The 51,917-nt window shown below is 41.8% G+C and overlaps 3 protein-coding genes and 1 non-coding gene across 4 annotated transcripts; 2 read left to right on the top strand and 2 right to left on the bottom strand.

Annotated features, from left to right (window-relative positions):
• Positions 1–554: 554 nt before the first annotated feature.
• LOC148853127 (metallothionein-like protein 2) lies at positions 555–1,671 on the bottom strand. The gene is made up of 3 exons (XM_088943719.1): positions 1,534–1,671; positions 1,059–1,142; positions 555–931 (listed from the first exon to the last, which is right to left on the bottom strand). The coding sequence occupies exons 1-3, from the start codon at positions 1,584–1,586 to the stop codon at positions 838–840; spliced, it is 231 nt and encodes a 76-aa protein (XP_088799845.1). The 5' UTR covers positions 1,587–1,671; the 3' UTR covers positions 555–837.
• Positions 1,672–4,871: 3,200 nt separating this feature from the next.
• Positions 4,872–5,504, top strand: LOC148853126 (uncharacterized). The gene has a single exon (XM_088945887.1). It carries the CDS (start codon positions 4,872–4,874, stop codon positions 5,502–5,504), a length of 633 nt encoding a protein of 210 aa, XP_088802013.1.
• Positions 5,505–23,472: 17,968 nt separating this feature from the next.
• On the bottom strand, positions 23,473–23,545 carry TRNAK-CUU (transfer RNA lysine (anticodon CUU)). Its single transcript has one exon. It is a non-coding gene; the product is annotated as a tRNA-Lys (tRNA).
• A 52-nt stretch (positions 23,546–23,597) lies between these two features.
• On the top strand, positions 23,598–51,307 carry LOC148853124 (uncharacterized). Its single transcript, XM_088943718.1, has 10 exons — positions 23,598–23,772; positions 23,847–23,898; positions 27,983–28,089; positions 39,780–39,825; positions 40,603–40,737; positions 40,872–40,961; positions 41,083–41,214; positions 41,311–41,394; positions 42,862–42,926; positions 50,893–51,307. Exons 1-10 carry the CDS (start codon positions 23,660–23,662, stop codon positions 51,077–51,079), a joined length of 1,011 nt encoding a protein of 336 aa, XP_088799844.1. The 5' UTR covers positions 23,598–23,659; the 3' UTR covers positions 51,080–51,307.
• Positions 51,308–51,917: the final 610 nt, after the last annotated feature.

The raw sequence follows: 51,917 nt of genomic DNA, 5'->3' as shown, positions 1-51,917 counted from the left end.
TGAATTCCGCATCTGTATGTTTTAATTCATATGAATTTTTTGGTAAAATAATTCGTATGGATTGGCTCCCGACAATCGCAGCAGTGCATTGAAAAATGAAAACATCTCCGGTACATGATGTTATCATTCAATAAAATATGATGCACAGGTGATGTATGTTATGTGCATATCTTTGCATAACAGCAGGTTTAAAGTCATTAGTCGACAATTCTTTAGAAGGCAATTATTATTATTTTTTTTTTTTCTGGATGATGGTGAAGGGCAGAAGAAGATGGGAACCATCAACCATGGAGAAAAGGGCAAATCAAATGCAATGGATTTACTTTCTTTTCAGGCACGCAAGGGAGCTGAGGTCACGAGGAAAAGGAAAAGGGTGTTGAGTCTGTTGACTACCTCCATGGCACCGACAACCGATCAAACCCCGGCCCAGTCTCAATTCTCCTGAACAGAGAAGAGAAGCAACCTCCAGAAAAAATAGCAATCTGGTGGGAGCTGAGATGGACCAAATTAAATCGATATTCATACATATCTTTTGCCTATTTTTGCACAAAAAATACAAACACAGTAGAAAGGAGTCTATCTTTCATTCATTGCAAATATATCCAAAGTCTCTCCTCTCATCAGTCATCGTACATAAATAAGAGACATGATACCCACACAGCAGTAACAAACAACAGCATCAACTACAAACCTAACAAGTTAGGATCTGCAGAAGAAGCCATGACTAGTTTATTTTCATCAAACTCAGACCCATCATAAAGAACAAGCTTCACACGAGGACGAGACCCAACACACACATACACACATATATTATCTTTTGATACATAATATTATTCTTCATTTGCAGTTGCAAGGGTCACAGCTGCAGTTGGATCCGCACCCGCAGCCTTCGTTCTCCGCTCCAAAGTTCATTTCAGAGGCTTCCGAGTATCTGCAACCAAATATTGAATTTAAGTACCGCACTAAATTTTCTTCCTTTTCTTTTTCTTGTGGGGTGGGGGGGAGATGAGGGGATCGATTAAAAATATTTTCAATCTATTTATAAGAAAGATGCGTACGTCTTCTGAAGAGCAACCCCGACAACAATGGTTTCAGTGGTTGTCTTCTCGCCAGCGAAGCTCATGTCTAGGTACTTCTTGCATCTGCAACCACATCCAAAAAATAGGGAAAAATATGTTTAACCTAAATTTAAGAAAGAAAGAAAGAGAGAAGGAAAAGAAGGAATAAACCGCAGAAGGTGATCTCTTGCCAAAATAACATACAAGGGTACCATGTATCCATGTACAAGCAAAAAACAACTCATGCAGTCATGCTTATCAGTTATCACCCTCGAAACAAACAAATAAAAGAAGTAATTCGACTTTAATTCATTTTCGGAGAGAGTCAGAGAGAGAAGAAGAAGAAGAAGACTCGTCACATATATTAGGGGAACAAAAATAAACATAAAGGGAAAAAAAATAGAAAAAGCTAAAAGGAAAACAAAAAGAAGAGATCACGGAGAGAGAGAAGTCTTGATTGGGATTAGAAAATTACCCTCCACCACAGCTGCAGCCAGACCCACAGCCACAGTTTCCCCCGCAAGACATTTTCTCAGAGATTAAAAAGGATAAGATGAAAAGGGTGCAAGAGAGAAGATATCGAGCAAGCAGAAAACAATCTGTACTTTGGAACGAGTTTTCGCTTTGAGCCTTGACGCTTATTTATAATGCAGTTGAGGAGAAGCAACATAGGCTACCAACCATACACGTGTCATCATCTTATCAGGTTCTTGGCTTCCTTACAAAATACAAACACTGGCCTCCCCACCTCAGTCGTCTGACAACCGGGAGTCGGGACCTTCCCCACGTATAAAACTGTCCCCACCAACCCAAATAATTATCGTTTCTAATAAAAGAAAAGGAAATTATCAGATAGATGATAGATCGGATGGACTGGACTACCCCCAGAACGCGCTAAACACACGCATCCCCTCGTGCATTTGAAACATCTCAAATACTTGTCACGAGGAGATGTTCCAAATGCACGGGGATGTGCGTGTGGGGCGCCTTCTGTGCGTCAATTGCTTTTTTTAATAAAGTCAAGTCAATTGCTTGGGTACCTCCATAATCAAGCTCCAATCTAATATATCATGGAACTGGGAAGCACGCAATCCGGAGGCCATCGCTCATCACTCCCTTTTTTTTTTTTTTTATTGAAACGTAGCACTATATGCAACCAATGTGAGAGAAAAAGGAGCCGAGAGTAGATCCCTTCTGTGTTTTTTTAATAAGTTAAAAGGAAATAATTTACCAACAAAGGAGGAATTTATTAAAAGAAAATAATTAATAAATGCACACCCCCCGATGACCTTTATTTTCGTGCAATGCTGATTATCGAACGGCATGAAATATGCCGTTTTTTGTAACGTGGTGTTGGAAGTACGGACATTTGGCCGCCACCGCCACAACGACAGTGACAAATAACAACGCAGAGGCAGTCGGCACTCAGCAGAGAGAGAGAGAGAAGGATACGCTAAGGTCATGTTTGATTCTGATGTAGGGTAACCTGGCCGAGTCCATTACGGGCTGGAGTGCCCAGCCCACGGACGCCAGTCAGGGTCCCGGTTCAGCACGCGGGGTTGCCCTGCTCCCCTCGTATAGAGCCAATAGTGGAGCACCCCGCGTCCCTGCTTCTCCAAATAATCGCCCTCGTATCGAGCTTATTGGGGGTGTCCATCTCCATCAACCACAGGGCAGTTCAAGTATAAATACGACATACCCCCCTCCGGGTAAAGGATTCTGGAATACCTGTTTTAATTAAAATTTTAAATGAAGGACCTTACCTCTTGGGAGCCTAATGCGTACGAGCACCCTCTTTAGAGCCCTCGTTTGCACCAGATCCTTCTCGTCTTGGCTTGGATTCTCACCCAAGGCCTCTGACATCTACTGTCTTGTAGAACCTCAGACTACCAGGGACTTCACCACTTAAACGATAGTCCTCGGCTATAAGCCTTCGGCTTCTACAGTACTCAAAGACGATCTACCTCGGCCTATGGCTCTCGGCCTCGGCACACCTCCTTTGAACCCTTCAGCCTTCGGCCAACCTTCAGAGCTCGGGAGTGTTTTTACCTTATTGCCTTCAGCCAACCCAAGTAGCAACAATTGGCGTCGTCTATGAGAATCGTTGCTAAGACAATCCCCTAAAGCATTAAAAACTAAAAACCTCCCCAACTTCAAGCACTATGGTATGGAGAGCCAGAAACACTAAGAACCTAGTTACAAATGAGCAGTTCTAGGTGGTCCTCGATCGTATGAAATATTTAACACAGCGTGTGGAGCAAGCATGACCCCAGGCAGGAGGTCCCCCCCACCCCCAGAGGCGACTACCTCGTCGGGGTGTCTGAACATCAAGGTCGGCGCGATCAAACCAAACTACATGCCCTCGGCCGAGCCAATACTTGGCAGGTAGAGCCTTCTGAGTTGGGCAGCAGCCAACCCCTCAGCCCACCACGGAGGAACGAAAGGCCTCCCAGCCAAAGGGAGGAAGAACCAACCCTCCAAGCAGCATCATAGTTGCGGAAGGGACAACACTTGGGACGAAGGCGGGCGTTTCGGTCGTCACAGCGCCCATTCCAGGGCTGAGGGCTGACGCCACGCCTCTCCCCCCCCCCACCCCAGTCTCTGACCTCCGCGACGTCCTAAACGACCATCACGCCAGACGGGAGACGCGCGGTCCCACCTCGGAGCACTCTGGAGTCCGGGGCGACCCTCACCGTGCTCGCGAAGACAAGGGGGGGTACAGGCTCCCATCGACCCTCGTATCGCGGAGCTACAAGCCAAGCTCAAGGCTGTCAGGAACGAGATATGACAAGTTCATGAAAATCGAGCTGACGCCTCAACCGACCAAAGCAAACAGACGGGGAGGATGGATGCCTTCACCCTAGACATCATTTCTGAACCTCTCCCCCAACACTTCAAGGCTCCCACGCTGGAGACGTACAATGGGAGCTCCGACCTCGACGACCACCTGGAAGGTTTCAGAGCACTCATGATACTCTATGGGTATTCCGATGCCTTGACATGTTGGACCTTCCAGGCCACCTTCAGGGGGGCAGCTCGCCATTGGTTCTCTAGCCTCCCTCCTCAGTCAATCGGCTCATGGGAGCAGTTTACCAGTATATTCCTTGCTCACTTCATCACCAGTAGACAATGTCAGAAAAAGTGTGGCCTCGCTGATGTTGATCAAGTAGAAGCAGGGAGAAAGTCTGCAGTCCTACATCAACCGCTTCAAAAAGGAAGAGCTTGAGGTTCGTAACCTTGACCCTATGGTCTCTATGCACGCTGCCATTAATGGGCCCCGCGCTAGCTCGGTTACCAAGACCCCGCCGAAGACGAAGTTGGAGTTCCTCAAGAAGGTCTAGAAGTATATTGCAGCCGAAGAGGTTTTGGCTAGGGACCATCAAGAAAGAGAAGCCAAGTGCCACAACGGACCCCCCAAAAAGAAGAGGAAGGGTGGAGACAACCCCCACCACAACAACAACAACAACGGCAAGGACAACAAGAGGCCACCGGCCTCAGCCTTAGCTTACAGGGAGTACACGCCACTTAACTCCACCCGTGCCAGATACTGATGCAAATCGGGGAGGAGAAGTACGTAAACTGGCTTGAGAAGTTGAAAAGGAACCCTAGGAGGGGAAATCCAAAAAAGTACTACAAGTACCACCGTGGCACCGGGCATGATACAAAGGACTTCTATGATCTCAAGAATGAGATAGAGTCCCTCATCCACCGCAGGCACCTTAAGCAGTTCATAGGAGGAGAGGCTGGCACCTCGTCCTCCCAACAACACCAGCACCAACAAGTGGCAGGCGTCATTGACGTCATCACAGGGGCATGGCCTCGAGTAGAGCCTCGGCCTCGGCCCGCAAGGCCTACTCTGAGCAGCTGAACATCCAGGGGCCAGCCTCGAGGAAGCAAAAGTACTCGGGCACTCTGAAGGAACCAAGCTGTCCAAAGGCTCTCGTCTTCAAGGATGAGGACCTGAAGGGGCTCACAGTCCCCCATGACGACGCCCTCATGGTCACAGCAATCATCACCAACTACATGGTGAAGAAGATCCTAGTGGATAGTGGCTCCTTGGCCGACATCCTCTTCTACGACACCTTTGAAAGGATGAAGCTCACACCCAAGCGGCTCCAGCCAGCTGACGTTTCCCTCATCAGCTTCTTCGGTAGTGTCATCAGACTGGAGGGAAAGATCATCCTACCTATCACAATACATGAGTTTCTAGTAGTAAAGGTTGACTCCCCCTACAGTGCAATAATGGGGAGGCCTACCCTTCACGTGCTAAGGTTATACATGTCTTCCTACCACCTGGCCCTCAAATTCCCCACCGAGCATGGCGTTGAAGTTGTTCGTGGGAACCAGCAGATCGTCCGCCAGTGCTATGTGGTTGCATTCAAAGGGAAGAACAATGAGGCCCTATCACTAGAGGGCCTTGACCTCAGGGAGGAGCCAACGAGCTGAGGCCAGCCGGTCAAGGACCTTGTCTCGGTTCCCCTGGACGAGGCAGACCCTAAGAAAGCATTTCACGTCGGTCCAACCCTCCCCCTGAACGCCTATCTAAACTAGTAAGTTTCCTCAGGACTAATGCTGATGTCTTTGCTTGGTCCGCCGTTGATATGCCCAAAATTGACCCCTCGGTCATTACTCATAGGTTGAGCGTGGACCCGAGCTCTAGGGCAGTTCAGCAAAAGAAGGAGAATTTTGCACCGGAGCGATGGAAGGCTATAGGAGAGGAAGTTGACAAGCTACTCAACACCGACTTCATCCAAGAGGTACACTACCTTAACTGGTTGTCAAATGTGGTTTTGGTGAAGAAATCTAATGGGAAATGGTGGATCTGTATTGACTTTACGATCTTAACCGAGCTTGCCCATAGGACAATTTTCCTTTACCGATGATAGACCACCTCGTTGACACCACTATAGGGTATGAGCTACTCAGCTTCATGGATGCCTTCTTCTGATACAACCAAATAAAGATGCACCCCGAGAACGAGGAGAAGGCCTCGTTTATCACCGAGCATGGCACATATTGCTACAAAGTGATGTTGTTAGGACTCAGGAATGAAGGGGCCACCAACCAACGTCTTGTCAACAAGGTGTTCAAGAACCAACGTCTTCGTCATCACCCAAAGAGGCATTGAAGCCAATCCAAACAAGATATGGGCCATACTAGGCATGTCACCCCCCCGGTTGGTGAAGGAGACTCAAAGGCTCATTGGCAGAGTAGTTGCTCTCAACCGCTTCATGTCAAAGTCGACCGACCGCTGCCTTCCCTTCTTCTGCGTCATCAAGAAGATGAAAGATTTCCAGTGGACAGAGGAATGCCAGTGCGCCTTCGACGAGCTAAAGCTATACCTCACCTCCTCTTACCTCCCCTCCTCGCTCGGCCAGCATCAGGAGAAACATTGTGCTTATACTTCTCAGTGGGGGATGAAGCCATCAACTCAATCCTTGTAAAAGATGACGGAGTCCAGAGACCTATATACTATGTCAACAAGGTCCTCTGCGACGCTAAGGCCAGGTACTCTGAGGTGGAGAAGTTAGCCTTCGCCCTCATTATCTCGGCTAAAAAGCTTAGGCCGTATTTTCAAGCTCACACCATTATGGTTCTAACAAACCAGCCCCATAAGGCCATTCTCGCCAAGCTTGAGACCTCTGGACGCCTGCTCAAGTGGGCTATCGAACTGTCTGAGTTTGACATTCAGTACCAACCGAGGCCCATAATTAAAGCACAAGCCTTAGCTGATTTTGTAACAGAGTGCATCTTCAATAGACCACTCGGTCGGTACCTCGAAGATGAACTAGAAGAAGCCGCCCGGCTGAGGAATCCCATCTAGCATGGAGACTCTTTGTTGATGGTTCGTCCAACGCCGAAGGAAGTGGAGTGAGCCTCATCCTCCTCACCCTCGATGATGCAGTCATAGAATACGCGCTGAGATTTGACTTCCCAATATCCAACAACGAAGCCGAGTACGAGGCCCTCCTCATAGGGTTATAGCTCATCAGGGACCTCGGCTCCAAGCATATCGAAGTATTCAGCAATTCGAAATTGGTGGTGAATCAACTCAATGGTGATACGCGTTGAGATTTGACTTCCCAATATCCAACAATGAAGCCAAGTATGAGGCCCTCCTCGCGGGGTTACAGCTTGTTAGGGACCTTGGCTCCAAGCATATCGAAGTATTCAGCGATTCGCAGTTGGTGGTGAATCAAGTCAATGGTGAGTACAAGGCCAAAGAACAAAGTATGGCCAAGTACCTCGCCAAAGTTCAAGAGCTAGTCCGCTACTTCCAACGCTTATCCCTACAACAAGTACCGCGAGCCGAGAATGCAAGAGCCAATGTCCTCTCTAAGCAAGCAAGTACCTCGGACGCAGCCCTTAAACGTATTGTCCGCATGGAGAAGCTACACCGACCCTCTATAGAAGAATACCAAGTACTCCTGCTAGAGGCCGAACCATCTTGGATGGACCCCATCATTGACTTCCTACTGATAGGATGACTGCTCGATGATAGGAACAAAGCTAAACGGCTCCAACGTCAGGTAGCACACTACACTTTGCTGGAGGGAAAGTTGTATAGGAGATCCTTCACCCTGCCTTACCTTCGATGCCTCTGCCAAGAGGAGGGCAAATATGTGTTCCAAGAAATTCACGAAGGCATTTGCAGTAACCACCTCAGCGGCCAAACCCTAGCCCAAAAAACACTAAGGCAGGGGTACTTTTAACCAACACTTCACAAGGACACAACTGAGTTGGTATGGAAGTGTGACCAATGCTAGAAACAGGCCAACTTGTGCCATCAGCCAGCCACCACCCTTTCGACTCTTAGCATCCCCTGGCCCTTCGCCAAGTGGGGGGTGGAACTCCTCGGCCCCTTTCCTCAAGCAATAGGGGGCAAGAAATACCTCGTCATCGCTATGGACTACTTCACCAAATGGATAGAAGTCGAACCCCTGACTACCATTACAACTTGAGCAATTCAGAGCTTTTTTTGGAAGAACGTTATTTGCCACTTCGGCCTCCCCCACATGCTAGTCATCAACAACGAATAGCAATTTGATGATGCCAAGTACTGAGAGTGGTGTGCCTCCCTCAACATCAAGTAGCAGTACACCTCAATGGGCTACCCCTAGACAAATGATGTAGTTGAGGTCACCAATAGGACAATCTTGGATGGACTGGAAACCAGACTAGGCTAAGCCAAAGGCTCGTGGGCTAATGAGCTAAACAGTGTCCTCTGGGCATACCAAACCACACCTCGAACGGCCACGAGAGAGATCCCGTTCGACCTGACCTACGGTACAAAAGTAGTAATCCCAGCAAAGATCGACCAATCGACGCTTCGAACTGAAGCATACAGCAAAGCCAAGAACAATGAAGCACTTAGAGCAAACCTAGATCTGCTGAAAGAAGCCTGAGAGCATGCACAGATCAGGGTGGCTGCCAACCAGCAACGAGTGGCCTGTTACTACAACTCGAAAGTGAAAGAAAGACACTACCAAGAGGGAGACCTCGTCTTCAGAAAGGTGATGGTCCTCGAACCTAGAGTAGGAAAGTTGGGCCCCAACTGGGAAGGCCCCTACAGGATCAAGCAAGTCGTCGGCCCCATCACCTTTCGTTTGGAACATTTAGATGGAAGACCCGTCTCTCGGATGTTGAACTCAAAGAACCTTTGGATGTACTATAGATGAGTGTAATTTTTTTATAAAGTAATGAATGAATGAAGCAAAGTTCCTCTTTGGCTCAAAGCTTAGCGATCGTTCTCATTAAGGACCATGCGCTTGTGTTGGACCATCACCAACCTCTCCCGAGGACCATGTGCTTGTGTCGGACCATCACTAGGGCATATTACTAATAGCGAACACCCTAACACCTTACCAAATTTCCCCAGTACGGCTGAGGCCCCACACACCTCACTGCCCACCTCGGTGGCTGATGGCCTCTTGGTCTTAGAGACTTAGCGTGATTAATTAAAGGCAGCAACCCCAACTAACTTGGTGATTCTCCTTGGCCCAAGACCCCGACCTCCTCAGAGCGTCATCTCAGCTTTGCCTAAGCAGCCACGGGAAGAAGGGAGCCAGGCAAGCTTCAGCTCTGCCTCGGCCTCTCCTCCACATTTCAATAGGCCACCTCGGCCTTGCATAAGTGAACACTTAGAAGGAATTAGGCCAGGTGAGCCGCACTTCGGTCGTAAAGCTTTACCTTGGCCTCTTCCTCCTAACAACCTAAGGTGTACGTATAACGAGCCAGTACAAGCTACTTTTTGTGTGTGCCCTATAGTCTCATCATTGGAAGGGGCAGGGATCCTTCGGCGAAGAAAAAAAGAAAGAAAAAAGAAAGGGAGAACACAATGCACAGAACAAAAAGAGCATAATGTATAAAAAGAACACATGATTTTTTCAGTAACTTCAAGTATTGAGCCTTTACAAAAAGTTTTATGGCCTCTTAGGCCGAATGCATTTACAATCACAAAAAAAAAAGAGAGAAAAGTAGAGAAGGCTAGAAGAGCCCCACTAAGCATCGCCACCGGCCGAAGATGGGGAGCAGAGACCTCGATGCCTTTGGCAGCCTCATCAACAATCGCAACCTAAGTCGAAGAAGAGTCGGGGATCACCTTTAGCCCGTCAACATCGAACATGGGCATCAATTGTTGGACGACTCTCTTAGTGTCCTCGATCCCATGCAAGTAGCTCGCAGAAGCATACTTGGCGAGGACATGCTGGTACTTAGTAGACCACTTGAAAGCCTCCACCACTTTGACCACGTCCGCCTGTTCGCCTTGACCACCGGTTACTCAGCCTCATCCGCCCACTTGTCTGCCTCGACTGCTCGTTCCTCAGCCTGCTTCGCCCTCCAATTGGACTCTATGGAGAGGCTGTCAAGATGAGCCTTTTCCTCCTCATATGTCTTCAGCGCCTCCTATAGCTTGTTGAGGCAAGCCTTTGCAGCCTTTAGGTCATCCTCTAGGGTCACTCGAAGCTGTTGCTCATCCTTGTGGGCAGCCCTAAACTTGTCTCGACTGCTCTCGGCGTTGGCAGCCTTCACCTAGAGCTTCTCCAAGCGCTCCAAGGTGAGGCCCATTCGATCTCCTAGGCTGACGAAGTGGCAGCAAACTTGCATCAAGTGCATCAGTAATGCCACAACAAAAAAAGAGGGGAAATCACAAAGAGAAAAGGACAAGGAACATACCTCGGCCACGTGGTAGAGCTCCTCATTGTAAACGAACTAGGGGTTGCTCTACATCATCTCGAAGCGATCCCTCGGCAGAATCGCCCCGCTCATCAAGGCCTTCCTGACCCCCTTCTCTATAATAGAATCCCCCTCATGGACGGGCCACTGGGGGCGGAAAACTTTCTTGGGCTTCCCAGCCTCTTTGGTAGCCCCTTGCAAGGAAGTGAGGGTAGATGCAGTCCCCCCAGGGTGCCCCTTTGTAAGGGGCTTCTTCAGCGTAGCACCCCCAGCACGACGCTCTTGATGAGCCAACTTTGTCAGTGGCTGCCCCTTTGGTGTCCCCTCGGCTAGCCTCTTCTTCCCAGCCTCTACCGAGGAACCGACCTTGCCTGATCGGCTTTGACCCCTTCGCACGTTCTATCGGCCTCTTGTTGCCTTCGGCTGCTGGCTTCCTATCATCTTCAGTCGCTTGTCTCTTGCCCTTGTCCCCTTGGTTGACAAGGACTTGTTGTGTGTTTCCCCTCAGTGGAGGAGCGGGAACCCGGTCGTTCCTTACAGGCTTCTCCTCGGCCGAGCCCATTAGAGTTTGCTCTCTGGCCTTCTTCTGGAACTGAACCCTCTGCTTGGCCCGCGCCTTCTCTACCAGGAGCTTCTTGGCGTACATGGGTACCTATGTAAATAAACAAGAAGGCATTAGTACAGCAAGTCGAAGACAAAGGAAACGTGTTAAAAAAAGAAACTACAACACCTCTCCTACCGAGGGGAGCAGGATTAAGCCCCGCGAACACCAGCAGGAGCTTCTCCTCCACCAAAGGTTGGGCTTAGACTCTCCCTAGCACGAGTAGGTGAGCTAGATCAGTAGCCTCCTCGTCCCAAAGCAGGGAGCACTCTTCCCCACCATCAAACAAACATCTCCCCATCCCGACTTGAAAGATCAACTATCAGGGCAAGATAGGAAGAAGAATTTACTCTTCCAATTGTAGACAAACGAAGGGTTGTCTACGGGCTTAATCCTATAGGGTTGGAAATAGTACATATCGGTCTTGGAAGTATACTTCCTTGGCATGAACATAGCTCGGAAAAGCTTCTACACCAACTCCACCCCTTGAAGCTAAGCCACCACCAGCATGGCGACCATGGTCCTAAGAGTGTTGGGTACTAATTAGTTGAGGGTGATCCCATACCACCTCAACAACTCAAAGATCAAAGAGTGAAGGGGGAATCTAAGGCCGAACTGGAGGAAGTGTTGGTAGACGTAGATCTCCCCCTCGGGAGTCCATGACCAATAACCTACACCGGGCACCTTAATGGTGTAAGTCTGAGGTACGAAGTATTGCCTAGCCAAGGACTTAATCTGATTCACATCTAGATAACTATCAAACTCTGAATGCGGAACGCCAGCCCTGGCCACCCCTTGGGTAGCACTTCTGACCACATCCCTAGGGTGAGATCTGGGGTCTCCTCCCCCTCGGCTTGGGGGGACCTCTTTCGGTGACATTGATGAAGTGCTCTCACAAGGAGGGTCACCATCTCGACGGTTGCCTTCAGCACCCCCAAAAGCTATCCTCTCCTTTACCACCATTACCTCCCGCCGAGGGGGGACGACTACCAAGGAACCTGGGGAAGAAGGGGATGAAGTCGAAGGAGAACTCCCTTCCAAACCAATCGAAAGCTCATAGCACTCCAGGCCAGAATCAGAATGAGACATGGTGAAAAGAATTACCTAAAGATGAAGAGAAGGAGGAAGATGAGGTGTGTTGGAAAATTGAAGGTCTGGGAGCAGTAGTTCACTCGAATGCGAGGTTGCCTAGAGACAAATGATGGAGAAAAATTGGCTCTGAGGCCTCTATTTAAAGAAGAATGAACGACCTAGATCTCACTGAATCTAATGGACAAGAAACCTCCACTTCCACAACCCAACCGTAGCGCGCCACTCGGCTCCCAATCTCGAAAGATGAAACGATGCCCAAGCACATGGGAGTCCCACCTGGCCTTCGAATCCATGCTGGGCACGGTCCCAATGCGCCAGCCTGAGACGCCAGTGCCGCATGCACCTTCGAGCCGCTAGTACGAGAAGGCATGGGCTCGGCTCTCCTGAAGCCCTATCGCTTAACCTTCCCAGAAGATCAAAGCGTGCTCGCAACCTTGTCCCCCACTCACGAAAGACAAACCGAACGAAGGCACGAGAAATTTGATGCCATTGCAGGGTACACCTTAGTTGCTAGGCCCACTGGCACCCACCATTGCTACTCCCCTTGGCTGAAGCCAAAGTCTCCGCTCAACCTCGGGAGTGGGGGGAAAGTGATATAGGGTAACCTAGCCCAACCCATTATGGGCTGGAGGGCCCAACCCACAGACACCAGCCAGGGTTCCAGTCCAACACGGCGAGGGCTACCCTGCTCCCCTTGTACAGAGCCAATAGCGGAGCGCCTCAGCGTCCCCGCTGACCGCCCTCGTATGGAGCTCATCAGGGGCGTCCATCTCCACCAACCTCCAGGCAGTTCAAGTATAAATATGGGGTACCCCCTCCAGGTAAAGGATTCTGGAATACCGGTTCTAACTAAAAACATAAGTGAAGGACCTTACCTCTTGGGAGCCTAGTGCATATGAGCACCCTCTTCAGAGCCCTCGTCTGCACTAGACTCCTCTCCTTAGCCCCCATACTAACTTGATCGTCGGAGTCTCTACCTCGAGTTCTCACCTAGGGCCTCTAACATCTACTGTCTTGCAGAACCTCAGACTACCAGGGACTTTACCATTTAACCGATAACCCTCGGCTTCTACAGCACTCAGAGATGATCCGCCTTGGCCTACGACTCTCAGCCTCGACACACCTCCTCTGAACCCCTCAAAGCCTTCGAACAACCTTTAAAGCTCAGGAGTATTTTTACCTTGTTGCCCTCGGCCAATCTAGGTAGCAACATGTTCAATTCATATTCTTTCTCATTGTTACCCAAGATGAAATTTTAAAATGGAAAAGAATGGGTAAAAATAGGTAGAATGAGAAAATATTGTTATGAACCAAGCACTTTTTTCCTAAAAATGAATTCTTTCCAAACTAACAAGTGTCCTATGTTACTCACTTTCATTCTTTAAAAAAATAAATAAATTGTGCCAGTATTCACAAACCGCCAACCTAGGTCTTCAATAGTCAATGTTTACCAATTGGCATAGATCTTTTGTAAAAGTACTTTCGTAAAAGTGCTTTTATAAAAGTACTTTCATAAAAGTGCTTTTGTAAAAGTACTTCGGTAAAAGTGCTTTCATAAAAGTATTGTTGTAAAAGTGCTTTCATAAAAGTGCTTCCATAAAAGTACTTTCATAAAAGTGCTTTTATAAAGTGTTTTCGTAAAAGTGCTTTTGTAAAATTACTTTCATAAAAGTGTTTTTATAAAAGTGATTTTATAAAAGTGCTTTCAGAAAAGTACATCCATAAAAGTACTTTGGTAAAAGTTTTTATAAAAGTACTTCCATAAAAGTGTATTTATAAAAGTGCTTTCATAAAAGTACTTCCATAAAAGTGTTTGTATAAAAGTACTTTTGTAGAAGTGTTTTCGTAAAAGTACTTCCATAAAAGTGCTTTTATAAAAGTACTTCCATAAAAGTGCTTTCATATAAAAGTACTTTCATAAAAGTGATTTTATGTGAAAGTAGTTTTAGAAAAGTGCTTTAGTAAAAGTACTTATATAAAAGTGTTTTCTTAAAAGTACTTTTTTAAAAGTGCTTTCGCAAAAGTAAACATCTATGACAACAATTTTAGGTAGAGTTTCCTTAAAGAAGGAAATGAACAAGATGGGGTTGACTTTTCATTCTAAAAAGAATGTGGTTGTTGGCAAGAATTTTGTAACCAAACACTCTATTGTTATTCATTCTTGACTAGAATGAGCAAAAATTAAGAGAATGAGGCCTAGAGCAGTGAACTAAACATGGCCTAAGGCTAATCTATGACCTCACATTATCTGCATCAACTTTGCAAAATTTAATGAACATGAGCCCAAACCATTCATAATTTAACAAATAGGAGCCCAAATCGTTCGTAATTTAACGAATAGGACCCCAATCCGTAATTTAACGCATAGGCTAATCTGTGACCTCCCTTATTTATTTAATCATAATTTAACGAACATGAGCCCAAATTGTTAAAGGGAGTCAGCATTCCAAAAAAATTAAATCTTTTAATCCTACCTTGCCTCCCTGCTTCTCTTAAAGTAGTTCTCTGTCTCTGCCCCTTCATTTTGTTTTAACTTAGTATGTGTTTGGTTCCATTTATGTTTATTGAATAAGTGTTTGTACTTTATTTGCTGGTAAAACCGAGAAGTGCAATAATTACAATTGTTTATGACAACTAGGCGCCACCAGGCTCCACATTAGCGTAACAATGAAAACACGCCTGGCCATTTGTTGAAGCTTTAAAAAATAACTTCCACAAATGGTTGGCAGGCACATAAACCAAAGTTGACTTTTTTTCACTTTCGATGCATGCAGAAGAGCAAGAGAGAGAAAATGCTGAAGTGACGCCTATTTGGCACCATCAATAAACGTTTACTAAATAAACGTAAGCAAAACCAAACACCCTCTTAATCTTTCATTGCCTTTTTTCTCTAAGATTTTGAGTTGAAGAAGTCAAAAAAATCTGTTGATGGAGGTGATGATTCCAATGATATGCATATTTTCAGCCATCATATTGAATGCTTTGTATAGAAGAGGAATGATGAGTTCAGGGAACTTTGAAAAGCTGTTACAGAAGTGGACTCTTAATGGGGAACAAGGAACTTGGGAAAAAGTTTAATTGACTCCCCAAGTAATAAATAAAGGGAGAATGAAGGTTCAACTTAGGGTTAGAATTTGTAAGCCCAAAGTACTATTGGGGTACTAAAAAAGGTCCTATTGGGATAGGTGCTAGGTTGGAATTGATGCCAATTCACGGGTGGGCATTGATGCATAGAGTGTGGATTGTTGACATTTTGAATGTTTAAAGCTCTCCAGTGGAAATTATAAATCTGCATTGGGCATGTCTGTACTTTTCCAATAAATAAATGGGCGACAATTAACAAAGAGGGTCTTTGTACCTAACTACAGGTTATGCAAAAGATAGGGAAGAGGGTCTTTCTACTTTTTTTTTGCCAACTTAGAATTTCTTATGTGAAATAAGAAGATACGGAGGGGAAGAGATAGTAAAGAAAGAGGAACTTGCAAAGGCAGTTAAGGTGAATGTTGTAAAATTGAAGAGAGAACATTGAGGTATTATTGGTGATAGTATCATTTTTGGTGGTGACAGTTGTGGTTGAAGGAGAATGAAGGAGGAGGGAGAGAGAGAGAAGTGGGGGAAAGAAAAATAAAAAAGGGAAAAGAGAGAATCTTAAGAGAAAAACAAGAGGGGAGAGTTTGAAATGTTGATGGTCCTCAGACTGCCGCCAATTACAGTAGCAATAGTTTGAGTTGAAACTTGAAAGAGAACGGATGGGGGGGAGAGATAGTGAAGTGGGGGGAGAAGGAAGGATTAAAAGAATTTTAATTTTTTTTTTTGGAATCCAGATCCAGGCTTCGTTAAGTTGTGATTAAATATGGGAGAGTGATGTGGCCTTTTCTCATTCGCCATTGTAGAAATTTTTCTGCAACACTGAAGCAAATGACGTGAGCTTACTATTCGTGCCCCCTGTAACAAGGGATTGCTTTGCTGCCGACTCAACCACAACCGCAACAATTGTTGCCGCTTCCAGTTCCAGACATCATAGTTTTGTGCACAGACTTCAGTCATCCCTCATCACTACATGTTTATCGTTGAAGCTTTTTTAGGGGCCGTATGCCGTTTTAGACAAAAACGCAACCAGCAACATGCCAACTAGCTGGTTGGTAAGGTCTTCTGTTGGTTGTAGTGGAGATTTGGGATTGAATCTCGCTAGTATTCATTGTCTCCACTTTATGTGCAAGAGAATGGAGTTGGCAGGAGGGTTATTTGTTCATGAGTGAGATAAAGAAGTTAGACGATGTGGTTCCCACTTTTATATGAGAGAGAATTAAGGTGAAAGGTGGTGCGAATTTTTTATCAGTTTTTGGGATGCCAAACTTGCAATTTGCAATGATTGTAAATGTGATAAAAAGTATAGAACCTATTGCACTACAACCAAATATAACCTAAAAGTCTAGGTTGGCTTCAATCAAGGCAAATCTGTGCTCACACCATTCCAACATCCTTTTGCAACCTTGCATTGAGCTCCTCATGAAATAAAGCACATAAGCATGGAGATATTCTCAATGCAAAGCTGTAAAAACTGCTCGGATGGCCTTGCCCCAACTAAAACCAAATTCCTAAAAGTCATATTGACCATTCAGGAGTAAGCATGTTAAGGGATTTCCTTAGGTAAGGTTGGGCTCAACTATAACCCAAAACCAAATCCAACCAAAACAAAGATGAAATATTGAACCTGATCCAACCCATTCAATATATAGAACATCTATACTCAATGTTGCAATGTCTGATGATTAGGTTTGGCATGGATTTGTGTCAATGTGAATCCAATTAATGTTGACCCAACCTTAAACCAATAGGGACAACAGGTCAATGTGGGTTTTCCGCCTAACCCAACCCACTAACATCCCTATCATGATAGTGTAAAAAGCTCAAAAAATAATGTTATTTTACTATTATTTCACCCCAAATACTAATTAACAACTTTGTTTTTAATCCAAAAAAGGCCATTTTTCATTCAACAACAAACTACGACAAGTCATGACCTTTTAAAGAGTAGAGATCATTAAATTTGGGCAAATAGACCAAGTGAAACAAGAAAGAATTGAGCAACCATCTTGAGCAAGACACATGCTGCTTCATTTGAGGATCTAAGAGACAAAAGTGGTTTATGCTTGGGTGAACTCATGCAATAGAATTCTACAGTCTACAATGACAGTGTGGAATCATCAGGGAGGATGGAGAGGGCCATCCAACCATAGCTTGACAATAGAACGGGCATCGCCGTCTATCTGAAAAGAAGATAAATCCAATAGGGAAGCCACCAACAAACCTTCCTTGAAAGCAACTGCTTTAATCTCAAAAATATCATATGAGGTAAACTTGTGTGCTCTCCCCATAATAAATCATTATGAACAATGATACCTTAGTGTTATAGGCTCATGAGACTGATCGTGTAATGGGCCTACTAAGGAGAGAAGACTGGCCAGAATGGACGACTGATGAGCCTTCTCAATAATAGACTTCTTGTGCTTCCCTATCTTGTTACTAGAAGATAGACTAGAGTTGGGTTGGTTCGAGGCAACCCACACCTCCCAATGGTAATGTTTGAATCAACGGAATAATGAGATACTTTCATTATTGTAGGGAAACGAATTTAAACTAATTACAATAACAAATTCGTATGAATGAGTAACCGAAAGAGATAATAGCAACAAGAAGATAACTGGATAACAACTAGGTAGTTAAGTAAAGATAATACCAAGATAACTCCACTACTTCACTAGGATTTGAATTGGTCTTTCATATCATGCATGGACCACACGTGGCCTTGTAATAACTCCCCCTCACTAAGCAAGCCCCTTGTCCTCAAGGGCCACGTCTGGAAGCTACTGCTTCATATCCTTCAGAGGTTCCCACATTGCGTCAGCTAGAGATAAGCCTTTCCAATGGATTAAGATTTCAAGAATTTCTTTACGATTTCGTTGATCAAGAATAGCTTGAGGACATCATTTGGCAAGTTAGGCTGAAGTTCTGTCAAGGGACTATGATTTCATTTCAATAATGAAATATGAAAGACAATCATGAATTTTGGATCCAGTAGGCAACAGGCCCTATGTGTTCCAAAATCAAGTAGGGCCTAAAGTATTTGGGGCTGAGCATTAAGTTGCAGCGCCTTGCTACTGAAATTTTCCTATAGGGATGGAGTTTTACATATACCCATTCCCCAACTTCAAATTGTTGATCCTGATGCTCCTTTTCATGAATTCTTTCCATTCTAACTTGGGCTACCTTGAGATGTTTTTGAAGCTCATGAACTGTAGTGTCTCGTTCTAGTAATGCTTCCTCTACTGAAGCATTGATAGTTGTGCCATGTGTAGGGAGTTAGAGTGGGGGTTTGTCTTTCCTATATAGCATCAAATGGTGATCGTTTGATAGCTGTATGATAGCTAGTATTATAGCAGAATTCGGCTCATGCAAGCCATTTAACCCATGTGTTGGGTTGTGAGTCCACAAAACATTGTAAATACATCTTAAGGGTGTGATTTGTTACCTCAGTTTGTTCATTTGTTTGGGATGGTAGGAAGAACTAAGGTTGAATTGGGTACCATAAAGCTGAAACAACATTTTCAAAAATGACTAATAAATGTGGCATCCCGATCACATACTATGAAATGGGGCATGCCATGGAGTTTGAAGATGTGATCAAAATACAATTGGGGTACTCCTTGGGCTATATATGGATGAGAAAGGAAAATGAAATGTGCATACTTGCCCAAACAGTCCACCACCACTAGAATTTTCTAGTGCTCTTCCCATGGGATTTACCCCTCTATGAAGTCCAGAGACATCTGTCCAAACACCTTTTGGTATAGGTAAGGCTATAATAACCCAATGGGCCTGCGTTGTTCTTGTTTATTATTCTGACATACTTTGGCATTCTCTAATGTGCTTTTCCACATGGGCCTTCATCCCTCTCCAATAAAAGACAACCTTGAGTCTGTGCATAGTTTTGATGTATCCCTCGTGAGTGGAGCCATGGAATTGATCTAGGATGTCTTTTATCATAGTTGAGTCATCAGGTACATATATTCGGTCTTTAAAATATAATATCCCATTTGAATATTTTCCAAGGCCCAACTGCATCATCATCATGACATAACTAGATTAGGCATTACGCTTGTGGACTCATGCTCTATTCTTCTTGAATAGCTTGCACCCAAGGATGTACCGGTTGAGAGGAAGCCATGAGTGAATCTGTTGTAGTTGGATCAACCTCGATTTCAATTTTATCTCGTCTTGATAAGGCATTAGCGGCTCTATTCTCAATTCTGTTTTATACTCAATGTTGAAGCGAAACCCCATTAACTTGTAGAGCCAACATTGCTGGGCTGTAGTGGTTAGGCGCTACTCCCACAAGTATTTAATGCTCCGTTTAGCGGTCCAAACTGTGAAGTGGCATCCCAAGAGGTAATATCGCCACTTTTGGACAGCCATAACAAGTGCTAATACTTCCTTCTCATATGTAGAAAGGAAGTTCTTCCCATGGAGTGCTTGACTGATGTATGAGATGGGCGTCCTATTCTTCATTAATACAGCCCTATACCCGTTCCAGAAGCATCACATTCTACAAAGAATGGTTGTGTGAAATATGGGAGTGCTAATACAGGTGAACTTGAGTTCATTGAAGGCCTTCTCAGCGGCTAGTGACCAAGTAAAGGCATTCTTTTTCAACATTTGTGTTAATGGTCTTGCAATCTTGCCATAGCCTTGAATAAACTTCCGATAATAGCCTGTAAGACTGAGGAACCCACGAAGAGCTTTAGGGGAAGTGGGCTTGGGCCACTGTAGCATGATGTTGATTTTTTCTGGGTCAGCTTCAACTCCCTTTTCGTTGATGATATGCCCTAAATACTTCACCTGTTTCTATCCAAAAATACATTTTTCTTTTTTGACATGCAACTTGTGAGCCCATAGAATAGATAAAACATGCTTTGAATGGTCTAAGTGTTCATCCCAAGCATGGCAATACACAAGTATGTTATAAAAAAATGCTAAAATAAACTTTCGTAAGCACCTTCTAAAGACTTCGTCCATAAGGGATTGAAATGTGGAAGGGGTGTTTGTAAGCCCGAAGGGTATTACAAGAATTCATAGTGCCCTTGGTGCACAATGAATACCCTAAACAGAGATCAATCTTAGAAAAGTAACATGCACCATGCAATTCATCAGCATTGGTTATTGGGAACTTATCTTATTGAGATCTGATTTAAGGCTTTGATAGTCGATGCACATGCTCCAAGTACCATCATGTTAATAATTTTTTTTACTATTTTCTCAATTTTTGTCTTTTGGATTGACGCAAACAGATCCTCTCTTGGTATTGTATTTATTTTATGGTCATGGGCCCTAGGAGGTAGTAAGCTTTCGGGCTCCTCAAATATATCACCAAAGCTGTCTAGGATTTGCTATAATGAGGGAGACATGGAAGTTGGCTTCAAAAGTTAAGGAGCTTCCACTGTGCATGGCTATAACATCACACATTGGCAAGCCTTCTTTACATCTTTGTCACTTGCAATCTCATCAATAAGTGGGGAAATTCCTTGGAGTGAGATTTCATGGCCATCCACAAAATGTCATACATAACTAGTGGTAATCCCAAAGAATTGGGCCCAACTTGGACAACCACTGGGTTCCTAGCACCATTTCATACCCATATAAGGGAAGTATATAAAAATCAATTAGCAAAGCAATCCCTTGTAATTTAACCATAACATTTCAGCACTTTCCGAGGCTGGTTAGGATTTGACCATTGGCTACTTTCACCTTGAACTGGCCTCCTGTACTGGGCTGCAGGCCCACCTCCTTTGATAGATTTGGGCTTATAAAATTATGGGTGTTTCTTGAATCTATCAGTGCCACCACCTCATTGGAATTAATACAAGCATGTACCTTCATGATTTTACTAGTGTTACTTGCCATTGAGTGGAATGTAAGGGTAAATGGATCATTATTGTCTTCAATCTCCATTTCCACATCACCATCCTCTTCCTCCCAACAACCTTCAATGACAAAGAGTTTCTTGCATCTATGCTCGGGGCTGAATTTGTCATTGCATAGCAGAGGCCCTTGTCTCTACGTTCTTTCAACTCAATGGGGTCAGTCTCTTCACAGAAAGGGGTGAAGTTGCCATATGGACTTCCTTGCTATTGGCGTTTGGCCTAGAATTAACTATCACCATTCGTCGAAGAGCCACATTCCTTGCTTCATATAGATGTGCCAACCCAATTGCAGATGATAAGCTAGTAGGTCGGGCTGCTAAGACCTCTGCCTTGATGTTTTCTTTTAAACCATTGACAAAAACAACTCACTTGTTGTTCAGGGGTGAGTGGTTCCACTCTTTCAAACTGAGTTTGGTAATCCCTCACTAAACCAGCTTGGTGTAGTTTAGTGAGATCCCCAAAAAAATCCTGGTATTGGATGGGATCGTATTGCATATGCATCTCTTTCTTGAAATCTTTCCATGTAAAGTCTTCTTGTTCTTGCTTCAGGTATTGAAACTAAAGTTGTGCATCTCCTTCTAAATGAATGGAGGTTGTGACAACTCTTTCAGCATCTACTACTCCGTGCCATAGAAAAATCTGTTTTGCTCGACATAACTAGCTAGTGGGATCATCCGATCCATTGTAACACAAGAACTCAAAGCTGTAAACTCCTAGAGAACGAGGCAGAGGAAGAGTTGGACCCATCTATCCTCTCAACTGTTGAACGACGTTGTAAGCAAGATGACTCCCCCACCTGTTTTCCCTTCGTTGCTTCCGGCTTGTCAAATATGGAGTTCAATTGATCAAACATGTGAGTCATACACACCATCAGCTGCTCATGGCCTATCACTAATGTCCCCATCTCCCCTTTGATCTGAGAGAACCCCTGTTTGCACCCTAGGTTCATGGTTGGTTATGATACCAACGTGTTATAGGCTTGTGAGACTGATCATGTGATGGGTCTGTTGAGGAGAGAAGACTAGCCGGAATGGATGACCCGTGAGCCTTTCTTAATAACAGATTTCTTGTGCTTCCCTATCTTGTTACTAGAAGACAGACTAGAGTTGGGTTAGTTCGAGGCAACCCACACCTCCCAATGATAAGGTTTGGATCAACGGAATAATGAGATACCTTCATTGCTATAAGGAAGGGAATTTAAACTAATTACAATAACAAACTCCTATAAATGAGTAACCAAAAGAGATAATAGCTACGAGAAGATAAACTGGATAACAACTAGGTAATTAAGTAAAGATAACTCCACTATTTCACTAGGATTTGAATTGGTCTTTCATACCATCCATGGACCACACGTGGCCTTGTAACACTTAGCCACCAGAATGAGAAGAAAAAACAAAACTTCAAACTTAAAAAGACTCCATGGAAAGGTATTCTTACTTCTAACATCCAAAAAAGACCCAAGGTTATATTTGAAAAGTTATAGCTTCAATTTCTTCCTTATTTGATCATCATCATCATCATCCATGTCTTATTCCAATTATATGGGATTGGATACATAAATCCTATTTTGCCAATCTATTTTATTTAAATCAATATCCACTCTTAAATTATTAATGATTAAATCATTTATTACTACTTTTATCCATGTCTTTTTTGGTCTACCCCAAGCTTTTCTAATCCTTTCAATGTGTAACAAATCACTTCTAATTGATATAGTTGATGGTCTTCTATGTATATGACCATATCGTCTTAGTCTATTCTCTATCATTTTATCACCTATTGGACCTATTTATAGGTTTTTAGGGCTAATTTCATTCATAATCCTATCCTTTCAAGTTGTTTTATATCCTGTCTATTGTAATATAGACCAAACCAATTCAATCCCTTTATCTTGTAGATGCATCTATTTGGGTCAGATTCAAATATTAATTGGGGGCTCAACTAATGGTGACTGATTGGTAGAATTTTTGACCATTGTGGCAGAGACCTAGATCATACCCTATTGTGTAGCCCCTTCAAGAAAAAAAGAAAGGAAAAAGAATTAATCCACTTTACCTCAATTGACTTTATAACTAAGATCTTATTAAGTATCAATGTTTTCAGCTCATTAACCCATCAATTTTCGTCTTATGGATCCCAAACAAAAATACATCTAAATCAAGGTATGTTTAGATTCCATTTATAGCCTTGATTGGACTTGTTCATGGGCCAATAGGCCTGGCCCTAATGAAAACAATCTACCACCACCATCATCATCAATATCATCGTGGTCATTGTGGTTATCACCATTGTTGAATTTTGATGAACATGATTACTACTTTTAGGACAGTGATCCTAGCACCATTGTTAGCATTCCATTAGTTTTGAATATTTATGAAACCTTTTTCCCTTCCTTTTATTGTAATGAAAAGAAAAAAAAAAGAAAAAAGATAGGAAAAATTCAAAACTTAGATATTAGAGATGGAAAAATGCTCTCATAAGAATTCGAAACTAAACTTTTCTTTCTTCAATCTTAAAAAACGAGGAATACCAGACATTAGAATAAAAAATAAGTGAAAAACGCCCACCGTGGGGCTCGAACCCACGACCACAAGGTTAAGAGCCTTGCGCTCTACCGACTGAGCTAGACGGGCCAGATAACTAATGTTTCGATGGAATTTTATTTAAAATTTCGATTGAAAGGTCAACGAACATGTAAATCTTCATACCATATAGTTCAGTATTGCGGCGCCATGACGTAAAAAATCATGGAGTGGCTATGGACGATCGCCGAACTCCTCGTTCTGGTAGCTCTGATTCTTACTTTAGGCTTACCATTGGCAGTCATCATCGTGGCTTTTAGAAGAAGATGCAGTCACATGTAAGTCTTCATCTCGAAATTTGTCTCCATTTGTTGTTCTACTTACTTACTGGTACTACCCTTCTCAATCTCAGTAGCGCCGACGATGCACATCCTATTTTCGAGGACCCTAATTCTCTGAAACAGGTAATTGCTTTTCTTTTGAAGAACATAACAACTCCAGTCAATTCTGGTCTCTTTGCAATTATAATACTGGGTCTTTGCGAATTAGGGTTCCATTTTGATTATCTTTTGCTATATACTATCGCAAATTCTGTTTGTTTCTTTTTTACGTGATCCACTGCCATTGCGTGCGGAAATTCACATACATTTAAACATAAACTGGGTATTTTCATGGATTCTCAACGGGAATATTGTTGTGCAAGGTAGATATTTTTTGTTTTTGAGAAAAAGATGAGGTATAAAATTGTATTAATATGAAGAAAAAGAGCCCATGTATGCCAAGGATCTGTACAATGGGAATATACAAAAATCTGCTCACCCGTTTTGCTTCTTTCTTACAAAAAATAAAGTATCAAAAAAAAAAAATAGTTGTATGGTCTCCAACAGTTTGTGCAAAACTGCCCAAGACGACAACATCCCAATAATTTTCTTAATCATCACTGTCTCCTCATTACTCTTATAATCAAATATACAAGCATTCCTCACACCCCAAATGGCCCAAACATCTGCATCAGAATCCAACTTCAACAAAATTCTTCCCCTTCAACTCAAGCCTCCAGATTGCCAAGCTTTCAAAAAATCAATCGAAGTTTCTGGGAAACATGTTTGAATCCCAAACAAACCCAAAACTTTTGCCCATACCCCACCAGCATATTTGCAATGAAGAGAAAAGGTGATCAGTTGTCTCTAAACAGCTATCACAAAAGACAATTTGGGTTGTCCACTGTCACTCATCTCTTCAATAAGTTTTCAGTAGTGACTAGTGAGATACCTGTTTTGTACTGCCTCCCAAAGCAGAAAAGAGCCTTTGAGGGGATTAAAGAGCACCAAATCCTTGACCAAGTGAAACTACTATCACTTCTCTGAGACAGCTCCCTGTAGAAAGACTTCACTGAGAAAGTCTTGGAACCATCCCTGTCCATATCCTGTTATCCTGCTGGATCCTGTTTATGTTAGCATTTTGCAATATTTGAAGCAACTCTACCATTGACCCAACCTCCCAAGGTAGATATTTTGCAAAGTTTGCTATTGGAAAAAGTTCAATACATTCACTTGAAAAGAATGCGAAGAGCAAGTGTATGCTAAATCTGAAGCATAACTTTGGAAGAGGTTATCAGAGATGAGCATGGGTTCTCAAATATGCTGACCCTGTTAAATCTTGTAATATGGCATAATTGTACAAATAAGGACATTACCCAATTCTAGTCTCAGTTATCTAGAGTCTTGGGAGGGGGTGGACTGGTAGAAACCTAACCTTTGGCATTTTTTTGCACAAAGTGGTTGGTCTTAGGCTGGAACCTGCATTGTCATGCTTGTCAGCCTGAGGTTTTACCATCACACCAAGCAATGGCCCCTAATGTGGTATTTTTTTATTGGACTTTTGGTACTCCTAGTATGGTACATTTGCACAGGTAAACATTATTCTGCAGTATTGGCAGATAGTCTTTGATTGAGTAGTTCGCCACTTCATAGAATTAAAATTATCAAGTTACTAAAAATGTATATATGGATGAAAACTATACTTTTGATTCATGGTGCTTGGATGAAAAAGTTGTTGCTTGCTACTGTATGCATCCATTTCTCATCAGGCATACTTGTTTTGCAGTTTATGCTTGCTTGAGTACTCTCCTTATGCTATTAAGAGTACAGGAGCTTATGCCTAGCATATAAATAGTGGACGAAAAAGATGAAAAAGGAAGCAAAAAGAAAGTTTAATTAGATTTTTTTTGAGAAAATTTAACCAGAATTCATTAAGATGGGGGGGGGGGGTACATGAGAAGATGTACAAAGCAGGGGACGAACCCCTACAAGTTACAAAGGAGGAAGCTTGTTGCTAATGATGTCAAACCTTCCAACATGTCAGCTTTTTCATAGGATGGAGTCCACTTGCTGCCTATGCATGACAGATGATGTAATCGAGTATGGACCTGTAATGGATTGCCTATTATACCTTTTCTCTGTTCTAACCCTTCTGCTTGAACCTAGCTATATGGGATTGGCTACATGAATCTTGTTCTGCTATTCCATTCTGTTCAGTGTCATATCCATAGTTAAATTATGAGTGATTAAATAATTTCTTATTACTTCAACCTATTTCCTTTTTGGTCCACCCCTAGTTCGGTTCTTGGGTAGGGCCTAGTCCAAATTCTTGGAACTGACCACCACCTAGGTTGGTTCCAGGGTCTGGGTGTTTACCTTACCTGAACCAACCTGAAGAACTGGTCTTGGTGGAACATGTCTCGGTGTAATCAAGGATCAAAATATCGATACAACTGGAGGGGTATTGGTGCATATTGATAAGGCTGATACACTTTTTCTTGTTTTTTTAATCTTTTATTTTATCAGCCTGGAGGGGTGCCTTCTATCATCCAAAATTTTGAACCCCACCAACCCTGTGTATATTGGTGTATCCATGTGTCTCCATGACCACTGATACAGATATGATGCACTCAATATTTTGATCCTTGGGTGTAATTTGAACTTAGGTATGGGTTTGAATGATGGGTTATGTATTGATTTTGTTGTATTGTTTGGGTTGATTGTGGATTGTATTCTATTTGCATTGAGATTTCATTTAACTAAATTGTGGAATGTGTATAAAGGATGATTATGGATTAGTAATGATTATGTGATATTCTTATGTTTTATTTTCTTTTAGATTGAATGACTATATGCATTTGAAATGTGGAATGTTTATGATGGATTGTTATCCAAGGTCAAAGCTTTGAAAGAAAGAAAAAAAACAGCATATGACCTGGAACTGACCTTGGAATCGCCAAGGCCAGAATCAGCCTCGGAACTGATCTTGACAGGTTAGGTTCTGGTTCCAAAAACCTGGAACCAACCTCTACAGGGTAGGTTCCAGCTTCTGCCTTGGAGCTGGACCAAACTGACCCATGCTCACTCTACTGCCTAACACTCTGCTCCATAAACATTGCTGGCCTTACAACAACATATTGTAGTAATATGTGATTGGGGTGCAATATTTATTTCAAACCCGTCTTGTTGACAAAATTATCTGAATATTTGATGTTAAGTTGAGAAGCTGATTTAGAACTTGTGTGTGTAACTGACAAAAAAGGTTCCTTTGCTTGCGCAGTTTTGCTGATAAAAATATTCAGAGTACGTAATATCTTTGTATAGGTTCAAGCAGGGGTACATGAAACATCACCTTTATTACCATACTGCATTATTATTTTTTTATTATAAATGAGAATTAACAATTGAAGAAAAAGGCTACAATCATATATTATCATAACTACTTCAACTATGGACCTCTTCAAGGATTTTTCTGCAGATGACTTGCTTAGAGGTTGGAACATAGTATCTGGCTCTTCCATCCCTTCTACTATTGTTAATGAGGATGAGGAGTGGATCCCACCCTCGTTTTTTTTCTATGAAACTGAACTTTGATGGCAGTTCTATGGGAAACCCTGGTCCTTCTGGAATCGGGAGTGTGATTAGAGAGATACGGAAGGAAGAATTTTGGTCCTTTTCTGTGGCTCTTTAGGGGTGGGTGACTCATTAAGAGCAGAAGTAATGGTGCTTCTTCAAGGGCTCAGATTGGCTAAACAGTTGGGCCTCCAACAGTTAGAAGTGGAAGGGGATTCAAGATTAGTCATAGGCTGGAAACAAGGAATTTGGACGCTTGGCCCCTTAGACAGCATATAAGGGAAATAATGAATTTGACATGGGAGTTAGGAGCTCAGTTTAACTGGGTTAGGAGAACAGCAAATGGGTTGGCTGATGTTTTAGCAAAGCAAGGGGTCAATGGGGAGACTTTATTTTGTGCATGCTTATAATTTGCTTATCCTATGAGGGGTCACCTTTTTGGAGGTGGCAGTTGTAATTCTATAATTCTCATAATTAATGAAAGTTACTGTTTCCTATAAAAAAATATTATCATAACTAAGTCATGGGGGCCTTATGCCATTGCACCATGTGAAGTTAATTGATTTGCTAATCAAGCATAATCAAAATCTTGTATGAAATTGTTTTTTTTTTTTTTTTTTTTAAGTAATAATTATGCTGGATACATTTGTTCCAGGTTTCCAGCCCTTCAATCTTCGATCCTGCTGAGAAGTACATATCTTTGATAATTCCTGCATATAATGAAGAACACAGGCTTCCTGGTGCTCTCAGTGAGACCATGAAGTAAGTCCTTACTAATTACTACCATCAGCATTATTTCTCTCTCTCTCTTCACATTTAAGGTGTCACCTACACAATGCTAGGCAGTCACCTAGGCTATGCCTCATGAAAGTGATGCACCAAGGACTGTTGCCTGGGGATGACAAGGTCACACACACCTTGTGATAAGGCCATGGGCAGTCAAAGTGATCAACATATTTTCTTTTTTGTATTACCTTATCTTTTTGTTAAAGATACATTGCTACATTTATATTCTGAACTACTTGTTATGCTAATGCAATAAATTAATTGACTTGAATTGTTCTATAGGCATGTGAGGAAGATACATAAAAGGGTATTTATGTTAACAAAAAATAAATAAATAAATAAAGGAAAAAAGGACCATGAGATAGATTCTGCTGAAGAGGAAAGCAATTAAAGCAACGGGACTAGGGGTTTGAAGGAGTAGGAAGGGAGGTAGGGTGGCCAACAACCTCAAAAGAAGCTATGGGCCAAAGATAATATAGATGATGTATGCACATATATTTAATATGAAAGGTGCCATATCCTTACTATATAAAGTGGACGCTTGCCTTGGGTTCCATGCATTTCATAAAAGTTAAATCCAAATACCACGCATCATGTATGCTAATACTTATCTGCACACGTGCATAGCACGTGCTCTTACACAAGTACGTACAAATGTTAGTTATTCATAAATCTGTTTTATGCCATTTAATGTGATGATCATTTAATCATTTGTTTTTGCATTTACAGGTAATAATAGGTTGATTCTCAAATTGCTAATAAGAAAGGGTTAATGCCCAAAATTATTTAATTCTTTGGTTTTCTCATTTTAAACACCCAAAGCCTAGTTGACACCTTGCTTAGAGAGTTAAAGGACTAAGAAATTGTACACCAGGATGTTGAATCTATCCGGTAAGCAAAGAGGTAAGAACTTCTATTAACTATATAACAAGAATCACCAATAAAAAAACTATATAAAGAGAACCTTACACATAAGGCTCAGTTTGGAAAGAGTGCAAAATTATTTAGTTCTTTGGTTTTCTCATTCTAAACATGCCAAAACCTAGTTGACATCTTGCTTAGAGAGTTAAAAGAACTAAGAAATTGCAACGCAGGATATTGAATCTCTCCAACAATAAGCAACAGAGGTAAGAACTTCTATTATCTGTATAAAGAGAAACATCAATAAAAATCTTTATAAAGAGAACCTTACACACAAGTCTCAGTTTGGGAAAAGTGCAAGTACAAGGTCTAGAAATACCGTATACAAGGTTTTGCACTGAACATATTTGTATTTGCAATGTTCCCAAACTGAGCCTAAAGGAAAAATGAGGAACATGGCCTGCTTTATTTAGCTTTCCTACTTCTGAAAGAACTAAAATTTGACTTGGAACAAACCCCCACATGGTACATCCAGCTTGGGTCCACACAGGTATCATGCGGAAGGATTTTAACTTGCCGAGACACCCAAAATTAACCAGGACACCTTATTGTCTAAGTGGTTCTTCTGCTTCTAGGACTCAAATAACTCAAGAACAATCTCAAACAAACTGAAACCTGTCCTACAGATGACTCAATATAGATCATAGTTTTCAAGGTGCTGAGGCAAGGCTAGGCGATTGGGGGGGGGGTGTGCCTTGTTGCCTAGTTGCCAAGGCGAGCACCTGGGCCTTGCCTAGGTGATCGGATGGGATTGTTTTGAATAAAAACCACGAATCCTAGGGTAACTCCCTAGGTTCCATAGCAAGCAACAGCCATCTTTCAAATGTCTTTAATCTACATAAAAAATGTCTAAACTTCATTTAAAACATAGAAAATCAACATTTTCATGAAGAAATGAAAGAAAATAGAGGGGGTGAACCTCTATTTTTGTCCTAGGAGAAGAAGAAAAGGAAAGAAAGGAAGAAAAAAATAATATGTGTTGATTGGACAAAATTTTGAGTTCTTCAATGATTATTGGTTCAAGTTTGATGCCTTTGAGGGTTCAAGATAGTATACATCTTGGTTGAACCCTAACAAATAAGAAAAATAATAAAAGGAAACTAATATTTTAACTCAAACTGAATCATTTAGTTTAATGTTTCTTTTATTTTTGTAATTTTAGAAAGTTAAGAACATAAAAGTATCCAAGAGTGCCGTGTAAAATATCTTGGCAATTAAGTGAGGCAACCCTCCATGAGTGCTTTATCGCCTAGGCATCACTCTACTTGTTAAGCTACCTTGGTATTATCTAATTGTCATAGTTAGATAGTATATTCTAGAGGTGGTCTCTATTTTATATGATAGTGGGTTGTTCTTCTATCATTTGGTGTAGCAATAGCAGACATGCCTCTGCTGGGTTATTTGGTTTTTCATTTTACTGATAGCAGCCTTTAATCCACCTGATCCATTTTCTACCAAAGCCTCTCATCTTTAACCAATCTAAAATACAATCCCAATCCACTTTATCATACGCCTTTTCCAGATCTAGTTTCACGAGGACCCCCGGGTTCCCAGAAGATTTTCTGTTTTCCACATGCTCATTTGCAATTAGAATGCTGTCCACAATTTGTCTCCTTTTTACAAAAGCAAATTGGTTTGGGGAAATTAGATCTTCTAGGACTTATTTAAGTATTTTGGCCAAAACCTTCGCCAAAATTTTATGCTCCCTATCAAACTTATTGGTCTAAAGTTTTTAACTTCCAAGACTCCCCCTTTCTTTGGGATGAAGCAAAGAAAGGTTGAGTTTATGCCTTTGTTAACAATGGCAGAAGAGTGGAAGTCCCTGAAAAAATCCATGAGATCTGACTTTACTATATCCCAACACTGCTGGAAGAAAAAAATGGGGAAACCGTCCGGCCCTGGAGCCTTATCTCCATCCATGCTGAAGGCAGCCATTTTAACTTCTTCCTCTTCAAAGCTTCTTTCTAACCAAACCCTCTTTTCAGCTGATAGAGTTGTGCCTTCCCATCTGTTCAATGTAAATTGGTTATTGCTATCCTTGGAGTAGAGGTTTTTGAAGAAGGAAAGGAAGTCTTCCACAATTTCCTCAGGATTCTCCACTTCCCTCTGGTTCAGTTTCAGCTTAGAGATGAAATTCTTCCTACTCCTTCCCGAAGCATAAGTATGAAAGAATCTGGAATTATTGTCTTCTTTCAGCCATCTCACTCTTGATCTTTGTCTCCAGTAAATTTCTTCTCTTCTGACCAGCTGTTCCCATTCCTTTCTCAAATCTGCTCTTCTATTTCTGTTTAAAGCATCAAGGGTCCCATTTTGTTCTCTAATATCCAACTCCTCCAACTCTGTGAGAATTCTTTTCTTGTCTTCTTCAACTCCTCTAGTATTTTAACTTAAACTGACTAGTTTAGTTTTTTGATAAATGAGAGTAGTTTTATTAATTCAAAAAATAGTAGTACATTCAGCCTAGGAAGAGGCACGAGGTGTTACCTCCCCCTAGGACTGAATCATAAACACTAAACAAACACACGCCTGAAACACAGTTACAAAGTGGCCCAAAACAGATCTCCCCTTGACACCCCTTGCTTGGCCAAAGAATCAGCCATTGCATTTGCTGATCTGCTGACCCATTGAAACCTGACTGACATATTCCTTGTCAGCCATTTAACTTTCTTTAACAGATCCCTGTAGCCCCAACAAGCTGTCTCTGGACTTGTCAACCAGCCCACTACTACCTTGGAATCCCCTTCTATCAAATTATTCACTCCAAGTTGACTGGCCATCTGTATACCTTGTACCGCTGCTAGTATCTCTGCCCTTACAGAATCACCAACACCCACTGGTCCAGAAAATAAAGACAACATGTTGCTATCTTTGTCTCTCAGAATCCCTCCTATTCCAGATGGCCCTGGGTTACCTTGGCAGCTACCATCAAAATTCATTTTTACCACTCCATCCGGTGGGGATTCCCATTCAGCTTGTGATTTGTTCTTTGTGGAGACTGTAGAAGCCACTGCTGCCCAGTTTCTCCTTAAGTCATCAAACGAGTAATCTGCCAACAAGTCTGAAGATTTTAGCCACGAGACTGTCCTTGTCATTATGCATTCCTTAATTTCAGCAAGACTTCTTTCCTTTTCTTGAAATATTCTAGCATTTCTCTCCTCCCATAAAGTCCACAAGGTAGCGGCTCTGGTACATTTCCACATTAGCTTCCCTCTTTTTGTCAATCTCCCAAAGGCAGCGAATGAACAGTAGCTTTACTTCGAAGGGCAAGTTCCACCTGCACCCAAATAGTGCAACAACCCAGTTCCAAATATTGGCAGCAAAAGAGCATGATATCAGTAAATGGTTACAGTCCTCACCCTTCACTTTACACAAGAAGCACCAATTTGGGGACAAACACAAGTAAGGTTTCTTCTTTTGCAAGTTTTCCACCGTATTGATCTTACCCAAGTAGGCTACCCAACAGAACACTGCTATTTTAGGAGGAATTGGCCTTGACCAGACCTCTTTAACAGGGAACACCTGAGAGGAGGGATTGGAGCAGAAGGCTTTAAAGAAAGAAGCACAAGCGAAGGAGCCAATCGAGGTTAGAGACCAAACCCTTTTGTCCAGGTTAGGGGGGTCCAGGCACATTGACTCTAGAAGCAACAAGAGCTCTGAAACATAAAGAAGTTCTTCATCCCTTAACCCTCTTCGAAACCCAAAATTCCAGTTTAAATCCAAAGGGCAAATTGGGGGGGAAAGAAACCATGAAATTGGTTTCTTTTTACAGAGGGAGATGGAATAGAGAGAAGGAAAGCGGTCTTTTAGGGATTGAATGCTCACCCAAATATCTTCCCAAAAAAGAATGGAGTTTCCAGAACAAGCATCATACCCTACAAATCTGAGGAACTTTGGGAGAATTCCATAAATACCCTTCCAAGGTGTTGTGAGCGAAGCCCTTCGGGATACCTCCGCGTCCCAACCTGATTCAGAACAGCCATGGATACTCTTCACTACTTCATGCCACAACCTCTCCTCCAAAGGCCACCTCCAAAGCCACTTACCTAAAAGCGCTTCATTCTTACTCACCACATTCCCTAAGCCTAAGCCTCCATTTTTTCTTTTACTCCACCTCCCACCTAATCAAGTGATCTTTTTCCTCTTCCCCAAGTTCCTATAAGAAGTCCCTCATCAATTTTTTCAACCTCTTTGCTTCCCTTTTAGGAATTCTAAAGACTAACAGGAAGTATAAAGGCAAGTTGGCTAGAGTTGCTTTAATCAAAGTCACTCTACCCCCTATGGAAATATAGTTTCTCTTCCAAGTTGTCAATCTTTTTTTGAACTTTTCCACCACCGGGTTCCAGAACCTACTTTCCTTTGGATTTGCACCTAAGGGAGGTCCTAGATAGGATAGAGGCCACTGAGACCAAGTGCAATCTAACGAGGCTGCTATAAACTCCATCTCCTCTCTATTCAAATTTATTCCCACAACACAACTTTTCTCAAAATTTATCTTCAAATTTGAGGCCCTTTCAAAGTGAATTATCAAATCCTTCAGATTTCTTACCTCCATCAGATCACAACCTTCACAAAAGATTATTATGTCGTCTGCAAATTGAAGATGGGTTACTGAAACTCTACCTCTACCTATTCTCCACCCTCTTAAGGATCCGGCCCTATCCACTTCTGAGAAAAGTCTACTAAAAGCATCAGCAACTAAAGTGAATAGGAAAGGTGACATGGGGTCACCTTGTCTCAGACCCCTGCTAGTTGGGAAGAAACCGTTAACTACCCCATTGACCAGAATGGAGTAATGGCAAGAGGAAAGGCAACCGTTTATCCATTTGCACCATCTACCCCCAAACCCACACTTCCTTAGCACGAGTAATAAGAATCCCCAATCCACTAGGTCATAAGCTTTTTCAATATCTAGTTTACAAACATAACCTTTACGACCCGATCTCCTCATCTCCTTCACACATTCATTTGCTATTAGGATTTGATCTACTATTTGTCTCCCCTGAACAAAAGCTCATTGGGCTTGGTTGATAAGTGTTAGGAACCTGCCTAACTCAAGGCTCTTCGAGGGGCCAACCTCCTGAATTCTTGGAAAAAAAGAGAAAGAGAGAGAGAGAGAGAGATTAGTGCTGAAAGAATCAATGTCTTATTCCTCTTGGCTTTACTACTTATACTGTTTTACAAATCTTGATTTCTTTCTATTACAGTTGTTGCAAGTGGATGATTAGTTGTGTTGACGTGGCCTTCTCTTGTAAAACTGATTAACTGCTTTCTGTTGGTCTATTCCAGCAGTCTTTACAATCCCCCCTTCCTTTAGAGCGACCTTGCCCTCAAGGTCTAATGTGGGAAAATTTGATTGCAGATCTAAGTAGGATTCCCAGGTTGCATCCTCTTCTGGTAGGTTGGACCAAACAAATAATGATTCTAGTATGACTCCGCCACCCCGGTGCATCTATCTGAAATCAATGGTGCGGGCTGGCTTAGTTTGCACTTGTCCTTCTGAAAATGTGGGAAGGGTCGCACTTGTAATGACTTCTGACTTCGGCCCTTTCTTCAGTAAGGAGATATGGAATACAGGGTGCAGTTTTGATGTTGCTGGAAGGTCTAGCTTGTAGGCCACTGGTCCTATTCTCTCAAGGATTTTAAATGGTCCAAAATAGCACGGGCTGAGTTTGTTCCACTGTCGGCTTGCAACTGAAATCTGTCTGAAAGGTTGTAATTTGAGAAACACCCAATTACCTACTTCATATTGGACATTCTTGTGGTGTTCATCATAGGTGTGCTTCATCCATTGTTATGCCTGTAAGAGATGATGTCTCAGTTCCCTTAACACCTCATCTCGTTGCATTAACTATTCTTCTACAGCCGCTACTGTGGTGGTCCCTTTTTCATAAGGAAGTAGAGGGGGAGGGTCCCGACCATATAAAGCTCTGAAGGGTGTCATCCCAGCAGTGCTATGGAAGGTGGTGTTGTACCACCATTCGGCCCAGTGGATCCACTTCACCCATTGTCTTGGTCGATCTCCCGCGAAGCATCTCAGATAGGTTTCGAGACTCTTGTTAACCGCCTTTGTTTGTCCATCAGATTGGGAGTGGTAGCTAGTTGACTTGAACAGTTTAACCCCGTGTAAGCAGAAAGGCTCAGCCCAGAAACAACTCATAAAAATAGGATCCCTGTTTGATACAATTGAGCTGGGGAGCCCGTGTAGGCGCACAATTTCCTGGAGGAATAATTCAGCAATTGTGGCTGCTGTAAATGGGTGTGATAGAGGTAGGAAATGACTGTATTTCGTCAGTCTATCCACTACCACAAAGATAACTGTTTTGCTGGCAGAAATGGGCTATCCCGTGATGAAATCCATTGAAATATCATCCTAGACTTGGGTTGGTATTGGGAGTGGTTGCAAGAGGCTTGTTGGTGTTGTAGTGGCCGACTTGTTTTATTGGCATAGTGCACACCTGGCTATGAAGTTCTGGATAGCTGTACGCATGCCTTTCCAATGGACATGTGTGGCGGTGTGCTTTTGTGTTCGTAGGATGTCAGACTGGCCACCTATGGGTGAGGCATGGAATATTTCCAAGAGCTTCCTGAGATGAGCAAAATCTGTCGGAATTTCCAGGTGTCCTTTGAAGAAGAGTAGATCATTCTTAATGGTGTACCCGGGGTGCAGTGAGGGATTTGCTCATACTTGGGCCTTCAACTGCTGTAACTCCTTATGGAATTGGGCTTCTTTTTGCAGTAGATCTAGGAGTGGAGAAGTTGGGGAAGATACTAGTAACTGAAATGATTGTGGGTGCCGTGAGAGGGTGCCAACCACCCGGTTAGCAGCCCTTGCTTTGTACTCAATTATGTAGTCGTACCCTAGTAGCTTGGATATCTAGCGTTGTTGTTTCGGGGATAGCACTAATTGATCCAATAAGAACTTCAGACTTTGATGGTCGGTCCGAATTATGAACCGTCTATTGAGCAAGTAGGATCGCCAACGTTGCACTGCTAAGACCATTGCTATTAATTCCCGTTCATAAACTGATTTGATCCACTTTTGTGATGTTAAGGCCTTGCTGAAAAAGGCTAGTGGTCGCCCCTCTTGCATGAGAACAGCCCCAACACCTTGACTGGAGACATCACACTCAATGATGAATTCTTTTGTGAAATTGGGCAATGCTAATGTTGGAGGGCTCGCAACTGCCTGTCTCAATTGTTCAAAAGCTTGTTGGGCCTGGGTTGACCAGTTAAAAGCGTCTCTTTTCAGCAATTAGGTCAATGGGGTAGCTATTAGGCTGTAGTTTTTGATGAAGCGGTGGTAGTACCCCGTCAGGCCCAAGAAGGCCCGCAACTCTTTCATACTTTTGGGTTGCGACCAGCCCATTATGCTGGAGATTTTGTTTGGGTCAGCCGCTACAGTCCCCTTCTCTACAACATGTCCCAAGTAGTGAACTTGGGTTTGTCCAAAGGAGCACTTGGACTCTTTAGTGAACAACTAGTGGGCCTCGAGTGTTGCAAGGGTGACCTGTAGATGATTCAGATGTTCCTCCCAATTGGGGCTATAGACCAATATGTCATCAAAGAAAACAAGGATGAACTTACATAAATATGACCGGAATATGTCATTTATTAATGCTTGAAATGTGGCTGGAGCATTGGTCAGCCCAAATGGCATGACTAGGAACTCATAGTGGCCATCATGTGTCCTGAAAGCCATTTTGTGAACATCCTCCCTATGTACCCTTATTTGATGATACCCAGCCCGTAAATCTAGTTTTAAGAATATGGTGGCTTGACTGAGTTCATCAAGTAGCTCATCAATGACTGGCATTGGAAATCGGTCTTTAATGGTGATGCTGTTAAGGGCTCTGTAATCAATACAAAATCACCACATCCCATCCTTTTTTTTTGACTATTAATACCAGTGAAGAGAATGGGCTGTATTATCCCTTGCTTAAGCATATCTTGAACTTGCTTCTCGGTTTCAGATTTTTGAAAGTAAGGGTATCGGTAGAGTCTTACATTGGTTGGGGCAGATCCCAGCATGAGGGGGATGTGGTGGTCATGCTTCCGGCATGGTTGAAGTTCTTGGGGTTCTTTGAACACGCTGCCATAATGCTGAAGGAGTTGTTGTAGGCGGCTTTGGAAGTCTCTAGGCCCATCTGGGCTGCTGTTAGCTAAAGATGGGCTGGTCCAATTTGAGTCCAGGTGCATGAATATGGGCTATAGGATCTCCTATTTGCTTTGTTAGTGTTGCAAGACTGATGGGCCCTGGACCCTTGCATGTTTGCCCTTGTAGATGGACTGTAGAGTTCCCTGATGTGAAGTCCATGGTGAGATGGGTCCAGTCACAGATCATGGGTCCTAGCTGTCTTAATCATTGAATGCTTAGCACCACGTCCGCTCCACTGAGATGGAGAGGATATAGTTCCACCGCAAACTGGTGGCCCTGAACCTTTAGTGGTAGGCCCATGCAAATGCTATTGCAGGATAGGCTATTACCGTTGGCCACATGAACCGTAAAAGCCGTTGTTGGTTGAATCAGAAGTCCCATTTTATCTGCCAAGACTTGAGTTATGAAGTTAAGGGAGCTGCTACTGTCTATGAGGATTGACACTTGGCGTCCTTGGATCAGCCCTACAACTCTCATTGTTTGAGGGGACACAAGTCCTGTAAGGGCTTGTAGAGATATTTCAGGCGTGCCATTGGATTGTATTTCCCACACTGGGTTAGATTCTCCGCAACAGGTGAGGTCGTCTTCCTCTTTGGCATCTGTTTGGAGGAGAAATGCTTGTTGTTTCTTGTAGCGATGGCCTGACCCAAATTTCTCTTCGCAGTTGTAACAGAGACCTTTGTCTTTGCGGGCTTGCATCTCTATCTAGGTCAGCTGTTTGAAAGGAACCAATGGGCCTGGGCCCAGTATTCCTTTTTCCTTGTCTGGTGCTGTCGTCCTGGTTCTTGAACCCCATGGCCGTTGCACCTTTCTTGCTCTATTGAACTTATCCTCATACAATCTTGCTAGCGCTGCCGCATTGATGACCGAAGTGGGCTGCATCGCCTTCACTTCCAGTTGCAGTTCTTCTTTTAGGCCGTCGACGAAACTTCCCACCAATGCCTTCTCCGTCCACCCTTGGACTCTCACAGCCAGCCTTTCGAACTCCATCTGGTGATCCTTTACTGATCCCACCTGCTGCAGCTTTGCCAAGTTTTCATCAAGATCTTTGAACCCAGACGATCCAAAATGAACAGTCATGGCGTCCGTGAAGTCTGCCCAAGTTTTCCAAGGGTGCCCCCATCGGTACCATTGAAACCAGAGGATAGCTTCCCCTTCAAGATGCACAGAAGCCAGAGCTACCCTATCTTGCCCAGGTGTTTCATGGTAATCGAAATACTGTTCGGCTCTGAGAATCCAAGGAGTTGGGTCGCCGCCTGAGAAGATGGGGAAATCTATTTTGGCTACACTTGTTGCCGCCCCTGTTCTGCGGTTGTTTTCATTGCTGCGCTCTTCTTGGCTTCCTCTGTCGTTGTTTGTTGCCCCCTGCTCCAGTCGAATGAGGAGAGCAGTGAAACCTTCCTTCATTTCCTTGAGATCTTAAGACATTCGATGGATCTCTACCTCCATCTGATATACTAACGTGTTTCTTGTGTTGGTCATGTTGGCTCTGATACCAACTTGTTAGGAACCTGCCTAACTCAAGGCTCTTCGAGGGGCCAACCTCCTGAATTCTTGGAGAGAGAGAGAGAGAGAGAGAGAGAGAGAGAGAGAGAGAGAGAGAGAGAGAGAGAGAGAGAGAGAGAGAGATTAATGCTGAAAGAATCAATGTCTTATTCCTCTTGTGCTTTACTGCTTATACTGTTTTACAAATCTTGATTTCTTTCTGTTACAGCTATTGCAAGTGGATGATTAGTTGTGCTGACGTGGCCGCCTCTTGTAAAACTGATTAACTGCTTTTTGTTGGTCTGTTCGAGCAGTCTTTACAATAAGACAAGGAAGCACCTTTTTAATCCTCAAAGATAAGACCTTAGCCACAATCTTGTATACACTAGTCACCAAACTAATAGGTCGAAAGTCTTTTGGATGCTCGGCCTCTTTCTTCTTGGGAATTAAGGCTAAAAAAGTAGCATTTACTCCACGGCTAATCACTGAATTATCCTTGAATTCCTTGAAGACCTCAATCAAGTCTTCCTTGATTATGTCCCAACAATCTTGAAAGAAAGCCATTGTGAAACCATCCGGCCCTGGTGCTTTAGATCTGTTCATGGAGAAGACAGATCTAGTTTAGTTTAGTAATGTCTATTTTATTATTATAATCTTAAAAAGTAAAAAATATACAAGTATCCAAAAGCACCATGTAAAAAATACCTTGGTGATTAAGCGAGGAGGCCCTCCATGAGCACCTTATTGCCTAGGCGCCCACCTAGGCGTTGCTTTGACAACTATGATATAGATCAAGGAAAAGAAAATAAAGAACCCTGAATAGTAGGTAAGTAGAAAAGAATCAGAAAATAGAATTTGAAAAATTAGCTTATTCTTGTGAGAAACAAAAGCTAATATAATCTTTAGATGTGTCCTTCAGTATGTAGATTTCTTTGATGTGGATCTTTACTGATATGGTGCAATATGTTTCTTCTTTTAACTGCATCCCCCTCCTACTTCTTTTAGTAGAACACAAATGTGCTTCTCTTTCACATTGTTAAATAATTATATACATGTTCTTTGTAGTGAAGTTACAAATAATGATTATTGGGTCTTTATTTTGTAGTTATCTTCAACAACGTGCTGCAAAGGACAAGTCATTTTCTTATGAGGCAAGTCTTCTGAGGGAATTAAATCTCAGTTTTAAACTTAAACTTGCATGATATTATTTTACAGTATGATTTCTTATTTGATAAAATGATTTATTATATAGTATTAACAATGACATTCAGATAAGGATGTTTCCTTTTATATTCTATTCCATGAAAAAAATCAAATCTATCCTGCGTAAGGGGCAAGTGAAGTTCCACTCTGAGGGGATCTTTTATTGGTGAATTGATGTAGGGTTCTGCTTATGGCATTCGGCAACATATCTTATCTATTACTTTTATGTGATTCAGTAAGCAGCTAGATATGAGATCCTAAAAGCGTTGTTATTATCTGCATTATTCCTCGGTGGAATTTACAATGGGAATGTTGTTCCTTAGCATCGGCTAAATTTAGTTCATATCTTCTTTCCAAAAAATTATGTTAAGCGATCTTTCCTGACTACCTGAATCCATGTTCTTTTGGCATTCTCTTTTCCTTTTATAACCTTCAACTTTAAATGCATCTAATTGTCTTACTGTTGCATTGATAAGGAGCTTCTTTACCACTGATCTGAGCCAATTCTCTTGGAACATGCAGTTCAGTTTATTCTCAAGTTTATGACTTGTTGTGTATTTAGAATTTTAGTTTCTTTTAATAGTTTGAAGGTCCTCGGTTTGTGGTTCAGATGCACATATGTTACTTCGTTTGCCTCTATCTGGGGCCATGTAGGAAATATTTCTGTTTCTAAAATTTCCTGTAACATTTTTGGCGTCTAAATAAATGGATGAATTCCTGAACAGGTGGTGATAGTTGATGATGGGAGTGTTGATGGGACAAAGAGAGTAGCTTTTGGCTTTGTAAGAAGGTACACGATAGAAAATGTGAGGGTCATTCTTCTTGGAAGGAACCATGGAAAAGGAGAAGCTATAAGAAGAGTGAGTCCATCTGTAAATACCCCACTGATACATAATTAGGGACAGATAATCCCTCATGTGTGTCCCCTTTTTTCCATCACATATGACACTGATTGATTGAGGCCATTCACTTCTTTGGAAGCATTGTGAAACAGGGAATACTCCATTCACGTGGTGAGCTACTTCTAATGCTTGATGCTGATGGGGCAACAAAGATTAATGACCTAGAAAAGCTTGAAAACCAAGTCAGTATCAATGATGGCATCTACATTATTAACTTGCTTTTTCAGCATCTACTGTTTCAGTTGTTATCAAATCAAAATTTTTGCAGTTTATAGAAAGACTTTCTGATATTTCTTATCTCAGATACGTAGAGAAGCTAAAAATGAACTCAAGCTTAGAGATGGTGTGGATAGTGATTCGGTTTCAAGAATCTCTGATATCCCAATTGTTGCATTTGGTTCTCGTGCACATCTTGAGGAGAAGGCTCTGGCTACAGTTTAGTCATTAATTTCATTTACTTCCCTATATACATCTTTTTTTATTTACCTTTCAATTCTTTTTCTTAGAAGAGGTGTTCACTTAATGTTTCAGCGGAAGTGGTATCGGAATTTTCTTATGAAGGGCTTCCATGCTGTAGTTCTCTTGACTGCTGGTCCAGGAATTCGTGATACACAGGTACTTAACTGTGCATGTTCCCAACAGTGTTACTAAAATGTCAACTAGTCATCAATCAATTACTAACTAGTTGGTCAGTATTCATGATGCAGTTGCTTAAGACAACTAAGCATCGAGTAAGTTGACTTGTTATCCCAGTCAATCACAAAGTCATTTCAGAGCTTCATTCGTTTATTTTTATCTTTAATTATTTGCATAGTTGTGATGGAACATGGCTGGCTGTTGGCACATAAAATAGAAAAAAATATATAAAATAAAAAGGAAGGTAGTAGTGGGGTTCTTTTTTCTTCTGATGAGTGGTGTGTTGGTATCGAGTTGCCATAAACAAAGGGGGAATCAAATAAAAGGCTGCAACTTTCTCTTTGGAAAACAAAGGCTGCAATTCCCTATCTAGGACAGGCCTAACTTTTTTTATGTTTGTAAAACAAAGACTGTAAACTAAATGTTTTTTTTTTTTTGATAAATGAAAATGATTTCATGAAACAATAGGAATAAGATTTTACAAGAATCCCTTGGAGAGGCATGAGATGCAGCCTCCCCTAACCGTTACAAAAGATCAGAAATAAAATTACAATGCTGCCCAGAATAAATGGTCCCTAGTAGACCCCTGTTTAGCAAGATGGTCAGCCAAAGCATTTGCCTCCCTACCTACCCACTGATATCTACATGTTATGTGCCTTGTTAAACATTTAACTTTATTGATGAGATATAACTCCAAACAACTGAGTCTGGATTTGACAGCCAGCCCATAATCACCTTAGAATCCCCTTCAATCAGTAGGTTCTCCACTCCTAGTTGATTAGCAATCTGAATTTCCTGTACTGCAGCCAATATCTCAGCTCTTGTAGAGTCCTTTATCCCTATCGGGCCTGAGAATAAGGATATGATGTTGCCATTTTCATTTCTCAATACTCCTCCAATGCCAGATGGTCCTGGGTTACCCTGGCTGCTTCCATCAAAACTCAGTTTAAAAAAACCTTCTGGGGGAGTTTCCCAAACTATAGTGCCTCTGGTTTTCCTAACCGGAGTGTGTGCAACTGTGGCCTAATTTCTCCAGATGTCATCAAATGAAAAATAGCTGAAAGAAGCCAAGGATTTCAACCAATGGATAGTCATGGTTAAGATACATTCCTTCACTTCTGTAAAGGACCTCTCTTTATCTTGGAAAATTCTAGTGTTTCTTTCTTCTCAATATCATTTTTTTCTTGCAAATCTACATTAACTTATTTATGCATTAGTATCTTAAATTTAGAAAATTTCTTTTTCTCATCAACTAATCAGTGCCTTGGCACCAGCTAGCCATTAAATCAACTTAAGAGGCCCAAAAAACTAGTTATTATCTAACCACATTGGTAAAAATAGAACTGGTTCCCAATGATGTTTAATTCTTAGTTGAAGCCAACAGGCAGACTCTGAGGTGCTTATTCTATTGTTTTCCTTGACATGAACTCATTGCATGTATTGCAGTGTGGCTTTAAGATGTTTACTAGGGCAGCAGCGAGGAAGCTTTTCTCGAACATCCGTTTGAAAAGGTATCTTTAAGAATTTACATACTGATGTGGACTGGGTTTTTCTTCCATTTTGAAATATGCTTGTGCCTTTCTTGTTTACTTTATCTGTTGCTTGAGTATAACTGAATCATATTAAATCTCAACAAGTTTTCCATTTAATAAATGATGCAGCTGTACATATATTCACCTGAACCAAGGTTCAAAATATCGATACGGCTGGGCGTATCGGCCTGTACCGAGGCTCATTTCTCCTATTTTTTTAGTTTTTTTTAAACCTGGTTCAGAGGGGTCGGTTTTATTACGAGTTAGTGCATCCCCTGTTTTTTTGGAGTCAGGAGTTTGAGTCAGTCAAGTTTGTTAGTTTACAATTTTTTATTTGAATTTTTCTTTAGCCATGTTCTGTCGTTGTTTGTTTTGGTCAGAGTTAGTTGAGTGAAAATAGGAGTCCACCAAGTCTTAGTTGATTGAGAAATATTAGGAAGCAGTTAGATTTATTTTTTCTTATAAATTAGAGTCCTGCAAACTCAAGTACTGCAGAGTGACTTGAGGCTTTACTTCCAGAATATATTTTCTGTTCTCATTGAGTAATAAATATATATTTTCTGTTCAGTTCTTTTGTTATATAGTATCAAAGCTTGGTTTGCTGCCAAGTGTTCAATTTTATTTCATTGTTCGGTGAGAAATATTGTTGAGAGTTCTCTTTATTTTTCCTGTCACCATGAATGGAGGAGGTGCTTCTCAGATGACTATTGAGAAGCTTGTTGGCACAAATTACAAATATTGGTGTTTGTGTATGGAGGCTTATCTTCAAGGACAAGATCTGTGGGATCTTGTTTCTGGCGATGATACACTTCCAGAAGATACTCCATAGCTTGCCGATGCAAGATGAAAATGGAAGATAAAGTGTGGGAAGGCTCTGTTTGCGCTCAGAACATCGATTAGTAAGGAGTACATTGATCATGTTCTTGAGCTTGATTCCCTGAAGGAAATTTGGAACACTCTTGAAAGATTATTCACCCAAAAAAATGCAATGCGACTGTAATACCTTGAAAATGAGCTTGCTTATGTAAATCAAGGTAATAATGTCCATTTCTGATTATTTCGTCAAGGTCAAAAATGTGTGCATAAATTTCATAATTGGACAGTGAAGAACCTTTAAGTGATGCAAGGTTACGACGCTACCTGATTCGTGGTTTGAGAAAAGAATTTATGCCTTTTATCTCATCTATTCAAGGGTGGACGAATCAACCATCAATTGTTGAGTTGGAAAATTTATTATCGAATCAGGAATCCTTGGTGACACAAGTGTGTGGCAAGTCTCCCTCTGATGTTGAAGATGCACTTCTTGTCAAGGACAAGTCGAAGTCAAAGCATGCTTATAGGCCCTCATCAAGCGGTGGTAAGCAGCAAAAGGCAGAAGGGGAGCAATCAAGAAATTCCAAGCTAACATGTTTTCGGTGCGGAAATGTGGGGCACATAAAGTCAAATTGCCGTGCAAAGATAATGTGTAAAAGGTGCGGCAAACCTGGACATATAAGCCAAACTGTCCCGTTAAGCTTACAACATCAGATGTTAATGTAGCACATGAAGCAAAAGATGCCGATGAGCCGAAATGGGACAATTGTCTGTCTATTGAGGTAATAAATCAGTCTGATAACATTGCTTCTATTATGCATCAAAATGACAGAAATATAGATGCTACTAGTTGCATTGATTATGAGAAGGATTGGATTGTTGATTCGGGTTGCTCACACCATGCCACTGGAGATGCTACATTATTCTTTGATGTTCGTCCTCACTTGAGAAAGCGAGTGATTGTGACTGTTGACAATTCATTACATCCTGTGATGAAAGGACAGTTCAGAACTAAAAATTCGAACGATGAAGGTCTTACTCTTGAAGATGTGTACCAAGTACCGGGTTTAAAGAAAAATCTTGCTTTAGTCTCTCAAATCACCGACTCAGGAAGGTATGTGCTGTTTGGTCCAGACATTGTTTAGATTCTTAGTAACCTAAAAGGTGTTGATGCTGATGTTTTATTTACTGGAACAAAGAAAAATTCTTTGTATGTTTTGTTTGCAAGTGAGGCTTATGTGGAAAAAAAAACAAGTCAAAACACTAGTGTCTCACTTTGGCATGCTCGTCTTGGGCACGTTGGCTACTAGCTATTGCAGCAAATATCAACAAACAAGTTGCTTGGATGTGTCCCTCTCTTTAAAGCAGTACATTCAGATGTTGTATGTGCTGGTTGCCAATATGGAAAGTCGCATCGTCTTCCATTCCAGAAGTCCATGAATCGTTCATCCGCTATGTTTCAGCTTGTGCACTCTGATCTTATGGGACCAACTAGAACACCAAGTTACAATGGCTACTGTTATATGATGATTATTGTGGATGATTACTCTCGGTACAGTTGGGTGTACTTCCTAGAGAACAAGAGTGAAGCTCTTACCAAATTTCTGCAGTTCAAGATGATGGTGGAAAGGGAGTTCGAGTCAGCCATAAAGTGTTTATGTACAGATAATGGAGGAGAATTTTTGTCTCATGAATTTTCAAAATTCTGTGAAGAGCACGGCATCCAACGACAAATCACGTGTCCAAATACCCCACAGCAGAATGGGGTTGCTGAGTGAAAATAAGCCCATCTTACAGCAATCACATTATCTTGGTTGCATGATAAGAATCTTCCTCGATAGCTATGGGCAGCAGCTATGCAATGTGCTTGTCATGTAATTAATCGATTGCCTCCATGGCCAGGTACATCAAAATCACCTTTTGAGATGATATACAATAAGAAGCCTGATGTAAGTTATTTTAGAATTTTTGGTTCTCTCTGCTATGCCCACGTACCTAAACATAGCCGAACTAAGCTTGACCCAAAAGCAAGAAAGTGTTTGTTTGTTGGCTATGATGCTTACAGGAAGGGATGGAGATGTATGGATCCCGACTCTAAGAAGATTGTTGTTTCCCGTGATGTTGTCTTTGATGAAGTATCTACTTTATATCCAGCTTCTGATCATGGAGGAAATTCTGAATTTGTGCCACTTATTGATTCTAGTCTTTAGTCAATTTTTACCGGATCCGATTGCGGTGAAAGGGGGAGTTTGGAGCTCATATCTCATAATAGTCCGTCACCAGGTGAAGCTACACTAAGGACGTCAAGGCGAAGAAAACTTCCCACTCATTTGCATGATTACGAAGTCCAGCTCAATCATTGCACTGTTGTTTCATGTTTTATGGTAGAAGACACATTTGAAAATGAGCCCACATCCTATCACGAAGCTCATGGGAAGCCTGAATGGGAAGGTGCAATGAGAGATGAAATTGCAGCCTTGATGAAAAATTCTACCTGGGATCTAGTTCCTAAACCCAATGATGCCGATGTTCTTACTTGTAAATGGGTTTACAAGTTAAAGAAGGCAGCAAATGGCACGATTGCAAGACACAAAGCACGCTTGGTTGCTCGTGGTTTTTCTCAGCAGTATGGTTTGGATTACGAAGATACATTCAGTCCCGTTGCAAAAATGGTTATGGTACGCACTGTCATCTCATTGGTTGCTAGTCGAGGTTGGACTCTTCGGCAATTCGATGTGAGAAATGCTTTTCTTTATGGTGATCTAGATCGTGATATTTATATGGAGCAACCACAGGGGTTTGTGTCGGAGAAGTTTCCTAATTATGTATGCAAACTTAAGAAAGCCCTCTATGTTCTCAAACAAGCACCTAGAGCTTGGTATGGGAATATAACTGAGTATCTCTTGTTCTGTGGTTTTCATCCTTCAAATTCTGACCTTAATCTCTTTGTGAAAATAAAAGCATTATTGTCCACCATGGTTCTTCTGTATGTGTATGTGGATGATATGGTAGTTACAGGAGATGATACAACAGAAATTATGTGCTTTCAAGAAGAATTGTCTATTCATTTTGAAATAAAAAGCCTGGGTGAAGCTCATTGTTTTTTGGGCTTGGAATTGGAAAGATCAAACGGTTATTTTCTTTCACAAAAGGGATATGCTGCAAGGATTTTGAAGTGGTTTGGTATGGAAAATGCAAATTCTACAACTACTACTATGGATCTAGGTTGCAAATTACAGAAGGATGAAAGAGAACCTTTGAACGAAGTAACTGAGTACCGCAGGATGGTGGGAAGTTTATTATATCTGACGATAACTCGACCAAATATTACATACCTAGTGGGCGTGGTGTCTCAGTTTATGGAGCGACCATGCACTGGTCATATGGCTGCTGCAAAACGGATATTAAGGTATGTAAAGGGAACTTCGGATTATGGGTTGTTGTATTGACGTCAAAAGGTATATTCCCTGCAAGGTTTTGTTGATGCCGATTGGGCTGGAGATGTCAATGATAGACGTTCCACTTCAGGTTATTGTTTTAATACTAGTTCAGCAGTTATATCCTGGTGTAGTAAGAAGCAAGGCACTGTGGCATTGTCAAGTGCAGGTCAAGTGCAGAAGCTGAATATGTCGCAGTCACATTGGCTACTCAGGAGTGTATTTGGCTTGTAAGACTTCTTTATGATGTCTGTGCAGCCACAAATTCTCCTATTTCTATCTTCTGTGATAATGAAAGTGCCATTAGACTTGCTGAAAATCTTGTGTTTCATGCCCGTGCAAAACATATTGCTACTCACTATCATTTTGTTCGGGAAAAGGTGCTGAATCAAGAAATTGAGTTGCGTGCCATATGTACAACTGAGCAAGTTGCAGATGGTTTTACCAAGGCTCTCTCTAGAGCTAAGTTTGAAGAATTCCGAACAAGACTTGGTCTTATTGATCGAGGGAATGCACTAAGGGGGAGTGTTACGAGTTAGTGCATCCCCTGTTTTTTTCGAGTCAGGAGTTTGAGTTAGTCAAGTTTGTTAGTTTACAGTTTTTTATTTGAAATTTTCTTTAGCCATGTTCTGTCGTTGTTTGTTTTGGTCAGAGTCAGTTGAGTGAAAATAGGAGTCCACTAAGTCTTAGTTGATTGAGAAATATTAGGAAGCAGTTAGATTTATTTGTTCTTATAAATTAGAGTCCTGTAAACTCAAGTACTGCAAAGTGATTTGAGTCTTTACTTCCAGAATATATTTTCTGTTCTCATTGAGTAATAAATATATATTTTCTGTTATGTTCTTTTGTTATAGGTTTAAGGCCTGTCTACCCCCTGAACGTGGTTAAACCCCAAAACTAGGGCCGTTCACGGGTCGGGTTGGGTTGGTTTATTGCGATTTTTCCAAGCGACCCGACCTGGTTGGGTTACCTGACATAGAAACCGAAACCGACCCAGTGTTAAGCAAAACCGACCTGGTCGGTTTGAGTCGGGTTGGGTTGGTTTGGGTCGGTTTCGGTTCTAAGTTCATCCATGTGATAAAATATTGCTAATTTTAAAAACAGTCATAAATTGAACATCATTTCAGCCATCTCCTATGATAAAATTTAAATGAAAAGTTAATCACAAAAGTTGTTCATTAGTCACTATTCACTAATCCAAAGTTTCTTGCAACCATTCAAAAACTAGGTGGCCTAATGGGCTTTGGAATTTCATGTTTGAACTAAGTCGGTTTGGTTCGGGTCGGTTTCGGTTTTCTTGTGTGAAAACCGAAACCGACCCGAATTATCGGTTTAGGAATTTGCACAACCCGAAACCGACCGGTGCTGATGAAAACCCGGCCGACTCGGGTTGGGTCGGTCTGGGTTGGTCGGTTTGGATGGGTTGGGCCTTCTCATGAACAGCCCTACCCAAAACACCCCCTGTAGGGGCATATCGGGAAGCCCCCAATACGATACGTATCGGCCAATACGGCCTGATATGTATCAAAATTTCAAACCTTGACCTGAACCATGGATAAAACTTAACACAATGACTTCAATTGATATCTATGTTTCGCTCTTACCTTCTGGAATGAAACTTGAAAGTTTGATCATGCCTAATCTGAATCTATAGCAGGCAAATAGAAATATTTCATTTGTCAACAATTTGACACAGACCATATCTCTTAAAAAGAGGATCTTTCTATTCTGTCAACTTAACACGTAGAGAGTTGCTTCTACATATTTGTCTAACTAGAAAATTTGGTCAATGGAAGTAGCTATTGCAGTGTTGCTGATGTGCTGCAGAAGTTTCAGGAAACTAAATCCATGAATTTTCCTTTCTTAAAAAAATAAAAATAGTTAAGAAACAGGGGAATAAAAAAACAGTCATTAATTATGACTAAAAGGCCTTGTAGGATCTAAGTTTTCAAAATTAATGTAAGCACCATTCTGTCACAGTTGTGAAGGTTTAAAAGAAGGGCCACGGGAATACAAGTTTATGGGGGTACAAAAAGGTATACATGAAATATATAATTTACATTGTAAAATAAAAATATTCATATATGAATTAAGTGCTTCATAATGGAGTTAGAATAGATAAAAAATGTATCATGTAGACCCCAAAAGTTAAGTAATTATCATATCCTTCCAATTTGTCAATGTAGCAGAACACACAGACGTGTAGGGAGTGGGTTTGTTAGTAGGGTTGTTAAGTGAGCCTTTCTAAATAACGAATGTATCTTTTATGAGAAAATTTTAAATTAAAAAATAGAGGGATGTTATTAATTGAACAAAAGCACGAACCCAGGGTTGGAATAGGTTGATGTGAACTGCAAGGTTCAGTATATTGCCAATACAGAGAGTTCTCTATCTGAGTATAGACTGGGCAGGCAACAAGATTCCTTTATGTGGTAGGGAAGCTTCCTACTTTACATGGTTATATAAATACGTAGTAGAAAGTGTTAGAGCTCTTCAAAGTACCGTTGTCAAATATAAATTTATGGAGCCAACTGAAGGGTGGCTCAGTTGGTATGTTAGCTGGTTCACTCCATAGACGTGGACTCGATTACCGCGACCACCGATTTTGGGGATTATAAGTGGTGTGTATCACCAAATACCAAAAAAAAAAAAAATTAAAACATCCAAATGGTCACCACGCTTTTCTAGGCCATGTGCTACTGAGTTTAGATCCTTTGGAATCCAGAGCAAGTTTGCATTCATGAGATCCAATAAAATCTCTAGCCACTGCCAAAAAATGGTCAAGTCTCCACGGGCTGCCCTCCTTTTCCTCTAACCATTTTAAAGCATTTGCAGAGTTGTCTTCAATGGTTAGGTTCAGAATAACCAATTCAAGGTTCAAAGGGCGTATCGACCTATATCGGTACATATTTTTAGGTTTTAGTTATTGTTTTTCGAAACCGGTTCAGAATGGTCGGTTTAAGGCCTGGCTACCTTCTGAACCAGTGTCCGACCCGATACAACCCTTGGAGGGATGTATCGGGAAGCCATCTGCATGATACATATTGACCGATATGTGTCGATACTTTGAACCTTGGACCAATTATCTAGCAATAGGTATATTTGTGAGAGCTGCCATCATCTGAACAAACTCTCTTGTCCACTTGAGCATTCCTTTTGATTGAAAAGGGTTCTGCAAACTTGCCATATTTGACAACCGGTCACATCTTGTGTCACCAGATATGGCAAGAACATTGCTTGAAAATGCCCTAATTCAACTTCTATTCATATTAGCTGTTTAAAACCTTGGTAATGATGTGGCTTCAACATCCACTGGTCATAGGTGTACCTGCGACCTGGTGGGAGCCAAATATTTCCCAGAACCATATTGGTCAATAGTTTATATAGTAAGATTATTGTTTATTTGTTTATGAAGAAAATAGTATGCTCATGAGGTTTGTGCTTCATGCATTAAGGTTGGTGACATGCTTCAGGTACAGGAAATTCCTGTATGCCATATGACTGGAATCACCGCTTAAAGCTACTTGGAAGAAAGTAGAATTAACAGAACATGTCTGGTTACCCTAGCGTATTTTTCTTTTTTCTTTTTCCTTTTTCTCTGCAGGTTTTTGCAACAAAGTTGCTATCTGTATGTGTTTTCTGCTTTATGACTCGTTTGATTGAGATTGTGAACTTACCACGTCTATCATATGCAGGTGGTGCTTTGATGTTGAGTTAGTCTACTTGTGTAAACATTTTGGCATCCGTATGATAGAGATATCTGTAAACTGGTCCGAGATCCCTGGATCGAAAGTGAATCCGTTGAGCATTCCCAACATGCTTTGGGAGCTTTGCCTCATGTCTATCGGGTACAGGACCTATATGTGGAAAATATCTACCTGAGTTTGTTCATTTTGAAGTAGAACCTATATTTATCTCGGCAGTATCCTCAAAGCAATACAAAGTTGAGAAGGAAAGCATTAACCTTGGTGTCTTTGGGTTCCCTGATTGACAAGTAAAGCCTTGCTTCATGAGAGAATGGGTTTTACTTGGTCGGTCAGGTTTGATGTTTTACATGGCTAATTTGTATTTTGTAGCCTTCTTAAACAGTTGAACTTACTTTCGCCAAAATTTGATTCTCTGGATTTACTTTTTAGGAAGGGAGAGGTTAATTTGAGTGACAAATTTTGGACAGGTGAGATGCAACTATGTCTGTGTGCAAACTAGTCCCCCACCCCCAAATGCATTAGGGCTTTTGAAGTGGAGAAGTACTATTGTACCTTATCTCTCCATGCTGGCTTGACGTTTCCTAGTCGAGAGAGAGAGGCTGTATCTTAATTCACATTAAACTCTCCCCACAACATGCGACATATAATAAATTAAAATCTGCTGTTGGCGGCATACTCTTGCGACCTACCTAAAAGCGTGGACCCATGGCATCGGAGCCTGGATCAAATGCAAGCCATCTATACATTGGGAATATCCCCTCTACATTTTAGTTAAATTTAAAACATCGATATTCTCGATATATAATTGGATGTGCGTGGCCAGCGATGTGTTGTGATCCATGGATCCGGTATGCAGAGTTGTGATCAATGCCGGTATGCAGAGTTTGCAAGGGAGTCATAGCTAAAAGCAGCATGATTCTTAAGCCCATCTTTTCACCTCTCTCTTTATTCTTTCCTCTCGTGAAAAATTTTGGTGTTTAAATTTGACTGTCAAGTGTCAACGGGGTTCTCTC

Source organism: Nelumbo lutea, chromosome 5 (assembly GCF_056320005.1).
Source record: "Nelumbo lutea isolate HS-2025 chromosome 5, American lotus-T2T, whole genome shotgun sequence".
Classification (NCBI taxonomy): domain Eukaryota; kingdom Viridiplantae; phylum Streptophyta; class Magnoliopsida; order Proteales; family Nelumbonaceae; genus Nelumbo; species Nelumbo lutea.
Note: the sequence above shows the minus strand (reverse complement) of the source record. Positions and strands in the feature narration are given on the sequence as shown.

What these genes read in the sequence shown, in the direction of transcription:
- LOC148853127 (XM_088943719.1), bottom strand. Translation starts at nt 1,586, where the DNA reads ATGTCTTGCGGGGGAAACTGTGGCTGTGGGTCTGGCTGCAGCTGTGGT. An exon ending in GGCTGCAGCTGTGGTGGAGG is followed by an intron (nt 1,143 to 1,533) that starts GTAATTTTCTAA and finishes ATGTGGTTGCAG; the next exon opens with ATGCAAGAAGTACCTAGACA. An exon ending in GGGGTTGCTCTTCAGAAGAC is followed by an intron (nt 932 to 1,058) that starts GTACGCATCTTT and finishes ATTTGGTTGCAG; the next exon opens with ATACTCGGAAGCCTCTGAAA.
- LOC148853126 (XM_088945887.1), top strand. Translation starts at nt 4,872, where the DNA reads ATGGCCTCGAGTAGAGCCTCGGCCTCGGCCCGCAAGGCCTACTCTGAG.
- LOC148853124 (XM_088943718.1), top strand. Translation starts at nt 23,660, where the DNA reads ATGGAGTGGCTATGGACGATCGCCGAACTCCTCGTTCTGGTAGCTCTG. An exon ending in GCTCTCAGTGAGACCATGAA is followed by an intron (nt 28,090 to 39,779) that starts GTAAGTCCTTAC and finishes TTTATTTTGTAG; the next exon opens with TTATCTTCAACAACGTGCTG. An exon ending in AGGAGAAGGCTCTGGCTACA is followed by an intron (nt 41,215 to 41,310) that starts GTTTAGTCATTA and finishes TTAATGTTTCAG; the next exon opens with CGGAAGTGGTATCGGAATTT.